This window comes from Oncorhynchus kisutch, linkage group LG26 (assembly GCF_002021735.2).
Source record: "Oncorhynchus kisutch isolate 150728-3 linkage group LG26, Okis_V2, whole genome shotgun sequence".
Taxonomy (NCBI): Eukaryota; Metazoa; Chordata; class Actinopteri; order Salmoniformes; family Salmonidae; genus Oncorhynchus; species Oncorhynchus kisutch.
The window spans coordinates 7,296,149-7,368,237 of NC_034199.2; the positions used below are offsets into that span (position 1 = coordinate 7,296,149).

At 40.3% G+C, this 72,089-nt stretch overlaps 1 protein-coding gene across 2 annotated transcripts; it reads right to left on the reverse strand.

Annotated features, from left to right (window-relative positions):
- Positions 1-17,005: 17,005 nt before the first annotated feature.
- esyt3 (extended synaptotagmin-like protein 3) lies at positions 17,006-53,763 on the reverse strand. Of its 2 annotated transcripts, none has more exons than XM_020461291.2 (23): positions 53,197-53,763; positions 48,238-48,279; positions 47,785-47,919; positions 46,380-46,456; positions 46,067-46,136; positions 45,672-45,761; positions 45,307-45,362; positions 45,017-45,137; positions 44,413-44,589; positions 44,146-44,228; positions 43,792-43,840; positions 43,165-43,254; positions 42,258-42,320; positions 37,241-37,300; positions 34,941-35,012; positions 32,949-33,035; positions 25,684-25,833; positions 24,623-24,966; positions 23,919-24,017; positions 22,846-22,977; positions 22,512-22,617; positions 21,077-21,126; positions 17,006-17,585 (listed from the first exon to the last, which is right to left on the reverse strand). In XM_020461291.2, exons 1-23 carry the CDS (start codon positions 53,590-53,592, stop codon positions 17,546-17,548), a joined length of 2,589 nt encoding a protein of 862 aa, XP_020316880.1. In that variant the 5' UTR covers positions 53,593-53,763; the 3' UTR covers positions 17,006-17,545. The 2 variants fall into 2 exon arrangements, 1 of the variants encoding a protein (XP_020316880.1); XR_004205672.1 differs by having other exon boundaries at positions 17,014-17,585; positions 23,919-23,998; positions 53,197-53,726.
- Between the last annotated feature and the right edge of the window lie 18,326 nt (positions 53,764-72,089).

A 72,089-nucleotide genomic window follows, 5' to 3' on the forward strand; every position in this document is an offset into this window, starting at 1 on the left:
CTTGCTGAAATTTGTCCATAGTGTTCCTACCATCTCAACTACGCAGTTCTTGGACAACATTTCACTTAGCAATTGGATCAAACACGTTTTAGACCTTGTTCATGGAAAACTGTTTATAACATTATTTCATGGTTGAAACTTGCTGAAATTTGTCCATAGTGGTCCTACCACCTCTACGACACAGTTCTGGACAAAATTTTACTTAGCAATTGGATCAAAAACGTTTTAGACCTTGTTTATGGAGAACTGTTTATAACTGTATTTCATGGTTGAAACTTGTTGAAATTTGTCCATAGTGTTCCTACCATCTCAGCTACTCAGTTCTGGACAACATTTCACTTAGCAATTGGATCAAACACGTTTTAGACCTTGTTCATGGAAAACTGTTTATAACTGTATTTCATTGTTGAAACTTGTTCAAATTTGTCCATAGTGTTCCTATCATCTCAACTACGCAGTTCTGGACAACATTTCACTTAGCAATTGGATCAAACACGTTTTAGACCTTGTTCATGGAAAACTGTTTATAACTGTATTTCATAGTTGAGACTTGTTGAAATTTGTCCATAGTGTTCCTACCATCTCAACTACGCAGTTCTGGACATTTTTTAAAAATGAATTTCATCAAACACTTTTAGACCTTGTTTATGAACTGTTCATATAACATTACTTCATAGTTGACACTTTCTGAAATTTGTCCATAGTGTACCTACCATCTCAACTACGCAGTTCTGGACATTTAAAAAAAATGAATTTCATCAAACACTTTTAGACCTTGTTTATGAACTGTTCATATAACAGTACTTCATGGTTGACACTTTCTGAAATTTGTCCACAGTGTTCCTACCATCTCAACTGCACAGTTCTGGACAACATTTCACTTAGCAATTGGATCAAACACAATTGGATCGAACAGACCTTGTTCATGGAAAACTGTTTATGACTGTATTTCATGGATGAAACTTTCTCCATGGTGATCCTACCATCTCAACTTCGCAGATCTGGACAACATTGTATTTTGGAATTGCATCGAACATGTTTTAGACCTTGTTTATGGAAAACTGTTTATAACTGTATTTCATTGTTGAAACTTGTTCAAATTTGTCCATAGTGTTCCTATCATCTCAACTACGCAGTTCTGGACAACATTTCACTTAGCAATTGGATCAAACACGTTTTAGACCTTGTTCATGGAAAACTGTTTATAACTGTATTTCATTGTTGAAACTTGTTGAAATTTGTCCACAGTGTTCCTCACATCTCAACTACACAGTTCTGGACAACATTTCACTTAGCAATTGGATCAAACACGTTTTAGAACTTGTTCATGGAAAACTGTTTATAACTGTATTTCATTGTTGAAACTTGTTGAAATTTGTCCACAGTGTTCCTACCATCTCAACTTCGCAGATCTGGACAACATCGTATTTAGGAATTGCATCGAACACGTTTTAGACCTTGTTCATGGACAACTGTTTATAACTGTATTTCATAGTTGAGACTTGTTGAAATTTGTGCATAGTGTTCCTACCATCTCAACTATGCAGGACATATTTTAAAATTAATTTCATCAAACACTTTTAGACCTTGTTTATGAACTGTTTATATAACAGTACTTCATGGTTGACACTTGCTGAAATTTGTCCATAGTGTTCCTACCATCTCAACTTCGCAGATCTGGACAGCATTGTATTTAGCAATTGCATCGAACACGTTTAAGACCTTGTTTTTGGAAAACTGTTTATAACTGTATTTCATGGTTGAAAATAGTTGACATTTGTCCATAGTGTTCCTACCATCTCAACTCTACACAGTTCTGGACAATTTTTTAAAATTAATTTCATCAAACACGTTTTAGACCCTGTTTATGAACTGTTTATAACAGTATTTCATGGTTGACACTTGCTGAAATTTGTCCATAGTGTTCCTACCATCTCAACTACGCAGTTCTTGGACAACATTTCACTTAGCAATTGGATCAAACACGTTTTAGACCTTGTTCATGGAAAACTGTTTATAACCGTATATCATGGTTGAAACTTGTTGAAATTTGTCCATAGTGTTCCTACCATCTCAACTACGTAGTTCTGGACAACATTTCACTTAGTAATAATAGGCTCAAACACGTTTTAGACCTTGTTCATGGAAAACTGTTTATAACTGTATTTCAATTGTTGAAAATAGTTGACATTTGTGTTCCTAGCAATTGGATCAAACACGTTTTAGACGTTGTTCATGGAAAACTGTTTACTATTTGGCTATCGCACAATTTTGACCAATTTGTTATAACTCATTTATTAATTGTCAATGCTCGAGCTGGTGTTTGGAGGATATATTTCATCCTTCCACGAGATATAATCCAAACACGTAACTAAAGGTTACTACCCAAGCCGGCTGGTCGCTCATTCTATCAGTTCCGATGCCAGAGCCTTATTCTAAAATGTATTTAATAAAAGTTTTTCCCGAACATATCATTAAGACTTTTTTTTCTGAATCTATGATATGACTCAGTCGTTCGTTCTAAATATTCTATTGCCCTACTGGCTGGCAATGTTCTTATCCCTTGTTTAGCTAGCCAAATAAGGCTAATTTATAGTCACATCAGAATAACAGCCAGGATAACATTAAGGTAGCTGCATTTGTGTTTGTTTAAACCGCTTTCTAGTGCTATTTATTTGGATACATCCATAACAAATGCGCTAATGATGCGCATTTTCGCCTGACATAAAAAAAGTGTTCTCTCATCAGGACACTGTTGTTCAGAGGAGCTAGCCAACAACACAGATAACACAGATGTATTTCAATTTGTTTTACTGTAAAATAGCATTGGATCTGGTCAAACAATTTTTTCCCCCAAAAGTTTACTAAAGGCAGGTAACAGGCTGATCGGTCTTTAGATCGGGGCTTTAGAATTACATTTGCTTCCCTCCAGGGCTGAGGGCACAAGCTTTCAAGTAGGAGGTGCAGTATCGTCCACTATTATCCTGAGCAATTGTCATTCCAAGGTGTCAGGCCCCGGGTGGCTTGTCATTGTTGACAGACAACAATAATTGTTTCACCTCTTCCACAATCACTTTATGGAATTCAGTGCATGTCTTTCATCATTTTATCAGTTATACTTGGATGTGTAGTGTTGGTGCTTGTTGCTAGCGTGTCATGCCTAAATGTGCTAATCTTGCCAATTAAAAATCATTAAAGTAGTTGCCAATATTAATAGGTTTTTTGATGAATGAGAATCTTTCAGTGCTAGAATCAGTTCGTTAAAATCAATTTTCAGAAGTTCCGAGCTAGCCCGCCTTAATGTCGTTTGACCCCACCTTGACTACGACAGCTTCAGCTCCCAGCAGCTGTCATTGAATGTTCAGAAGCAGCCTTGTAATGTCCTGTACTCAAGCTCCCAGATAAGCACAGGGTTTTTATGATTCTTACAATACTACTGCCGATGACGACAGCTGGTGCGATGGCTGAGGAGGTCTGGTAGTTCTTTTGCAAACCCCACATGGCCTGTGAAGAGTGGTGGGGCCCAATGGACCCCAGCCAGCTGTAGTATCCATCATGGATGATCAATTGGCCGGAGTTTCAGACAGTTTACAGTCTGATAAGGGTGGGAGCTATGAGGATCTGAATCCGAGGTAGGAGCCATCGGAGAGGGAGACAAAAACTCCATCCCACCTGAACAGGCTGATATTCATACATTTTTTCAACAGCTCTTAATATGGACGAGGTCCCTGTGGCGGGATCAAATCAGCGGAAATTTTAGAGCGCCACCTATTGTTTTCGATAAAACTCAAACTTTCATTAAAACACACATACAAGGTACTGAATTAAAGCTACACTCGTTGTGAATCTAGCCACCAAGTCAGATTTGTAAAATGCTTTTCGGCGAAAGCATGAGAAGCTATTATCTGATAGCATGCAACACCCCGAATACCAGATCGTCAACAAAACAACAGATTTTGCGGTAGCCGGCGCTACCCAAAACGCAGAAATAAAATATAAAACATTCATTACCTTTGACGAGCTTCTTTCTTGGAACTCCTATATGTCACATAAACATCACAATTGGGTATTTTTCCCGATTAAATCCGTCATTGTACCCAAAATGTGATTTGCTGAAGACCGGTCTGATCCAGAAAAATGCCCCTTTACAAGACGCAACGTCACTTTTTAAAATTACAAAAGTTGCCTATATACTTTTACAAATCACTTCAAATTACTTTTCTAAACCAACTTAGGTATTAATAAACGTTAATAATCTATTAAATTGATCACGGGGCGATCTGTATTCGATAGCAGCAAGTCTTGAAATCATACTCCATGTTTTCACTTTCATAACATCCTGTGGTGAGCCCCAAGAAAGGAAGAGCATACACGTCACCAAACCAAGGATAAAGCAGCCCCAAAATGACAGCACTGGCGACATCGTGTGGAAGCTGTAGGCGTTTACAGGGGATCCCCATGTATTTTTTTCAGCCTTAGACAATACATTGACTGGCGGATGGATATTATTTTTGTGTTTTTTGTGAACAGTTTTTCAAAGGATTTTGACTCCTAAACACGTTATGTTATAGCCACAGACACGATTTAACCAGTTTTAGAGACTTCAGAGTGTTTTCTATACACACACACTTATCATATGCATATACTATATTCCTGGCATGAGTAGCAGGACGCTGAAATGTAGCGCGATTTTTAACAAAAAGCTGCAAAAATTCGCAGACTCCTTAAGAGGTTTTAAACAAAAAGTGCATCATCATAATTTTCAAAATTTCAGAGTATTATTTCGAACTCATCGTGGGGAAAACATAAACCTGTAAAACAGATCTTTCACTATGCTGGGCCTTTAAGCAGATTAATAGAGCTATGATTGGCTAATATGAACTTCCACAAACTCATGCATCGATGTCAATTGGATTTGGTACCAGGGTTTACGAGTGAATCTTAATTCAGGATTCAGCCCTAAGAAAATATTGAATGAAAAACCTTGAAAAATTCAATATCACCCATCCTAAAACAGCAATTTGTTCACCAGCCAGTCAACCATGGCACTGAAGTGTCACATTTGATCTCTATACCCTACATTTCTATTAAAACAAGAGGGATTAAAGGGGTTTAGACTTGAAATTAATATTATACGGGCCTATATAAGAAATTAAGGTTACCTTCTCACAGATGTCCTGTAAGGCTGCTGCCAGTACCTTTCCTCCAATGGGCTCCACCACGAGCATAAAGCCGCAAAGAAGTCTGTCACCTGCAAATTCAGGATAGCCTAGGTGGTTAGAGCATTGGACTAGTAACCGAAAGGTTGCAAGTTCAAATCCCCGAGCTGACAAGGTACAAAATCTGTCCTTCTGCCCCTGAACAGGCAGTTAACCCACTGTTCCTAGGCCGTCATTGAAAATAAGAATTTGTTCTTAACTGACTTGCCTAGTAAAATAAAGGTAAAATAAAATTATTGTCGCTGTTCTCCTTGATGGCCTCCAGCAAGGAGACAATAGTCCGGTTTTGGTGCACGACCACTGGGAACAGATCAGAGATGATGCCCTGGGAAGATGCATACATAGAGATTATGGTCAGAATATGGAGGCAAATGGGTGTTGAAGGCATAACAGAGACCAGCAATGTGCGCTTACACACTTGCAATTGCATACAATACATACAGTACCAGTCAAAAGTTTGGACACACCTACTCTTTCCAGGGTTTTTCTTAATTTATTTGTTTCAAGACTGTTGGAAAAGCATTCCAGGTGATTACCTCATGAAGCTCGTTGAGAGAATGCCAAGAGTGTGCAAAGCTGTCATCAAGGAAAAAGGTGGCTACTAAAAGATATTTAGATTTGTTTTATACTTTTTTGGTTACTACATGATTCCATATGTTTTATTTCATAGTTTTGATGAAGCCTTGAATGAGTAGGTGTGTCCAAACTGGTGCTGTACACACACATACATACTACACACACACACACACACTGATAGACACACATGCATCCATTCACTCGTACAAATCATACACACACCATTAACAAACATAACATAAACATAGCTTCAACAGTCACTCTTAGAACAGAAGCAGTGCAAACTACCAAACCAGAAAACAGGATCGAATAGTTTTGAATCTAATTCTGGTAGACTTGATTTGCCCTTATGTGACATCACTTGAGGTTGTGTGAATTCACAGGAATTAACATAGTTAATTCAAAACTGCACATTTTAAAGTGGTACAGTGTGTTGTGGGTGATGTTGATATAACTGTACATTATCTTGCAATATACCCTCTTAGAAAAAAGGGTTTCAAAACGGTTATTTGGCTGTCCCCATAGGAGAACCCTTTTGGTTCCAGGTTAAACCCTTTTGCACCTGGAACCTATGGGGAACCTACTGCCGAAGAACCCTTTTGGAAGAGGGTATTTTGTGAGATAATGTACAGTGTCATCAACTTCACCCACAATACACTGTTACATGGGCTATTTAGACAATTAGCTGGGCTAGATGGAGTCTGCGGAGACAGAATTTTCGATGAAGCACCTTTTTTTAAGAGTGTACTGGTCCAGGGTCATATTTCCAATCAAGCTAAATCTTGTTTTTAAGCAGATAACACTGCCCCTAGACACTGATCGTAGATATCTTGTTAGAAGGCCAATGGAGTTGCACTTAGTACTGGAATTGTACCTAATGCAGGTAACTGATAATTGCCCCTCTCCTAGCTCCAGGAGCCATTTCTCCACCGGGCCACAGGCCTTGGAGTTGGAAAGGATATCTAGGAGCTCCACCACCTCTCCCTCGCTGCTCTTCATGTGTGTGATGTCCACCAGCATGTCTCTGAACACCATGTCATTGATGCCCTCAAATCAGATGAGGCAGCACTCTATTGAAAGAGGGGGAGAGGGAGGACAATAATGGATTACATTTATGTAGCGCAATTTAACTAGGATTTATATATTTGTGTGGATAATTCTTATCACGTTACTACCACACATTTGTAGCAACTTCAAAGGGGCATGAAGTAGTCAAAAAAAATACGGGCATTAGTTCACCCCAACCTAAAGTTTGTCTGGAGCAATGCCTTCAGAAAGTATTCATACCCCTTTACTTTTTCCACATTTTGTGGTTACAGGCTGAATTTAAAATGGATTAAATTAAGATTGTGTGTCACTGGGGGGAATAATGTCAAAGTGGAATTATGTTTTTAGAAATGTTTACAACTTAATAGAAAATGAAACGCCTACATGTCTTGAGTCAATAAGTGTTCCACCAGTGGAGTCTGCTGAGGTGAGCATTGATCATAATAATGGCTGGAACGGAGGAAATGGAATGGCATCAAACCTTGTATTTGATGCATTTGATACCATTCCACCTATTCTGCTCCAGCCATTACCACGAGCCTGTCCTCCTCAAATTAAGGTCCCACCAACCTCCTGTGTATCCAACCCCTGTGTTATGGCAAGCCTAAATAAGTTCAGGAGTAAAAATATGCTTAACAAGTAATATAATAAGTTGCATGGACTCATTCTGTGTACAATAATAGTGTTTAACATGATTTTTTAAATGACTACTTCATCTCTTTACCCCACACATACAGAGATTTTCCAATGCCTCGCAAAGAAGGACATTGAACACCCCTTTGAGCTTGGTGAAGTTCAGTGGAGGCTCCTAAGAGGAGGAAGGGGAGGGACCATCCTCAGTGAATTTTATAAAAAGAAAAATTGTGAAACATTTAAAAAGTTATTATTTTTAGATTAAACTATGCTAAATATATTCACATCACCAAATTGTTGATTAAAACAAACTGTTTTGCTATGAATGTCTACAGTAGCCTCAACAGCACTCTGTAGGATTGCACCATGGTAGCTAGCGTCCGTACTCCCCTTGGTACATTGACTTCAATACAAAACCTAGGAGGCTCTTGGTTCTCACCCCCTTTCATAAACTTGAACAGTGGCCTAGTTACAGTTTTGACTAAAGTAATCTGGAGAATCTATGACAAGACTTGAAAATGTTTGTGTTACAATGATCAACAAACCAACTTGACAGAGTTTAATTAATTAATAATGTGCAAATATTGTACAATCCAGGTGTGCAAAAAAAGACAATAAAATCAATTTTAATCGCCCCTTGTAACAACAAAATGTGGAAAAAGTCAAGGGGTGTGAATACTTTCTGAATGCACTGTACACCTACTATAGCCGGATGCACAAAACAGATTACATGGACAGAGTTTGGACTTCAGACCACATTTAAAGTATCAAAACTGACCAAAAAAATGTAGGAGTGCGGCAGTCCCACTCCTCTTTGTATTTATTTTGTCTATTGTATCAAATAGAGAAAGACGAAAGCTAATGTGCTGAATTAGAAGTGTGCTGGATTCTAACCCATGCTGCGATATATGTGTTCTGGATGCAGTGGCTTAGACCACTAGATCATCCCAGGCCACAGAACTAAGAAACTTTTGATTTTAAGATGAATCATCCCTTTAATACCAGGCAGAATCTAACTGTAAACAGGTAGCCTATTTCTCTCTCCCCCCGTGTGGCAAGTTCTTTGCTTTCAACGCATGACTTCCTTTCCCTATCTCACGGTAGGAGCATATCATATAGGCCGACTGCTTGTGATTATTTTATTGCATGTAAGGGTTTGTCCGGAAAAATCAACATTTTTGTTATTCACACAGCATTCAAACTCTTGTATCTGTCCTAAATCCCAAAGATAATCAGTTATTGATTGTTGTCGAACCACCAGGAACGACACACACGCACACACGCCCACACGCACACACAAAACACCAAACCTAAGCCTTTTGTTAGGCTTCCTGTGACTAATTACTTTGTAATATGTTATGTTGTGTTGGATTGAAGTGGAATACTTGGGAAAACTACAAAAACAAATTATAAAGCAACCATAAAAAAATGTTGTGTGGGTTGTCAGGGACAGCCTAGCAAAACTTTGATTAGGGAAAGGACTATAGCGAAGCTCTTCCAATGGGCAACTGGTGCATCTTTGCTCAATAGGGTATTAAAGACGGCACAGTAGGTCCTATTCAGCTTGGCAATGGATTCATCGACTCGCCAAAATCAAGATACTGTAGGCGAGTGGACATTTCTGTCTTTTCAGAAAAGTCAGTGACTGCACAAGGCGGGATGTCGCTGATGAAATTCATGGCAGTTTGAGCATTAAAGAGAGAAGGTGAAAAAAAGAAAGCAAAGAAGAGTAAAGAACTGAGCCTCCTTTGTCTGAAATCACATTCATTATGAAACAAATTCACCTTGGGTGAAGTATGTAAGACAAGGCTTATCAGCCATGCGCCTGCTCGGGGAGCCACAGTGGAGTAAGTAGGGCAGAGTGTCATGGGGAGAAGAAGACATTCCATAATTAAATTCCCACAGTAAGTGCATGATTTTCAAGGCTTGAAATTAGTTTTTCAAAGCCCCAACTGAGTTAAATTGCTTTTTTAAAATCTCTCTTTTAAGCCCTCTTTATAAGGTGGTGAAGAAGAAAAATATTTGTTGAATGAATTGTCTGCAGCGTGCAGAGGCCAAATTTGTGTTTTCTGTTCAAATCTGACTTTGGGAGGTTATTCTCTGAGTAGCTGTGACATAAACCTGCTACATTTGTCAATCGTCCAACATACAGTGCCTTGCGAAAGTATTCGGCCCCCTTGAACTTTGCGACCTTTTGCCACATTTCAGGCTTCAAACATAAAGATATAAAACTGTATTTTTTTGTGAAGAATCAACAACAAGTGGGACACAATCATGAAGTGGAACGACATTTATTGGATATTTCAAACTTTTTTAACAAATCAAAAACAGAAAAATTGGGTGTGCAAAATTATTCAGCCCCCTTAAGTTAATACTTTGTAGCGCCACCTTTGGCTGCGATTACAGCTGTAAGTCGCTTGGGGTATGTCTCTATCAGTTTTGCACATCGAGAGACTGAAATGTTTTCCCATTCCTCCTTGCAAAACAGCTCGAGCTCAGTGAGGTTGGATGGAGAGCATTTGTGAACAGCAGTTTTCAGTTCTTTCCACAGATTCTCAATTGGATTCAGGTCTGGACTTTGACTTGGCCATTCTAACACCTGGATATGTTTATTTTTGAACCATTCCATTGTAGATTTTGCTTTATGTTTTGGATCATTGTCTTGTTGGAAGACAAATCTCCGTCCCAGTCTCAGGTCTTTTGCAGACTCCATCAGGTTTTCTTCCAGAATGGTCCTGTATTTGGCTCCATCCATCTTCCCATCAATTTTAACCATCTTCCCTGTCCCTGCTGAAGAAAAGCAGGCCCAAACCATGATGCTGCCACCACTATGTTTGACAGTGGGGATGGTGTGTTCAGGGTGATGAGCTGTGTTGCTTTTACGCCAAACATAACGTTTTGCATTGTTGCCAAAAAGTTACATTTTGGTTTCATCTGACCAGAGCACCTTCTTCCACATGTTTGGTGTGTCTCCCAGGTGGCTTGTGGCAAACTTTAAACGACACTTTTTATGGATATCTTTAAGAAATGGCTTTCTTCTTGCCACTCTTCCATAAAGGCCAGATTTGTGCAATATACGACTGATTGTTGTACTATGGACAGAGTCTCCCACCTCAGCTGTAGATCTCTGCAGTTCATCCAGAGTGATCATGGGCCTCTTGGCTGCATCTCTGATCAGTCTTCTCCTTGTATGAGCTGAAAGTTTAGAGGGACGGCCAGGTCTTGGTAGATTTGCAGTGGTCTGATACTCCTTCCATTTCAATATTATGCTATTATGCTAATATTGTGCTCCTTGGGATGTTTAAAGCTTGGGAAATCTTTTTGTATCCAAATCCGGCTTTAAACTTCTTCACAACAGTATCTCGGACCCTGCCTGGTGTGTTCCTTGTTCTTCATGATGCTCTCTGCGCTTTTAATGGACCTCTGAGACTATCACAGTGCAGGTGCATTTATACAGAGACTTGATTACACACAGGTGGATTGTATTTATCATCATTAGTCATTTAGGTCAACATTGGATCATTCAGAGATCCTCACTGAACTTCTGGAGAGAGTTGGCTGCACTGAAAGTAAAGGGGCTGAATAATTTTGCACGCCCAATTTTTCAGTTTTTGATTTGTTAAAAAAGTTTGAAATATCCAATAAATGTCGTTCCACTTCATGATTGTGTCCCACTTGTTGTTGATTCTTCACAAAAAAATACAGTTTTATATCTTTATGTTTGAAGCCTGAAATGTGGCAAAAGGTTGCAAAGTTCAAGGGGGCCGAATACTTTCGCAAGGCACTGTACCTCACTATGGAACTCAAATGCCACCAATACTTCCTCTACATACTGTATGACCAACCACTACACTGTATCTATTGTTTAACCCTAAAATTAGACACATATCACATTTACAATGCAACCAAAGAGATATCCAACACATAACAATTGACAGCTATAGCGATTCCTTGCCTGATATAGCTAAGATCATACACACACACACACACACAAATACAATAGCCTAATAGAGTTTAGTCCTTCCTAACAAGTGGTGAAGGCTCAGCAACATTGAGTTAGCCAGCAACATTGGGATCTCATGTTGGAAAATGGCCGACTGCGATATTGCAGTCATTCTTATTCTACTAGCCACACCTCTGCTGTATCATATTCATATAATGTTACTTGTGATATGCTTGCGAAATTCTAACATGAGTGCAAATCTAGCATTGACATTGCATGACATACACAAAAGTCCCAGGGTGTCTCAAGTTTGTATTCTGCAAATCCTCTCCATCCATATGTACAGCATCCATGTTCTGAGTCTACAACCAAAACTCCAATATCCTCATTCAAGCCTCCAACCAAACCTAAAACTAGGATAAAAACGACTTGTCCTAAGGCCTACTATATTATTCAGGTCTGATCTGTTCTCTCTCAGCTGTGGACTAATTTAACATGTTGGCTCTAGACTTCCGTGGAAGGGCTAATCTTCCAAGGTTAGATGGGGAATGCATGAGCACGGCTCTGAGGGATACTATCATGCTGATATAATATGAGGAGCACTGAGATGGAATTAAGAGATAATACATGGAGAAACATAACTCATAAGAGTTGAATCATGGAATGAACTATTTTCTTGTCGATGACAGGGAAAAGGTTTAAATATATCAATATTACTGACACGAAACTAAACCAATTTGTTGCGATCAACAGTGTGTGCGCTTCCTTTAAGCAAAACATGTTGAGAAAAGATCTAAACTACCGTGTAATACCAAAATAGATCTCCATATCTCTGGGTATATTAAATGACAAATAAATCAGACCAACCAAACTAGCCTCAGTCTTCCCTACATCACACAATTCGAGAGCAAAAGTAGTACAGTACAAGGAAGCATATTGGAGTGTGAAATTGACATCATTCCCATTGTAGACTGAAGGCTAGAGAGATGACTCTAGTCTAGCCTTTTTGTAATCTATACATTAGTTGTACAGTACAGACCAATTCCAATAGAGATCCTATTAATTGAGTTCCATACAGTATGTAATTCTATGGTGAAAAAAGGGCACAGAAGAGTGTGTGGTATTTGACCTTAGTATCATGTATTGCTCTAAGGGTTGTACTGGAGATGTCCAAGTTCTTGAAGCCGGATGGGGAGTTTGGGTGGAGGATGGGGGGGATTTAGCCTTTTATTTTGTTTGATCCTCTCCTTCTACCCTCACATACAAAGTATAGAAACCACACATCGTCTAGAAAGAGATATAAAAAAATGCCCTTTTCCTCTTCCCCTGATTGCTATTGATTTCCTATTATCTGTGGTGACTGAAGTTGAGGCAGTGGCTGGAAATTGAACCAAAATAACCTTTTTCTGAAAACTGACATAAGCATGTAATGGGAGAAGTGGTAATAAGCCTTCTCACCAAATATCCTTTTGTATCCATGAAAATTTGTCATTTGATTATCCTAATGGAAGAAAAGGGAGACTCCATTTTCTAAGATTAAATGCATTTTTTTATTTGGATTTTATGGGCAATAGTTTCCTTTCTCAAAATCACATTATTAGCGACATTCCGGTTACTGTAACCAACTCACGACAAAAGGCTAAATCAAATAATCAACCTCATTTGACGAGCAAAAATAAATGAACAGATGAGCTGATTTGATCAGTTTGAATGGGGTGATTGTTGTAACTTTTTAATTCCTTTTTCAGGCCAGATGACTTAGCCATTGTGGCATTCAGAAAAATAGCATCTCTCAATCAATCAGACTCAGTTCTTGCACATCTTTTGGTATAATACAAGACTATAAAAGGGGACTTCTCCATTCAGTCTGTGAACAGAAAGACTGAAGACTGGATACAATGAATGGTTGACAATGCCGTAAGGTATGTTTAATGTCATTGTGGTATTTAATTGCCAAACAGATGAAATCCTTCTGCATGGGAGTTGAATTGACAAGGTCTCTACACTACCGAGAGTTGTAGAGTATGTGGTACTGCTGACCTGAAACACTAAAAACATTGTATTGTATATACTTGTCACCACCCAACCCAACACACACCACACCTCACCTTCAATATCCCCCATCCGTTCCTCCTTGCACTTCTCAATTTTTCTGCTCAAATGAAATATGTGTAGGGTGAAAGCATTTTACCTTGAAAAAGGAAGGAAAGAAGGGCAGGGGGCCAAACTGGAAGAAACACTGAAAGAAAATGAAAGAGCTCCACTCCCATCTGCATTGGAGGGCAAACTGGGCGTTTCTGATGGTGAGGAGTGCAAGTGTAATTACAAAAGAAGCAGGTCCACAGACGCATGACTTTTCAATTAATTTGCTATCTCTGATTTTGTCCACGGGAGATCATAATTGACACATTAAAGTGGTTAGTAAATAATGACTGGGATACCTGAGATGTGCTGGGGAGGCTGTTGTGAGGTTCGTGAATCTTGAGCGCACTCCTGTGGTTGATTTTGATTTCACGTCTCTCAAACATTGATTGACCTCTGTCTACAGAAGTGTTTACTGTGGTGTATTACCTTGTACAGTGACACGATCTTCTGGTATGATACAGGAATGGTAGAATGACAAACAACCCACTGTGCATGAAAGGTGCTAACTGTGTTTATTAGGCATTAGTCATATCTTGATTGAGACCTATGCACCTATGACCTATCATGATAAAAAAAACATCTATACTTTTTTAACCAGAGTCCACCAAGGGAGACACTAAAAGAGTGTGAAGCAAAAACATGTTCTGAAATCGTAAACTGCCACAAACAAGAACATATTATTGTTGTTGATGCGTAATGCTGTCAGCTATTTATTTTAGAAACACACCTCCCCATAAAGTTGTTTTGATTGAGCTTGTATTGAGGTAGCACTTTCATTGATGCTGGTATGATTGCTACTTTGACAAATTGCCCCTCCACTCTCCTGAGTGTAAGCAAATAGGCCTCATTTCATCAATGGTCAGTTCTCTGAAAACCTCCCTTCTCTCTGTACACATACAGTAACATCAAACCACACAGTCCCAAATGACACAAAAAGACATTGAGACTGTAGGCTCTCCCTTTGTAACCGCATTTTCTTTGTGACTTCACCCGGCAGAGACAAAATTCATCATTTCTATTTGATGGTGCAGTGAGCCGGGTTTCTGGAGGATGCTGGGCTGACATTGATGCGTTTCATTTCGGTTCTGCTGAGGACACCAATTACCCTTTGGAGAATCTCTAGGATAGAACTATTGTTGTGTGTGTGTGTCAAGGGCAACAACAGGGGCCGGTGCTTATTTAAACATGTGGGGCCGCCATAACCAGACTAGCCTCTCATCCTTTACATAGCTATAGGGTCGTTCCACCTCAAAAAGCAAAATAAATTATTTTTACACCCACCATCTCACATTGTTCTGAAATCGTTTTTGCAGCAACAGCACCATCTAGGTGGTCAGAACATGGTAATATCAGGATGTCAGACGGAACATAAACCTAACTTCAATTACTAATTTCTCTGAACAGGGGAAAAAAACATCACTATATTCACTGAAAATACAGTACATAACATACAATCAAGAAACAATACTCCGAGCCGCAGCTCCATACTACTTTTCAGAAATAGAGACCGGATACTGTATACTTGCAGGGTTGGGATTGGCGTGGGATGGTCCGTAAGGTGGCTTTTGACCATTCCTTTGGATTCCATGTCTTACTCATTGTTCGAAAAAACTGATGTAAGATATAATATTCAATATAGTGTATTTTGTATGAATCCTATGAAGTAAAATGGCCAATTTGTGTGCAATCAACTTGTTTGATTTCTTAAAGATCAAATGACAAAGAAAATGTTGCAGGAATGCTAATCCTATCTGTTTCCTACTACAGAAACAACTTCAGAGCAGTCTGAGATGGTGGGTGTCATGGCTTGCTGAAATGACATGGAACAACCCATCTAGTTCTTCAGACAGCCAAGTCCAAAACAGGTAAACACTCGCACAAAGACGCACACATGCTTGAGCACACACACGGATAAGATACATCGGTAGTCAGAAATGAGTGAACACATCAGGATCATATTAGCACACAACGTATCGAAACATTAACAAGTGTTTTTTGAACAGAAAACAAAAACAAGCAGTTCATATTGGAGGTAGTCCCTCCTCGTTTCAATCCATTTTCTTCCATTGGGTGCCTAATGAATATGACCCAGGGTTCAAAGTGACAATACATAAAGTACTGTGTACAATTCAAATCCTCATTATAGTACTGGGAAATGTATTATGTTATTGTTAAAAACTGTTGAGTGCTAGCTGTAAAGGATTAGTGTTGGGTCATGTGAGTCGGCAACTCCAAAATACGCTAAAAGTGATTTGAGACCTAAATGGAAAGTGCTACATGAATACAATCCATTGTCAGTAATTGACAAAATAATAAATAATTGCAAAAATCATGAGGGTCTGTGCTGTTAAAGGGACTGGTTATTAGCTGGCAACGTAGCTACAAGACCCCACTAGAAACAAGCAAAATAAGAATACTTGAAAAAATAAAGACTAATATCCTTTACCTACCGACTTTACTCTACAGTTCATTCGGAAAGTATTTAGACCCCTGCACACTTACCCCACCAGACATGCCACCAGGAGTCTTTTCACAGTCCCCAAATCCAGAACAAATTCAAGAAAAGCGTTCAGTATTATATAGAGACATTACTGTATGGAACTCCCTTCCATATCATATTGTTCAAATAAACAGCAAACCTGGTTTCAAGAAACAGATAAAGCAACACATCACGACACAACGCCTCTCCCCTATTTGGCCTAGATATTTTTTGTGTATTGAAATGTAGACGTGTTGTTTTTTTATTGATGGAGTCCTTGAGCTGTTCTTGTCTATTAATGTTCTATATTATGTCATTGTTTGCTTTTGCACCAGCTAATTGGGATCCTAATAAAATACCAAACATTGGAGGAAGGAGCACCCTGGGAGGAAGGAGGACTTTCCCTACGTTGATGTTTGATGAGCTACTGTACTTGCAACCTGAGTAGATGCATTAAGCTTCACTCAGGTCACACAGGGAGAAAGAAGGTACGTGCTCAGGAGGGAGCAGCAGCATCTTGGATCCTTCCTTGCCTGTGTTGATGCGTGGTGAGCTACTTGTACCCTTAGCGGCTGCATTGGCATCACTCAGGTCACAGGGAGGAAGGAGAACATGTGCCCAGGGAGGAAAAAGGATGTCAGCGCACTGAGGAAGCAGCAGGATCTTGGAGCCTTCCTTGCCTGTGTTGAGTCAGGTTATAGCCATAATCATAATCAAATTATTAGTGTGCATGTTAACATACTCACTGTTATTGCACACAGATGGGCTGCATCCATTCATATGTTGCTCTGAATGTGCTCACTGCTCATTATTTGTATGTATTGTCATTGTAATTGTTTTTAATAACCTGCCCAGGAACTGCGGTTGAAAATTAGCCGGCTGGCTAAACAACTGGCACTTTTACTGAAACGTTGATTAATGTCCCTGTAAAAAACGTCCCTGTAAAAATGAACTCAAACTCAATACCAATGCAATCAAGACAGCTTTGTTTTTTTATTTGGAAATTATATTAATTTAAAGCAAACGTGAAACTGGGAAAAGGTATAGTGAATACTTTCACAAGGCACTAGAAAAGTTGATTATATTGCTTTGGTTCGGGAATTTTTTCCTATGTTTAAACAAAGAAGATTTAAACCCCATGCCTGTCTTAAAAAAGTAACATTAACATCTACATTTATATAAAGAGCACCCGTATCGTATTTAAATTAAAACATAGTATGTGCAGGTTGGGCATTTTGACTTCTAATAAGTAAAATAACTATTTTAATAACAAATTAATTGTGCCTTTGAACTTTGAGGTGAATCACAGCACAATTCAGACCCTGAGAGGAATGAGCATAGAAGTTGCTACTGTAGACACTGGTTTTGTTTCCTTACAGTATATATATATATATATATATATATATATTTTCAAAGTGGCTATATCCACTGCAGTTATCTTTTTATTGAGAACTACACACACGCAGCACCCATTGATGTGGCTGATGAGTAAATGTCTTCCCTCTAGGCGATTTTCTTCAGTCTGGGCAGAGTGAGTTCATACCTGTTGGAGAATGGTAATGGGAACATTTCAGATCACAAAGGCCCATATATTTAGATTTATTGTGATTGACATATACTGAGTATACAAAACATTAAGAATGCCTGCTCTTTCCATGACATAGCTTTCACCTGGATTCACCTGGTCAGTCGATGATTCTTTATGGATGTCACTTGTTAAATCCACTTCAATCAGAGTAGATGAAGGGTAGGAGACAGTTTAAAAGAATGATATTTAAGCCATGAGACATGGATTGTGTATGTGTGCCATTCAGAGGGTGAATGGGCAAGACAAAAGATTTAAGTGCCTTTGAATGGTGTATCTTAGTAGTTGCTAGGTACACCGGTTTGTGTCAAGAACTGCAACAACGATGCTGGGTTTTTCCCACGCTCAACAGTTTCCTATGTGTATCAAGAATGGCCCGACATCCAGCCAATTGTGGGAAGCATTGAAGTCAACATGGGCCAGCATCCCTGTGGAAAGCTTTCAACACATTGTAGAGTCCATACCCCAACGAATTGGCAAACGGGGCGGGGTGCAACTCAATATTAGGAAGGTGTTACAAATGTTTGGTATACTCAGTGTATATCTAGCATGCTTTTAAAAATAAATTTACTGAATGCACTAACTCCCCTCAATGTACTCTAGGACCAAGAACATTTATTGAAAATATCTTCTGAAGTTCCATAATTGTATGTTCGAAATGGGAAAATAAATCATTTCCTGGAAAGTTTCTGTTTTGGCGACAAGGTTTTCATCAGACAGCGACAACAGTTTCTGAAAATGATTAACATTTGTTTTTAGATCTGTTGATAGTGATTGACACCAGAACTAGTTACTGAAGGTTCAATTGCAGGGACAGAGGACACACTAATGATAAAGAGGGAGATCTCTGAGAGAATAGGCAGGTAGCTTAGTACAACTAGTAGGATACAGTCATGGACAAAAGTTTTGATAATGACACAAATATTAATTTTCACAAAGTCTGCTGCCTCAATTTGTATGATAGCAATTTGCATATACTCCAGAATGTTATGAAGAGTGATCAGATGAATTGCAATTAATTGCAAAGTCCCTCTTTGCCATGCAAATTAACTGATTTCCCCAAAAACATTTCCACTGCATTTCAGCCCTGTCACAAAAGGACATCATGTCAGTGATTCTCTCGTTAACACAGGTGTGAGTGTTGACGAGGACCAGGCTGGAGATCACTCTGTCATGCTGATTGAGTTCGAATAACAGAACGGAAGATTTAAAAGGAGGGTGGCACTTGGAATCATTGTTATTCCTCTGTCAACCATGGTTACCTGCAAGGAAACACAAAAAGGGTTTCACAGGCAAGGATATTGCTGCCAGTAAGATTGCACCTAAATCAACCATTTACCGGATCATCAAGAACTTCAAGGAGAGAGGTTCAATTGTTGTGAAGAAGGCTTCAGGGCACCCAAGAAAGTCCAGCAAGCGCCAGGACCGTCTCCTGAAGTTGATTCAACTGCGGGATAGGGGCACCACCAGTACAGAGCTTGCTCAGGAATGGCAGCAGGCAGGTGTGAGTGCATCTGCACGCATAGTGAGGCAAAGACTTTTGGAGGATGGCCTGTTGTCAAGAAGGGCAGCCAAGAACTTCTCTCCAGGAAAAACATCAGGGAGACTGATATTCTGCAAAAGGTACAGGGATTGGACTGCTGAGGACTGGGGTAAAGTCATATTCTCTGATGTATCCCCTTTCCGATTGTTTGGGGCATCTGGAAAAAAGCTTGTCCGGAGAAAAGAACATGAGCGCTACCATCAGTCCTGTGTCATGTCAACAGTAAAAGCATTCTGAGACCATTCATGGGTTGGGTTGTTTCTCAGCCAAGGGAGTGAGCTCACTCACAATTTGAATAACCATGAATAAAGAATGGTACCAGCACATCCTCCGAGAGCAATTTCTCCCAACCATCCAGGAACAGTTCGGTGACAAACAATGCATTTTCCAGCATGATGGAGCACCTTGCCATAAGGCAAAAGTGATAACTAAGTGCCTCGGGGAACAAAACATCAATATTTTGTGGTCAATCCTCAAGAAGCGGCTGGACAAACAAAACCCCACAAATTCTGATAAACTCCAAGCATTGATTATGCAAGAATGGGCTGCTATCAGTTAATTGACAGCATGCCAGGGCGGATTGCAGAGGTCTTGAAGGGCCAACACTGCAATATTGAATAAAAAATATTGAATATTGAGGGTCAACACTGCAAATATTGACTCTTTGCATCAACTTCATGTATAACTGTCAATAAAAGCCTTTGACACTTATGAAATGCTTGTAATTATACTTCAGTTACTATTACATAGTAACATCTGACAAAAATATCTAAAGACACTGAAGCAGCAAACTTTGTGGAAATGAATATTTGTGTCATTCTCAAAACTTTTGGCCATGAGATGACTCCCATACACACAATTTATCTCTGCACATTGATTGTCAATGTTTCGGTTAGTAGCCATCAAGACAGTCAACAGAAATGTTGACAATAAACATCAGCAAAGACTGTATAGGTCCTGTGGTTATGAGTAATCTTTTATGATGAACTGAATTTTTATGGGCTGTTATTCCCAGAACCACAAGCAAGCGAGACAGGGTGGTAAAATTGTGCATATTTACCTTTACCGACTATGTTCTGAATTCTTTAGCCAGCATAAGTAACTTTTTTTTCTCTTCTTAACAATACAAAACATACATATACAAACAACAGCATTGCATGCTGTTTGGGGTTTTAGGCTGGGTTTCTGCACAGCACTTTGTGACATCAGCTGATGTATTTATAAAGCCCTTATTACATTTCATTGATTGAACAGCATACAGACACACACACACACACACATCCACAACATCCCTGCCCAGACCCACCTACCATCACTCACCGCCACATGGCCTACAACTGCACAATTTCGTTTCTCTCTGTCGCAGTTGACCTTTCTATTGTGTTAACAATGGAGGATTGGTTGATTTACAGTTAATTATAAATTTTTTCCAAGAAGATTGACGAGAAAAGTATTGTCCAAACCATGAGGGTATCTTACTGCACCCTCATATGCCATGTCTTGAAATATGCAGACAGATGTATTAAAAGTACATTTACATTGTAATCCTTCTGCCAGCCAACTTTCTAACTCTGCCCATAACTTTTGGACATTATAGCGTTCCCAGATGGCAATATCAACAGCCCACACACATTCATTCAATCACAGTTTTAGAAAAAGTATGACATTGTCATGAATGTGGGTCCACCCCTTCCTCTCCAATGCTGACCTATCAGGTTACCGGATATACCTCAAGACTCCAGGTGCTACACTGCCTCCTTTAGAAGAGAAGAAGCACTCAATTGCAGAGCTAAAGGATCAGTCCCTTTGTAGTACAGAAAATGCTGACCACACCATTAGATGAATAGAGAAGGAGGAAATGGAGACTGCTCCAATTATTGAAAAGAAGATGAAGTTCCTTGCTTACCATTCTGTGAAACCTTTTACCAGGTCCATCTGAGAAAGATCTATTAGTACCTGTGGACAAAATGAACAGCAGATCTGTTAATACACTCAACAAGATTTACCTAGATTTATAAAACACAAGATATCGCAATTTTAAAACAATTTAAAAACCTTTTGAAGAATCCTGTCGGAAAATGTTAACAGTACAATGTATATTCCTAAAACAAATTGAATATGATACGGTTCCTGCTTCCTGTTATGATTTTTTAAATTTATAGCCAAGTGGCTTTTAAAAAAAAAAAAAGGTTTTTATTTTTCCTATTTTTGGCGAATCATATTCTCACATGGATTTCTAAATAGAGAGTGGTGAGGAGGAGGAGCTCCATGGACCCTTTTTGTCCAGAACTAATTTAGCCATTCACTGTAGCCATTGGCGCTCTGTAGAGCTGCTATTTTCTTGAGTTTTCTCATGTTAATTAACTTGTGACATTGCTGGATTACTCATTATACTAATTTAGTCAAATTTAATCAATAAATATCAGTTTTGAGTCAGTTTAAAAAGGTTAACCTCTACAGGATTGGTGGTTAATGCAATTAGCATGAGGTTGTAAGTAACAAGAAAATGTCCCAGGACATAGACATATCTGATATTGGTAGAAAGCTTAAAATCTCGCTAATCTAACTGCACTGTCCAATTTACAGTAGCTACTACAGTGAAAGAATACCATGCTATTGTTTTAGGAGTGTTTTAGGAGTGAGCACAGTTAGGAATTAGAAAAGTTATTAATAGGCACATTTGGGCATTCTTGATACAACATTTTGAACATAAATGCAATGGTTCACTGGATCAGTCAGCACACAAACTGCTGCCATCTAGTGGCAAATATCTAAATTGCACCTGGGCTGGAATAATACATTATGGCCTCTCTCTTGCATTTCAAAGAAGAAAAAAAAAGTTTTGTAATGTAATGTGCTACATTCATTTCACATTTCCACAAACTTCAAAGTGTTTCCTTTCAAATGGTAACAAGAATATACATATACTTTGCTTCAGGTCCTGAGCTACAGGCATCCTTAAGCAATCGATTTTGTGTAATCTTGATGACTATAAACTTTAATACTATCCTCATCTGAGGTAAAAGGAATGTGTAAATAGTAAATAGTGTAAATAGTGTGTGGTGAAAACATTCTTTCCGGCATAGGGGAATTAGCGTAATATGAAATAATTCAATGTCAAAATAATTATATATTTTGATTTAGGATGATAGTGAATGAAGCACACACAGATTATTTACAACAATTACATATATGTATTACTAATTTAACAATGGAAAAAGTTTAAAAAATGCTTCTAAACATAGATTAGACTAAACTCTAGACTAGAGCTTCCATAGTGACAGCAGCCTAAACCTAAACCTCCCTACTAAACCTCCTAAACCTCCCTATTTGCTACCTACCATTCCAATTTCTTTCCTCTCCCGCGTGTGGAACATCCGGTTGTTTTTGACCGCCACGTCCAGCTTCCTAGTCCCTGCTTCCTCCAGGGACATGTCAAACTCAAACCTGAGAGATGTAAAAACAACATGTTTGTCAGAGACTCGCATTCAGAAGGGTGCCCTGAATGTATTTCTTAAATTGACAGAGTTTAGATGGAATTGGCCTTATGTTCATAAGCCTGGAATCGAAACTCATATGCAGTTTCACTATGCTCGGAGAAGCAGCTTGGATTCCAGGCTACCTATGGACACAAAAATGAATGCCCTCTGCTGGTCAAAGGAGGTAGGCCCTTACTTCTCATTGAAGACAGGAGTCACCGTCTTCTTCTTCACCTGTGTTCTCATGCGATGCTTCCAGGACTGGTCGGGGAGGAGGTAAAGGCGGACGTAAGCATCTGAGCCATCCTTGCTGCAGGCAAACAAGTTCCTGTGGAGTAAAGAGCAAAAATAGTAAGGCTTGGGTGAGAAGGACCTAGCAGAGTATGGCTCTATATGAAGGAACCAAGTGAAGAGAAGGATGTAGGGCAGAGAACATGTTCTATTCTGAATGTCTGCTCGTCCTCAGGAGTGCCATTCTAAACAACGTTAAGAGTATTCAATTGTATTACAGAGTAAAGATCATAACACGTTTACACAATGGACTGGGTGCTAACGGTGATTTGGAAATACATGTCCATATGAGTGTACAGCATATCAGTATGTTTGTATCCATCAAGATATGAGATGAGTGAATAAGTGTGTGTGGGTGTGTGTGTGTGTGTGTGTGTGTGTGTAGGGCCATGTACAGATCTTTGGAGGGGCAGGTGGTCAAAGTGAAAAAAAAAGTCTGCATTGTATGCCTACTTAAAAACAGTCAAATTGAATCCTTCTCTGTCCGTGACCGTGAAAGACGACATAAAATTTAAAAAAGTACCTTGTGTGCCACTACTCATACTAGCGCTAGGCGCCGGTAGCTTCTGCTTGTGCAGCAGCAGCAGGAGGACAAGTGCAGTGTGCGCGCTCAGAGGAGCCGGAGTTGTTCAAGTAACATTTTATTTATTTATTATTAGCTAGTGTCATGGGCAACTAATTGCAGAACAGGAGAGAAAAGAGACTAAAACAAAAATGTTTATTTTAAAACACTACCAATCTGAAAAGGCACTTTCCTCATAGGAGGGCAAAAGGTCAGATGATCAGACACCCCTAGAACCATATCTGTGCACGTGCCTGTGTTTGAGTGTGAGTGTGAGTGTGAGTGTGAGTGTGAGTGTGAGTGTGAGTGTGAGTGTGAGTGTGAGTGTGAGTGTGAGTGTGAGTGTGAGTGTGATAAAGACAGTACACAGATAGAGTGGGGATGTGTGGCATGTGTAGGTTTCCCAGGCACAGTACCTGCAGGAGTTGACCAGGATGATGAGACGGCTCCTCAGGGTAACATAGCGCACTGTCAGCTGTATCTCCCCAAAGGTCCCCTGGTGGTTCATGATGTAGCTGGAGTCATTGTTAAAGGGACATTACACATCAAAATCACATTTTGCCAGATGTTTTCAGACCTCAAAAGTAGTCTTCTGTCAAGATCCCAGGCCATCTGTTTTGTAGATCCAGCAATATCACACATTCTACAAATGAATGGAAAAGATAAGCACCATGTAATTTCCAGTGCTCATCTTTTCATTCATTTGGACTGCTTATGTACAAAGTTAGGACCGAAGACTCAACAATATGTTTGAGTTAGTCTACACCAGATGAGAAACTTTCCAGAATCAAACAAGCACAGATGAGCTGTGACACTAAAATGGCAATACTTTATTTTTAGTGTACAAAGTCAGGACTCATCACCACACATCACTGAGTATATATATATAAAAACAAACAATATACACAAATAAGACTGTTTGAATCTTAAGCTATTTATTTCAATATTATACGTAACTACCAACCAATGACCCCAACTGTGGTGCATTCATTAGTGTGCACCATAGCAAAGTGTAGAAAAACATTTTGCAACGATAACCAATATGTTTTTTATGTTAATCTCTTTCCGTTTCGGCCCATTTGGATCCAAATGAACTGTTGATAGTAAGTTAGTGACTCACTCAGGATAGGGGGCCCCTTCAGTCAAGTCAAAACGGGATGAGGCGATGGAGTTCTCCGACAGGAGGCTTTGGGAGTCGAAGCGCCGAATGTGTGCTGGGGTGGAAGGGACTGTCCTCCGGCCGTCGGCGGCCAGGAAAGACCCGTGGCGGTCGCGCACGTAATCTCCATGGAACCCATTGGTGGAACTGTCCAGGGCTGTAGCAGTAGGGGTGGTGTAAAATGAGGGGGACGGGGAGGGAGAAGGAGTAGGAGATGTGGTGGGTGGGTTTTGTAAGGGCTGGGGCTGAGGATGAGGTGGAGGATTGAGAATGACCTTTGGTTCTGGTTTCTCCAGGGTCAGGATCTGTGTTTGAATAGAGGGTAGGGACAATGTCAAGGACACTAAAAGGCAGACACAGTAAAAATACGGCTATTCGCCACTTACAGCTAGATAGTGTACAGCTTGCAATAGCCCTGTCACATTAGCACATCTCTCGTCAACCACTGTTAAAGCTGAAATCCACATAAGGTGAAATAGCACCACTGTTCACCGCAGCACATATATTATTGTTTTTGTTTGTTGATGAAAAAGAGGAGGATCATCCAGCATCGTGGTAAAAAATAAATAAATGCAGTACATACTCTGCTTTTCTAGCACGCATGCAATGATGTCCGAGGCAAAAATAAAGAAAAAAATTGCTCGTTGTTTCAAGTAACTTCTTTGTTGTAATATCGCAAACGGACGTGGCAGTCAAATCTAGCCCAATCCCTATAATTTGAACCAAATAAAAAAAGTTAATCTGCAACAGAAGTGACCTGCAAGTCACTGTTCTAGCTCAAACAAGTCCAAATAATAATTGCAGACCACAATATCCACCTGACGCCCAACCCAACTTGACACAAATCAAAGACACTGGTCTGAGAACAGATTTACATACATCACACCTAACCATTCCATGTGAGACTATAGGGCACCAATCCAGTCTAAGCCTGCAACACGGATCCAGTCTCACCTCACATTAAGCCCCATTTACCCAACCCCTGAAGCAGAACACTGATATGTGAGCAGTTTTCCCCTCACTCTGAGAGTGGCCTTCATCTTGATCTGGCTGTTGGCCCCAGAGCGCTCCAGCAGAAAGCGCTGGTCCAAGGTCATATCTGACGTGTTGAGGAGCCGGCTGAGGGGCACATTGAGTGTGCCTAGTAACGTCTTCTTATCGTGCTCTTTGACCTGTATAGAAATATAATTATACTTTTGTCATTGTATTTTTATGGCCAGAAGACACAGTGGCACTCTCACACACAGAAACAAAGGATCAAATCCCATTCCATGTGCTATTTACATTGTGATACGAGCATATAATTACCTGAGTAGCCTACATGTGTTAGAGCGGTATGGAAAAATATCAAACATTCAGTTTCGATCTAAATATTTGCCTCATCCAGAATTATTTTTGTTTTAAAAACAATCCCATCACTGATTACAATGGTAATTGTGTACTTTATTTCTGTTTCTACAGTGCCTTCAGAAAGTATTCACACCCCTTGACTTTTCCCACATTTTTGGTGTGTCTGAATTTAAAATGGATTAAATTCAGATGTCATCACTGGTCTACACACACAATAGCCCATAATGTCAAATGAATTACAAATAAAAATCTGAAATGTCTTGAGTCAAAAAGGTATTCAAGCCCTTTGTTATGGAAAGCCTAAATACGTTTAGGAGTAAAAATTTGCTTTAAACTTCTTATGGCTTGGGGGCAGTAATTCGACATCTGGATGAGAAGCGTGCCCAAAGTAAACTGCCTGTTACTCAGGCCCAGAAGCTGGGATATGCATATATTTGTAGATTTGGATAGAAAACACGCTACAGTTTCCAAAACTGTGAAAAATAATGTCTGTGAGTAGAACAGAACTGATAAGGCAGGCAAAAACCTGAGGAAAATCCATCCAGGGAGTGGGATTTTTTTACGTGGGTAGTATCTAATGGGTGAAGACCCAGATTGCAGTTCCTATGGCTTCCAATAGATGACAACAGTCTTCAGATATTGTTTCAGGCTTGTTTTCTGAAAAATGAAGAAGAATGAGACCTTTCTGTCAGTGGACTGTAGAATCATGCAGTGCTGGTTTGCGAGTGTGACTGAGTGTGCGCCCTTCGTTGTTTTTCCTTTCTATTGAATAAAGTATTGTCCGGTTGAAATATTATCGATTATTTAGACAATTGACAACCGGAGGATGAATTACAAACATCGTTTGACATGTTTCGACAAAATTTACCACTAAAATTAGGATGTATTTGTCTACATGTTTTGAGCCAGTGGATTACTGAACAAAACGTGCCAACAAAACAGAGTTTTTGGGACATAAAGAGTGACTTTATCGAACAAAACAAACATTTATTGTGTAGCTGGGACTCTTGTGACTGCAACCATATGAAGATCTTCAAAAGGTATGTGATTAATTTTAATCGCTATTTCTGACTTTTGTAATTCCTGTACTTGGTTGTAAAATGTTTGTATGCTTTTGAAGCGGGGCGCTGTCCTCAGATAATCACATGGTATGCTTTTGCCGTAAAGCCTTTTTGAAATCTGACAAAGCGGCTGGATTAACAAGAAGTTAAATCTTTAAGCCGATGTATAACACTTGTATTTTTTATGAATGTTTATTATGACTATTTCAGTATTTTGAATTTGATGCTTTGCAATTTCACCGGATGTTGTCGAGGTGGGTCGCTAGCGGAATGCCTGTGCAAGAAAGGTTAACAAGTCACGTAATAAGCTATATGGACTTACTCTGTGTGCAATAATCGTGCTTGAAATTATTTTTGAATGACTACCTCATCTCTGTACACCACACATATACAGTGGGGCAAAAAAGTATTTAGTCAGCCACCAATTGTGCAAGTTCTCTCACTTAAAAAGATGAGAGGCCTATAATTTTCATCATTAGGTACACTTCAACTATGACAGACAAAATGAGAAAAAAAAATCCAGAAAATCACATTGTAGGATTTTTAATGAATTTATTTGCAAATTATGGTGGGAAATAAGTATTTGGTCAATAACAAAAGTTTCTCTCAATACCCTTGACAGAGGTCAAACGTTTTCTGTAAGTCTTCACAAGGTTTTCACACACTGTTGCTGGTATTTTGGCCCATTCCTCCATGCAGATCTCCTCTAGAGCAGTGATGTTTTGGGGCTGTTGCTGGGCAACACAGACTTTCAACTCCCTCCAAAGATTTTCTATGGGGTTGAGATCTGGAGACTGGCTAGGCCACTCCAGGACCTTGAAATGCTTCTTACGAAGCTACTCCTTCATTGCCCGGGCGGTGTGTTTGGGATCATTGTCATGCTGAAAGACCCAGCCACGTTTCATCTTCAATGCCCTTGCTGATGGAAGGAGGTTTTCACTCAAAATCTAACGATACATGGCCCCATTCACTCTTTCCTTTACACAGATCAGTTGTCCTGGTCCCTTTGCAGAAAAACAGCCCCAAAGCATGATGTTTCCACCCCCATGCTTCACAGTAGGTATGGTGTTCTTTGGATGCAACTCAGCATTCTTTGTCCTCCAAACACGACGAGTTGAGTTTTACCAAAAAGTTATATTTTGGTTTCATCTGACCATATGACATTCTCCCAATCTTCTTCTGGATCATCCAAATGCTCTCTAGCAAACTTCAGATGGGCCTGGACATGTACTGGCTTAAGCAGGGGGACACGTCGGGCACTGCAGGATTTGAGTCCCTGGCGGCGTAGTGTGTTACTGGTGGTAGGCTTTGTTACTTTGGTCCCAGCTCTCTGCAGGTCATTCACTAGGTCCCCCCGTGTCGTTCTGGGATTTTTGCTCACCGTTCTTGTGATCATTTTGACCCCACGGGGTGAGATCTTGCATGGAGCCCCAGATCGAGGGAGATTATCAGTGGTCTTGTATGTCTTCCATTTCCTAATAATTGCTCCCACAGTTGATTTCTTCAAACCAAGCTTACCTATTGCAGATTCAGTCTTCCCAGCCTGGTGCAGGTCTACAATTTTGTTTCTGGTGTCCTTTGACAGCTCTTTGGTCTTGGCCATAGTGGAGTTTGGAGTGTGACTGTTTGAGGTTGTGGACAGGTGTCTTTTATACTGATAACAACTTCAAACAGGTGCCATTAATACAGGTAATGAGTAGAGGACAGAGGAGCCTCTTAAAGAAGAACTTTATGAATTGGTTAAATTTATTCTCAAAATGTGTTTTGTTAGATGTTTTGAATCTGCAAAAGTGGTTCCAGACAATCTTTGATTTACTACGATCTGAAAGCCCTCCAAACCATGGCTTAATGATGTACTTTTGAGTAATTAAACGCACTGGTTTAGTTTTGGTTCTTCAAATGTTTATGGAATATTTTATGTTCGTTTTTAAATAATTGTCCTATATTAAAATACAATTAGTTATTTAATATCAAAGGAAATAATTGCCTTTAGTTGACCATCTTAAATTGGACTACTTTCAAATAATCCACAAAACACAACTATTTTGGGCCAAGGTCTGGGTAGACAGACCACTTGACTTGTTCCACGTTTGTTGTTACATCGTGGGATTAAAATGGATTTGTCATTTTTTTTGTCAACGATCTGCTCAAAAATACTAATATTTATGAAAAATTAAAAGCTAAGATATATTGATTAGATAAGTATTCAACTCCCTGAGTCAATACATGTTAATACAATGCAGTTATTACAGCTGTGAGTCTCTAGCTAAATTTCTAAGAGCTTTGCACACCTGGATTATTTAACATTTTCCCATTTTATTATTTTCTAAATTTGTCAAGCTCTTTCAAATGGGTTGTTAGTCATTGCTAAACAGCCATTTTCAGACAACACAAAAGATTCCTTGATGCCCTTCCAGACTCCCTCTGCCTACCCAAGGACGTCAGAAAATCAGTTAACTCAATTTAACCTTGCGCAATACCCTAGATGCAGTTGCACCCCTAAAAACAAAAAACATTTCTAATAACAAACTATAGCTCTCTGGTATACAGAAAATACCCGAGCTCTGAAGCAAGCTTCCAGAAAATTGGAACGGAAATGGCGCCACACCAAACTGGAAGTCTTCCGACTAGCTTGGAAAGACAGTACCGTGCAGTCTCGAAGAGCCCTTACTGCTGCTCAATCATCCTATTTTTCCAACTTAATTGAGGAAAATAAGAACAATCCTACATTTATTTTTTATACTGTCGCAAAGCTAACTTAGAAGCAGCATTCCCCAAGTGAGGATGGCTTTCACTTCAGCAGTAATAAATTCATGAACTTCTTTGAGAAAAAGATCATGATTATTAGAAAGCAACTCACTGCCTTCCTGAAGACAAACAATGTATACGAAATGCATCAGTCTGGTTTTAGACCCCATCATAGCACTGACTGTACTTGTGAAGGTGGTAAATTACCTTTTAATGGCATCAGACCGAGGCTCTGCATCTGTCCTCATGCTCATAGACCTTAGTGCTGCTTTTGATACCATCAATCTCCACATTCTTTTGGAGAGATTGGAAACCGGAATTGGTCTACACGGACAAGTTCTGGCCAGGTTTAGATCTTATCTGTCGGAAGGATATCAGTTTGTCTCTGTGAATGGTTTGCCCTCTGACAAAACAAATGTAAATTTCGGTGTTCCTCAAGGTTCCGTTTCAGGACCACTATTGTTTTCACTATATATTTAAACTCTTGGGGATGTCAATCGAAAACATAATGTTAACTTTCACTGCTATGCGGATGACACACAGCTGTATATTTCAATGACACATGGTGAAGCCCCAAAATTGCCCTCGCAAGAAGCCTGTGTGTTTCAGACATAAGGAAGTGGATGGCTGCAAACTTTCTACTTTTAAACTCGGACAACACAGAGATAACTGTTCTAGGTCCCAAGAAACAAAGAGATCTTCTGTTGAATCTGACAATTAATCTTAATGGTTGTACAGTCGTCTCAAATAAACCTGAAGGACCTCTGCGTTACTCTGGACCCTGATCTCTCTTTTTAAGAACATATCAAGACTGTTTCAAGGACAGCTTTTTTCCATCTACGTAACATTGCAAAAATCTGAAACTTTGTCCAAAAATGATGTAGAAAAATGTATCCATGCTTTTGTTAGTCTAGGTTAGACTACTGCAATGCTCTACTTTCCGGCTACCCAGATAAAGCACCAAATAAACTAAAGTTAGTTTAAAATACGGCTGCTAGAATCCTGACTGCTAGAATCCTGACTAGAACCAAAAAATGTGATCATATTACTCCAGTGCTAGCCTCCCTACACTGGCTTCCTGTCAAGGCAAGGGCTGATTTCAAGGTTTTACTGCTAACCTACAAAGCATTACATGGGCTTGCCTACCTATCTCTCTGATTTGGTCCTGCCGTACATACCTACACGTACGCTACGGTCACAAGACGCAGGCCTCCTAATTGTCCCTAGTATTTCTAAGCAAACAGCTGGAGGCAGGGCTTTCTCCTATAGAGCTAAATTTTTATGGAATGGTCTTGCTACCCATATGAGAGACGCAAACTCAGTCTCAACCTTTAAGTCTTTACTGAAGACTCATCTCTTCAGTGGGTCATATGATTGAGTGTAGTCTGGCCCAGGAGTGGGAAGGTGAACGGAAAGGCTCTGGAGCAATGAACCGCCCTTGCCGTCTCTGCCTGGCCAGTTTCCCTCTTTCCACTGGGATTCTCTGCCTCTAACCTTATTACAGGGGCTTAGTCACTGGCTTACTGGTGCACTTTCATGCAGTCCCTAGGAGGGGTGTCCCTAGGAGGGGTGAGTCACTGATGTGATCTTCCTGTCTGGGTTGGCGTCCCCCCCTTGGGTTGTGCCGTGGCGGAGATCTTTGTGGGCTATACTCGGCCTTGTCCCAGGATGGTAAGTTGGTGGTTGAAGATATCCCTCTAGTGGTGTGGGGCTGTGCTTTGGCAAAGTGGGTGGGGTTATATCCTTCTTGTTTGGCCCTGTCCGGGGGTATCATTGGATGGGGCCACAGTGTCTCCTGACCCCTCATGTCTCAGCCTCCAGTATTTATGCTGCAGTAGTTTATGTGTCGGGGGGCTAGGGTCAGTTTGTTATACCTGGAGTAGTTCTCCCGTCTTATCCGGTGTCCTGTGTGAATTTAAGTATATTCTCTCTAATTCTCTCTTTCTCTTTCTCTCTGAGGACCTGAGCCCTAGGACCATGCCTCAGGACTACATGGGGCATGATGACTCCTTGCTGTCCCCAGTCCACCTGGCCATGCTGCTGCTCCAGTTTCAACTGTTCTGCCTGCGGCTTTGGAATCCTGACCTGTTCACTGGACGTGCTACCTGTCCCAGTCCTATTATTTGACCATGCTGGTCATTTATGAACATCGTGGCCATGTTCTGTTATAATCTCCACCTGGCACAGCCAGAAGAGGACTGGCCAACCCTCATAGCCTGGTTCCTCTAAGTTTCTTCCTTGGTTTTGGCCTTTCTAGGGAGTTTTTCCTAGCCAATGTGCTTCAACACCTGCATTGCTTGCTGTTTGGGGTTTTAGGTTGGGTTTCTGTACAGAACTTTGAGATATCAGCTGATGTACGAAGGGCTATATAAATAAATTTGATTTGAGTTACTATTCCTCTTTTAATAAAAAATGTAAAAAGCTCATCTCCATTGCTATGAAATTAAAATACACAACTTATATAACAATGTTAATAAAATGTTACTCAAGTTATTACATTGTTAATCAAAGAGCCATAGAGAGGCATCAAAAAATTAATTTTAAGTATCCAAGTAAGGAAATATCCAAACTTGCCTTGTTGAAAATCAACAACAGCCAAGGTACAGGTGGAAAATAATGTTAATTTGTATTGAGAGTAAACTATCCCTTTAAAATTGGTACATTTGTTTGAAACAAGACACTTCATCTGTACGTGTGTGTAGTTTGAGGAGTAAATCTCATTGGTTGGTTTGATAATCTGCTAGTTTAACTAAGCCCTAGGTGGAAAGGTGGAAAATCCAAAATGTTTCCTAAAAGTAGTCACTTTGTGCGATCTGTATTCAGATATTTGTAGTCACCTCTAAATGGTAGTAAACTTCTTTTAAAAAAAGATGTTACTATTCACAAAGCATATTTGATACTATAGTTATCCCAGGTCTGATGTCTACAGTAGTACAACAGAGAAATGTAGTAAAAAAACAAAAAAAATGTAGTAGTAGAAAAATAGAGTAGACCTGAAATCATAAAAACAGAAAATTTAATTAATTCATAAATAAAAAAACTACAGACTATTTGCCCATTATATGACATGATCAGGTCTATGTGTGCACTGACTACTACCAGTTTACTTTATCATGAGGGTTGTATACCTGAATATTCAGTCGCTGGTTTGTTATGCTGTGCACAAAGAAGGTAAAGCACTCCTCCCACACAGGGTCTTTGGATGCAAACACCACCTATAGGAAGGAGAGGGGAATGACAATAAAGAGGGGGCACAATGGAGCCCTTTTCTCAATTGGATTTCCTCAACTCCTCATGTCCTCCTCCTCTCCGTGCCTCTTTTTGAAAACATCAGAGGGAAGCGAGGAAATGTGGAAACAAATGCGCTTTTAAGAAATTACTTTCTGTCTCTTCTCTAGTGTATCATCAGGCAAATTACGTTTACAGGAGTGGAATCCCAAAATACACAGTGTACAAAACCTGTTCTTTCCGTGACACCTGTTGACAACTGTTATTTCCATGACACAGCTTTCAGCTGGATTCATCTGGTCTGTCTATGATCCCTTATTGATGTCACCTGTTAAATCCACCTAAATAGGTGTAGATGAAGGGGAGGAGACAGGTTAAAGAAGGATTGTGCCATTCAGAGGGTGAATGGCAAGACAAAATATTTAAATGCCTTTGAACGGGGTATGGTAGTAGGTTCCAGGCACACCGGTTTGAGTGTCAAGTACTGCAACGATGCTGGGTTTTTCACGCTCAACAATTTCCTGTGTGTATCAAGAATGTTCCACCACCCAAAAGACATCCAGTCAACCTGATACAACTGAAGCATTGGAGTAAACATGGGCCAGCAACCCAGTGGAACGATTTCAAAACCTGTTCTGAGGGCAAAAGGGAGTGAAACTCAATATTAGGATGGTGTTCCTAATGTTTTGTACACTCAGTATACATGTGTGAAGTGGTAAAAATAAATGTAACTAGCTGCACTATACATTTTACAGATAAAAGGATAAGTAATGTATTCCTTTTTTAAGATGTGCAAAGTTTTCTCCTCTGAGAAAACAGCCGTTTCAAAGGGGGTGTGGCTGATTTCAAAACTCTTCCGTGGTAGGACACACCTTTAACATCCTTTGCCGGAGGGGGCAAACAAGGAGAAGAGGAAACTCCTCATTTCACCTATTAAAGAATTGAAACTCCTACATATGGTGACCACTTATTGGTTTCCGGGTCACGGAGGAGAGGAGGAGTTGAGGAGAGAACAGATTTTTTACCCAATTGAGGAAAATAATCAAAGAAAAACACCTGTAACAAAATTGCAAAATTCCAGGAAGTAAAAAAAAAAAAAAAAAAATCCATGTTTTCCCAGAAAACCCAGGTCTGAAGATTCCTGGAATCAGGATAGGAGAAGCAGGAAATTCTAGGAGAAGCAGAAAATCCTTCAAATCAGGATTTCGGGGATTTTAGGGGCCCTACCTGTAAGATACAAGTAACTGCCAAAATAAATAAACCACTAACATAAATTGTCTTAATAGGGTGTTGGACCACCATTAGCAAGAACTGCTTAAATGCACCTTGGCATATAATCTACAAGTGTCTGGAACTCTATTGGAGGGATGCAACACCATTCTTCCTCGAGAAATTCCATAATTGTGTTGATGGTGGTAGTAAACGCTGTCTCAGGCACCGCTCCAGAATCTCCCATAAGTGCTCAATTAGGTTGAGATCTGGTGACTGAGACAGCCAATGACATATGGTTTACATAGTTTTCATGCTCTTCAAACCATTCAGAGACCACTCATGGCATGTGGATTGTCATAATAGGGTGTTGGCATGGTAGCCAAGCATTTTTATACATGACCCTAAGCATTATGGGATGTCAACTGCTTAATTAACTCAGGAACCACACCTGTATGGAAGCACCTTTTTTCGATATATACTTTGCATCCCTCATTTACTAAAGTATTTGCATTATTTTGGCAGTTACCTGTATATAGAATGGTTAACGGCAGATACAGTCAGTTGAATGATGCAATGGACAAAAACGTATCAGTGGGGGATATACTATATTTAATTCATAGAAGTCACATCCACCTGGCATGACTATCCCTACAATGCAGCAGCATTCAGTATTAACATACCTTGCTTTTCAGATTCTGTTCATCAATGGAGAACTCCACATAAGAGTTTGGATTGTTGTGTCTCCTTGTGAACTATAGATTACAAGAACATTAACATTGATATAAAAGAGGCTCAGATATGAGTGTGTGTGTGTGTGTGTGTGTGTGTGTGTGTGTGTGTACAGTGAGCTCCAAAAGTATTTATTGGTATGGCTCTGTACTCTAGCACTTTGGAATCGAAATGATACAATGGAGGTTAAAGTGCATTTGCTGTAAATTTTGGTTGTGTTTCAGATTATTTTGTGCCCAATAGAATTGAATGGTAAATAATGAAATTGTATCAGTTTAATTGTAAATTATAATATATTTCTAAACCAGTGGAGGACAGCTCATAATAATGGCTGGAACAGAACAAATGGAATGGCATCAAACTCATGGAAACCATGTGTTTGACGTATTTGATACCATTTCACTGATTCCGCTCCAGCCATTACAACGGGCCCGTCCTCCCCAGTTAAGGTGCTACCAACCTCCTGTGTTCTAAACACTTCTAAATTAATGTGGATGCTACCATGATTACAGATAATCCTAAATTAATCATGAATAAATTATGAGTGAGAAAGTTAGACGCACAACTATCATACCCCCAAGACATGCTAACCTCTCACCATTATATTAACAGGGGCTGTTAGCATTTTTGGGGGGTTATGAATCATTATTCACGATTCATTCAGGATTATCCGTAATCATGCTAGCATCCACATGAATGTAGAAGTGTTTAGAAACATATTCTATTCTTATTTACAATAAAAGTGACTCCAAAATAACACAATATATTATTTACAATTCTATTAGACACAAAATAATAACTTTTGACTACTTTTATACTATACAGTATAAGTGAATTTGTCCCAATACTTCTGTTCCCCCTAAAATGGAGGGGACTATGTATAAAAAGTGCTGTAATTTTTTAAAAACCTGACAGTCTGCACTTTAACCTCAGTCACTGTATCATTTCAAATCCAAAGTCCTGGAGTACAGAGCCAAAACACTGTCCCAATACTTTGAGCTCACTGTATTTTTAAATTAACCTGCATAATATTCACTCCATTACTTAGAACCTGTACTTGTCCAACTCCAAATCAGAGATTTCAATGTCAGGAACACTCAGCGGAAAAACAAGAGATTTCACAAAAGTTAGGTAAACAAGCTTCAGCCAGTAAACAAGCTTCTGACATGTCTGGTTTATGAGTGTCGGAGCGCTCTGGAATGTTCTAGTTTACCTGCAGGCAGCTCCCATATAGGTTGCCTTGAGTCTGCATTCCACTCAAATGAGAATAATATGAGCTAGGCTCACGTGAGCAAACAGAGGAATGCATCAGCTCATAAGAGAAAAGGTGCTCTCTGTGTATATACACACACACACTAGCTGCTAGCACACTATATGAGCTAGAGAGGGGAGCCTATAGTGTTAGCAGACTTCAGAGAGGGAAATGTCAATACTTCTTTCTACACTATACTGTATAAAAGGACACAAATGCACAAACACAGATTAAATAATAGAAACTGTGCTACACCTGGCAGCTTGTTAATGTTTTCATGCTTTAGAGAGAGAGCAGTTCTAGACTAATCACAACGTACAGACAGTGGAGATTGTCCTCTGACTAATCAACCTTCAGAAAAAGTTCTGCATTTACCACAGGTCAAAGACAGAACTCGCTGCCTACGGTCCAGAAAGGGACCTTACTTATGCAAAAGGCATTTTCCATGACAGTGTTTAACACTTTCCCCGAAGAATGACATCAGCAAAACTGAAGATTCTCACAGCAGTGTCACAGAGTGACCAGGAGGGGGAGCAGAGGAGGGGAAGCAGAATCGAAAAAAAAGATCAAGACAGGGCAGACAAAGCAGGTATGGGAATGAATACAACAGGTCACACCCTCATGACCTGCCTTCTCCAGAAAAACAGGAAACACTAGTGCTGTACCAGGTACTGTGCACAACGGAAACCATTTACGCCAAACAGAAAAGAGTTTGTTGGACAAATTCATGTAGGTCCCTCCCTGTTTTGTTCTGTTTGCTGCTGTTGGCTTCCATTTGGTTTCTAGTGAACACAACCCTGGAGTACCAGTAGCAGGCCATTCAACTCTGCCTAAGTCATATTCATTAGGCACCAAATGGAAAACAGACTGAAACAGGGAGGAACTACCTGGACATGTCCAATAAGAAACTAAACATTTTCGTTTCCATTGCAAAATGATTCAAAATGTTGTCCTTTATGAGCCCTACTAAATACGACCCATGCATGTGGTCAATCTTACCCTGGCATCTTTGGCGTGCTTCCCATCCTTTTTAAAGTGGCTGAACTCACTGTGGTCTTTCTGTGGTAGGCAAATAAATGGATATTAATAGTATACAATATATATTTCAGATAGAAAAACAAATACTGGCATATGCCTGCAATGAAGTAGAATGAAGAGCATGTATAGAGCAAAACAAATAAATGTAGTGCATGTATCAAAATAACACATTTAAGGGCTCTATTTTCAGCTGGCGTTAAGCAGTTGTCAAATGCACATTCTTTGCAATTTTGACCTGTTAAAGCCAGCACCGTTCCGTTTTCAAATCCTCGAGCCAGGATTAGTAATTTACTTTGTACATGAGCACGCCTGTGCAGAGGTGGGAGAAGTGGTAATATCTGAGGTGTGTCCTTTGGCTCGTGAGACCGCTTTGAAATACATCTTAAATCACTAAAGCTTTATTAAAAGATCAAGTTTGTGAGTATCCCCTTATCTAATGTAGGCTACTGTACATTATTTGAGCCAGTTCCTGTTATTATTTTGGATGTGCGTAAAAAACTATCCATGTAGGTTATATGCCCATCATGGAACGAGAGATGACATGATCTGGTGACACTGGTATTTAGAAACATTTCAGTTATTTTCCTGTAATAATTGCTTGTTTTCCATTTCATTTGATAAAGAAAAAAAGCCCTTACAGGCTACCACTACCCTACTATAATGAAAGAAGGTTCAACAGCAATTAATCTGGTGTCTTTCTTATCCTAGCCATGCATTAGCCAAGTAGGCTATCCATAAAAGGTTTCTAAATGGTCTACTCGTGAGGCTTTTGCCATCATGCTTTTGCATTATTCACAATACACATAGGTCTACCTGCAGTGCATAGGTCTACCTGCAGCGCATAGGCTACTCCAGTCGGTTTATATCCATCCTGATTTCCAGAGCTCCTCTTGTATTCAAATTATTCAGTGCTATAACACCATATCAACGGTAGGCCTAGGCTACATCATGCTTATTGAGAACATATTACGGGAGCCTAGTATTTTTTATTTGAGGAGAAGTGCGATGCGTAGAGGCCTATAGTCGTTGAAGCCAATTACAACAATGTTGACTGTCAACACTCCAAACATCTTATGTTGCTATTACATGTTACTGTAGCCTATGCTATTTAATAAACTCAATTACTGCAGTGAAAATAGCAACAATATTTCTGACACCCCCAGACCCAGCCAGCGCTAATATTTTAACCATTGCGTTAGGTTTGATAATATAGAGCTCTAAAATGTTCAATGCAGAAGGCCACGTTTTATGACAGAAAACTTGAGCACAATTGACCTTTCGCTAAGCCCCCCGCCCCTCTTGGTACTGTTGCAACCTCGGACAACATCTGCAAAATTTGAAAGACCACCCTGATTTGGTCTTATGTGGCAAAATTTGAAATGGTGTATGGTTTTTTGTTGTTGATAAAGGTAAAGACACAGAGCTACAAAATGGGATATCATACACAGCAGTTGACAAACAATGGGAAAGTAATTCTGCTTTGAAAGTTGATAAACTCCACTTTTTAGAAAATGGCCCGTGAATGTTTTGGTACACCAAATGGAAAGCTCTTCTTTGTCTACACCAATTCGGCATCGTTCACAACCTCTTAAGCCTTAGTCCCACCCATCTCTTTAAGGATTCACATGTGAGGCCATGTGCTAAACAGAGTAGTGTAGAGTAGTGAACAAACAGATTTCAAAACCTAAAATAGTGAAATAAGTAACCTACAATAAGGAAACCACCAGGTAAAAATACACTTTATCTAGTTCTTGGCCTATATCCTAATCTGACTTTGGTGCAGGTCATGCTGTTCTTTACATTACAGTCTCTGGTAAACACACACTATATCAAATACAATCAAAATGTATTTGTCACAAGCACATGATAAAGCTATAAACGGTACAGTGGAATGGTAACTTGAAAATTTGCATAGTAGCAATATCACAAATAGAAAGGGTACAGATAAATGTTTTTATAATTATTAGATGACGCTTCCCGAGACCCTTGCCTAAATTGATGGGTCATGTGAAAGAAATGCTATAACCCCCAGACACATCAAACTAAGTAGATGGGTCGCTATTGTCTAGACAAGTACACATGTTCATGAAATACAATAGATGGCTGTAAAATCACCCCCAAACAGTACAAACGGATTGTCATAGTTAGCCACCATGCATGAAATGCTGTAGTATGAATCTGCAGGTAGCTAAAGCTAACCAACTAGGTTCAATGTTTGCTAGCTAGCTAACATTAGGCAATGCAAATGGGTTTCTGAGATAGAAATAATATTACGACACAGATCATACTAGCGAGCCAGCAAGCTAATGTTTGTTAGCTTGACTTGAAATGAAAATGACTTTCCGACATAATTAGAAATGTATAATTTCTGAAAATGTAGCTAGACTCTTACATGGATGAACGTTTCACGGCAGACTGGAACCACTTTAACTAAGTAAGACATCTTGTGTAGTTACAGTGGGGCAAAAAAGCATTTAGTCAGCCACCAATTGTGCAAATTCTCCCACTTAAAAAGATGAGGCCTGTAATTTTCATCATAGGTACACTATAACTATGACAGACAAAATGAGAAGAAAAAAAATCCAGAAAAATCACATTGTAGGATTTTTAATGAATTTATTTGCAAATTACGGTGGAAAATAAGTATTTGGTCACCTACAAGCAAGATTTCTGTCTCTTACAGACCTGTAACTTCTTCTTTAAGAGGCTCCTACCTCAAAACAGTCACACTCCAAACTCCACTATGGCCAAGACCAAAGAGCTGTCAAAGGACACCAGAAACAAAATTGTAGACCTGCACCAGGCTGGGAAGACTGAATCTGCAATAGGTAAGCAGCTTGGTTTGAAGAAATCAACTGTGGGAGCAATTATTAGGAAATGGAAGACATACAAGACCACTGATAATCTCCCTCGATCTGTGGCTCCACGCAAGATCTTACCCCGTGGAGTCAAAATGATCACAAGAACAGTGAGCAAAAATCCCAGAACCACACGGGGGGACCTAGTGAATGACCTGCAGAGAGCTGGGACCAAATTAATTAACAAAGCCTACCATCAGTAACACACTACGCCGCCAGGGACTCAAATCCTGCAGTGCCAGACATGTCCCCCTGCTTAAGCCAGTACATGTCCAGGCCCGTCTGAAGTTTGCTAGAGAGCATTTGGATGATCCAGAAGAAGATTGGGAGAATGTCATATGGTCAGATGAAACCAAAATATAACTTTTTGGTAAAAACTCAACTCGTCGTGTTTGGAGGACAAAAAATGCTGAGTTGCATCCAAAGAACACCATACCTACTGTGAAGCATGGGGGTGGAAACATCATGCTTTGGGGCTGTTTTTCTGCAAAGGGACCAGGACGACTGATTCGTGTAAAGGAAAGAATGAATGGGGCCATGTATCGTGAGATTTTGAGTGAAAACCTCCTTCCATCAGCAAGGGCATTGAAGATGAAACGTGGCTGGGTCTTTCAGCATGACAATGATCCCAAACACACCGCCCGGGCAACGAAGGAGTGGCTTCGTAAGAAGCATTTCAAGGTCCTGGAGTGGCCTAGCCAGTCTCCAGATCTCAACCCCATAGAAAATCTTTGGAGGGAGTTGAAAGTCTGTGTTGCCCAGCAACAGCCCCAAAACATCACTGCTCTAGAGGAGATCTGCATGGAGGAATGGGCCAAAATACCAGCAACAGTGTGTGAAAACCTTGTGAAGACTTACAGAAAACGTTTGACCAAGTCATTGCCAACAAAGGGTATATAACAAAGTATTGAGATAAACTTTTGTTATTGACCAAATACTTATTTTCCACCATACTTTGCAAAATAAATTCATAAAAAATCCTACAATGTGACTTTCTGCATTTTTTTCTGTCATAGTTGAAGTGTATGATGAAAATTACAGGGCTCTCTCATCTTTTTAAGTGGGAGAACTTGCACAATTGGTGGTTGACTAAATACTTTTTTGCCCCACTGTATATATTTAAAAGAATACAAATAAAAAGAGCGTGACATACACCTAGCTTCCTGAAATGGGTCACATTTTCCAGGGAAGCCTAATTACCCATTCCATCACTGGCAAAATCCCCTCACAATGATTTCAAACTGTGTTTCTCATATACAATGAAATTAAAACAGACACCCAATAGTTTCCTGATTAGCAGGGGGTATGTTGTTGACTGTCATTACAATTGCTTCACAGGAATCTGGTAATGTTCTGTTTGTAGTGTAGCTCTGTAGTGTAGCTAGCCACTGAACGGCTCTGAATTCACTGTCAGCATGCAGTCAAAGCTCTAACAACTTTTAGAGATAACTAGTGCGCTCAAATCGTATGCTAATGCCGACAGCAGATGGGAGTTGTATTCATAACATTGCTAACTTAGGTAGCTAACATTCATTTTGAGAAACTAAGAGCTAGTTAATAACCAGCTGAGCTAGCAAACAATGTAACAAAGGTTTAATTTCAGATTAAAATACTCCATCAACAAAGTTCTGCATTTCAGGAATCACAGTAGCAAATACACCTGGTGCACTGTTTAAATGGCTAAATAATTGAACATGTATTTTTTGAAGAAAATTCAATCGCTTTCATGCGATTTAAATGTGAGCTTGTCCGAGGACTCGACGACAGTTGTTATGCACTTCACTGGCTTTCATGCGATTTAAATGTGAGCTTGTCCGAGGACTCGACGACAGTTGTTATCCATTGGAGCGCTGTGAATGTGTACTAATGTTTTCATAACCGAATAAACTTGGTTATCGCATCTTATATTCACATCTCAGACTGGCTTTCATGCGATTTAAATGTGAGCTTGTCCGAGGACTCGACGACAGTTGTTATCCATTGGAGCGCTGTGAATGTGTACTAATGTTTTCATAACCCGAATAAACTTGGTTATCGCATCTTATATTCACATCTCAGACTGTTTGTGCTAGTTAACATGTGAGTCTTCGTGGCTGTACAGGCTTGACAGAGGTACTTACTGGTAGATTTGAGGCATTGTCTAGGTACACAGCAAGCATAGCACAAGCACAGCCATCAGATTTCTGTAACGGAAAAATAAAAGAAATACACAATATTCGTCAAAGGTTGTATACGGTTAATAAGCACATTTGTTTTTTTCCTCTAGCGCCCCGGGCTGTACAATATGAAAAGACATATCAGAGCTTCCACAACACGGTTTGGGTGAGTCAGCTCAACCGCTTAAGAGTGGTTATAAACTGCTTAAGAGTGGTTATAAACTTGCTTAAGAGTGGCTATAAACTTGCTTAAGAGTGGCTATAAACTTGCTTAAGAGTGGCTATAAACTTGCTTAAGAGTGGCTATAAACTTGCTTAAGAGTGGCTATAAACTTGCTTAAGAGTGGCTATAAACTTGCTTAAGAGTGGCTATAAACTTGCTTAAGAGTGGCTATAAACTTGCTTAAGAGTGGCTATAAACTGGCTTAAGAGTGGCTATAAACTGGCTTAAGAGTGGCTATAAACTGGCTTAAGAGTGGCTATAAACTGGCTTAAGAGTGGCTATAAACTGGCTTAAGAGTGGCTATAAACTGGCTTAAGAGTGGCTATAAACTGCCTTAAGAGTGGCTATAAACTGCCTTAAGAGTGGCTATAAACTGCTTAAGAGTGGCTATAAACTGCTTAAGAGTGGCTATAAACTGCTTAAGAGTGGCTATAAACTGCTTAAGAGTGGCTATAAACTGCTTAAGAGTGGCTATAAACTGCTTAAGAGTGGCTATAAACTGCTTAAGAGTGGCTATAAACTGCTTAAGAGTGGCTATAAACTGCTTAAGAGTGGCTATAAACTTAACTGCTTAAGAGTGGCTATAAACTGCTTAAGAGTGGCTATAAACTGCTTACTAGTGGCTATAAACTGCTTAAGAGCGCTTACCTCCACTAGGAGTCCCGGGTCAGTTTGTAGAGAGAGCCACTGCAGTTTGAGATGAACCTCTCCACTCGTCACATCATCCAGGGGGAACCACTATGACAACGAAATGGGAAGAGTTTATTCATCTGAACCGAGATGTTATCACCCTCAGAACCTCTCAAAACAAGGCTAGTCAACTCCAGACATGGAGGGCCAAAAGTTCTGCTAGTTTTCTTTTCTACCTGATAGTTGATGTATTGATTTATATCACTGATTGGCAAGAGAGTCTTCTCATTCCATTCTTTAGATACCAAAAGGTAGAAAACACACTGAAACCGGGAGACTACCTTAGCTAAAAACAATCATTTCAATTTGTATCCACATTTTAAAAATGTGTTCCGTTGTGTGCAGGGCCATAACCAGGGTTTGAGTTAGTGAGGTCCTTTCATTTACTGCATTTCTACACAATTAAAAATGTTAAAATTCTATTTGGAGAACAGCAAAAATGACCCCAGCCATTATCACCTTAGCTGCTGTAGGTTCATTCACCTCAGTTAATTAGAGGTAGAGAAAGAAAACCAGAAGTATTTTGGCCTTGCAGGACCTGAGTTGCCTATCCCACAACTTAAACATTCAATATGACCTTCTCACCTTATCCATCTCTTTTTCCTTCTTCACTTCTCCAAAGTCCAAGCGAAACCTACGATGGATAAATAAGCCCTCAAATGGTCAAAGTATCTAACCAGGGCCATGTTCAATAGGCTGTCACACAAATGTTGTGGAAAATATTCCAGATAACGTCATGAATAGAGCCGGAATGATTCCTTACTCTACATTGTCAGAGGCATATGTTCTACATGACATATTTCTATATGAACATTCCACAACCTACTTGTGCACTACTGAATGTTTGACATGGGTCAGCAGTCAGTGACAAGTGGGCGTAAGAAATCAGAATGGGGAGGTTGTGTCTATTCTCGTGCACATAGTAAGTAGTTTCCTCACTTTCCCAGGATGTCATCCTTGTCAGTGTCCTCGTCAAACACATCCACCTCTAACTCCTGCCCAGGGGCCTCGTGTACCACAAACTGCAGTTGACAAAAAAGGGGATAAAAAACAACAGAGTAAGAAATCATGTATTCAAATATATATTATATGGTAATAAATAAAAACAAAGTTTGTATAGACAAAGGGGAGAGAGAATGGGTTGACTGCACGATCGTGAGTGTGTGTGACTACATTTACAGTAGGAGGATTTTCAGGAGTCCCTACCTCATAAACTTCGTTCCAGCGTGGGTGCAGGTTCTCCTGGATGGTCTTGCTTTGGAAGTGGATATTGCCGACCCTAAGCACCGCGTAGGGGTCAGACTTGCCCTTCACCATTCCCATCATATAAGTGTCCTTCGCTATCAGATCCCGGGCCTCCAGCAAGTGTACCCTCACAACTCCCTAAAACATCAAAAAATACTGTAGTTACAAAAAAAGTACAAAACACAGCAAGATCTTACTGCACACACCCACTAAAATACAAATTTAACAGAACTAGCATATTTTTAGACCCCCAAAATATGAACACAAGTTAGCCAGCAACACAGGCACCAGATTTGATAAACAGATTTTTAGAGATATAGAAATATTTGAAGATCCCATTAAACTACAGTATTTTTTGATGTGTCAAATCTTGTTCTGACATTTCATAGAAAATTACAATTTAATGGAGCCACTTCCAATCATTGGAACTGTGCCATAGATGTGCCATACATTCAAATTGTGTCTATCCATCCTCCTGTGTTGTCCGATCAGAACACCTACTGTACTGGGCCTTTGGCACTGACACAGGTCTCAACACAGTGGAGCATCAGTTTACTGTACTCACACGAGGCAGGGGGAACCTCATCTGGTCCACTTTGACCTGGTCTATGAGGGGGATACACATGCGGTTGGGCAGGACCATAAGGGAAGCGATGATGTCCATGATGGCTGGCTCAGACAGGTGACTGTGGAGTTGAAGGTTGAAGGGCAGAAGTCACTTCAATCTAAACTAGTGATTTTAAAACTGATACATTCTGACCTAAAAAAAATCTGAATTTGTAGAACTCCTTTTCAAGGAAAAAAAAAGCTAAATATATTTTGTACTTCTATGTAAACATTAAAAATATATATTACCTTAGACCTGGAGTGTCTAGGAGGTTGGTCAACCCTGTCCAGTTGATTTGTAGGGTCTGAAAATTAAACCATTTTGAATTTGATAACTTTAAAATGAAAAATTTCATCACTCTTAGCATCCTACCACAAGGATGCCGATGTCCTGACGGGGGCACAACAGGTCCCATACTCATTAGTGACATGGTAGGGTTTAAAAAGTTATAGCCTATATTACTAGCCTTGGTCCTCCTGATAACAAAAATATATAACATTTAGTTAAATAACAATAATAAAGAGGGTGAACGAAGGTAGCTAAAGTTTTTTTTATTTTTATCTCTGGGTGTCATAGGTATAAATAACAAACAGAGCCATCTTTCAGAACCCACCGGCCGACGAATGAAGAACATAGTGACTCCTCCCACCAACGGGGCATTTCCAATCAGAGGTTCCAGAATGACACGCAACATGCCTTGAAGCTGAAAAATAAAACATTCTGACATGATTAGAAAAGGGCTGATATAGATCAATTTAAAGATCAAAACCAGTTTTAATACAGTTCCTCAAGAGGGGAAATTTCTCTTCAAACCAAAAAAGCTAATTACACACAATGCAAATTGAACACACGGCTTGATGTGAGAGGAATAATGTGACGTAACCTGTTTGTCATGATAACAATGTTCAATTTTGAACCACAGTCATCCTAGGCTAGCATAGGGTGGTTGCATGTGCCAGTAGGACATGGAGCCAAGCTAGATGCCACACAAGAACATCGGATGCCTACCCGAATACTTTTGACCCCAGCAGTGATGGGCGGCTTCACCTCTGTGTCGATGTCCACATCCCCATCGTAACTGTGAAGCAAAAAGCACTGTCAACAGCACAAACATATCTGGGACCAAGCTAAATCCAAAGCCCTAATAGTTTACAGGGAGTCATAGAACGGACTACAATACCTTGTTATGGATTTTCTGGGACAATAAAACTACTACTTCTGCTGTACTACAAACTACAGTACTACTAGCCGTTGTAGGCCTATTGTGTCTTTATTGTGCTGTACTGTGTGTTATTGATTCGATTTTGACTACTACTATTACCTTATGTGCAGGTCCATAACCACCTGCCTCTTGTCCACTTCATGGGTGTACACTTTAAGTCCAGTGATTCGGAGGGGCTGAAATTAGGAGAATATATATATATATATATATCACCAGGTGCCGCATTTATCTAATGAGGCACCAAAAAAATATATGCTGGTTGTGTCTGAATAATCATACTTGTGTGCTAAATAGTAGCAAAAATAGTATGGGAATTTGAAGAATTGCTTTGCATGCAAATATAGTTTTTGGGGGGGAAATGGAGGCGTTTGTTGACATTCATTTAATTAATTTAATACATAAATGGTAATAAAAAAATGATAAAAATATGCATTTGCTGTTAGCAAGGAGATTGCATAACTAGGCCTAATACGTTTATTTCATATTCTAATTATCTCCTGATTGGTTTATTCCCGCTACTACACAACAAATCTTACCATTCAAATCTAACCCTAACCCTTTCAAGATGATTCGATACATATCAAGATACATGCATGGCCTCTGATACGATACAGGATACGTTTTAGTTTGAAACAATTCGGTGTGATTCAGTTTGATTAGAGAACAAATCGATGCGATGCACTAACATGTTGCATAAACACATTCATTTTCCATTCTAAATTAAAATCTGCTGCTGATGGAGGGTCATGAGCTGGGCCTTTCTGAGCTGGATCTGTCTGAGCAGACTTCTCTCTCTGGGTGTGTGTGTGTGAGAGAGAGAATAATGTATGTCTATGCGGTATGTACTGTGTGTGTGTAAATTATGTATGCCTATGGTGTATACTATGTAGGCACCTGATTTGAGCCATAAGGGAGACTAGGCATCTACCACCCCACTTCCACTATCAGATTAGGGTGGGCTTAGAACTTAGGTTCTAAAAAATCCCTATCGCCCAGTAATTAACTTGTCATTTTTGCGGATTAAGTGTTTGAGCTTGTAATGCATTAATAATTATCGCTTACAAATTAGCCATGACAATACCAATGAATATAGAGCACAATTTTGGATTTTACCCCAATCCCAAAATCAAATGGTTTTGAAGTTTAGAGAGGAAGAGGCAAAACGAGAGGGACAAAAGGCCACATAATCAGTCTTCTCCAGCAGGTAGTGTTTTGTATCCACCAAGCAAGGAGTTTTTGTATATGGAGCAAGGAGTTTTTGTATATGGAGGTCAATGAGAAAGTTTCAAGTTTGGTTAACAAAAAAATGTAACCGCTTATTTGCTACATGTGGCTTTGATCAGAAAAATGTGTTGAGAATACAAATCCTATGATCTCCACGTACGCCAACATTTTGTGAGGAATTAAGCACGGTTGATAAATGAGGCCCCAGGTACTAGAACTTATACAAACCTAGAACCACGAGGTGAAACCTGATATGCTAACATAACAAAAGCTCTCTCACTGTATGACCAAAGTGGACTTTTGTGAAGGTGAATGTTTTGAGGTATGGGCTGGACAATCTGATGGATGGCTGGATCTTCTCTTTGAGGAGCTTCTCCATGAACATGCCAAAGAAAGGCCACGCCTGCAGCAAAATCTAAAGACATACAGACAGACATATGACCAAAGAATAACAGAAGAACTAGTTGCGATCAGCATAACCAAATCATTGTGTGGATAAACAAATGTAGAGCATAACATTGAGAGGTTGTGTATGTGATATGTCATTGAAAACAATGTTGTTTTGAAAGCTTTGTGGGCAACATGTCAATGTTTAAAGCAGTTCATGACCAGACCGTCCCCAAGACTACACTAAACAGATCTGTTTGTGCCGTCAGGCCAACTCCATTGCTGAGGTGACAACAGCACAACAGACAAAGAGTGACCAGCATGAATGGAAAAAACATTATTTTACCTTGTTGAGCCAGTCAACCTTCTCAACTTCGGGAAAGTGTACCTTTGGGAAGAGAAGACACAACTTTACAAGAGAGTTTGGTTGACACAAACCCTTGTGATTCTGTGAGTTGGCAGGAGTCCAGATAATGAAGATGACCCATCCTCATTTAAGACTTACTTTTGAACTTTGAATAAGTCTACATTGTATGCAGGGAGATGGACATATTAGACAAAGAAACCAATCAGAGGCACATTTGAAAGTGTTTAGTCAGCCATTAATTGTGCAAGTTCTCCCACTTAAAAAGATGAGAGGCCTGTCATTTTCATCATAGGTACACTTCAACTATGACAGACAATTTTTTTTATGAATTATGGTGGAAAATAAGTATTTGGTCACCTACAAACAAGCAAGATTTCTGGCTCTCACAGACGTGTAAACTTCTTTAAGAGGCTCCTATGTCCTCCACTCGTTACCTGTATTAATGGCACCTGTTTGAACATGTTATTAGTATAAAAGACACCTGTCCACAACCTCAAACAGTCACACTCCAAACTCCACTATGGCCAAGACCAAAGAGCTGTCAAAGGACACCAGAAACAAAATTGTAGACCTGCACCAGGCTGGTAAGACTGAATCTGCAATAGGTAAGCAGCTTGATTTGAAGAAATCAACTGTGGGAGCAATTATTAGGAAATGGAAGACATACAAGACCACTGATAATCTCCCTCGATCTGGGGCTCCACGCACCAGATCGAGGGGGTCAAAATGATCACAAGAACGGTGAGCAAAAATCCCAGAACCACACGGGGGGACCTAGTGAATGACCTGCAGAGAGCTGGGAGCAAAGTAACAGAGCCTACAATCAGTAACACAAAACACCGCCAAGGACTCAAACCCTGCAGTGCCAGACTTGTCCCCCTGCTTAAGCCAGTACATGTTCAAGCCCGTCTGAAGTTTGCTAGAGAGCATTTGGATGATCCAGAGGAAGATTGGGAGAATGTCATATGGTCAGATGAAACCAAAATATAACTTTTTGGTAAAAACTCAACTCGTCGTGTTTGGAGGACAAAGAATGCTGAGTTGCATCCAAAGAACACCATACCTAACTTGAAGCATTGGGGTGTAAACATCATGCTTTGGGGCTGTTTTTCTGAAAAGGGACCAGGACGACTGATTCGTGTAAAGGAAAGAATGAATGGGGCCATGTATCATTAGATTTTGAGTGAAAACCTCCTTCCATCAGCAAGGGCATTGAAGATGAAACGTGGCTGGGTCTTTCAGCATGACAATGATCCCAAACACACCGCCCGGGGAACGAAGGAGTGGCTTCGTAAGAAGCATTTCAAGGTCCTGGAGTGGCCTAGCCAGTCTCCAGATCTCAACCCCATAGAAAATCTTTGGAGGGAGTTGAAAGTCCGTGTTGCCCAGCAACAGCCCAAAAACATCACTGCTCTAGAGGAGATCTGCATGGAGGAATTGGCCAAAATACCAGCAAGTGTGTGAAAACCTTGTGAAGACTTACAGAAAATGTTTGACCTCTGTCATTGCCAACAAAGGGTATATAACTAAGTATTGAGATAAACTTTTGTTATTGACCAAATACTTATTTTCCACCATAATTTGCAAATAAATTCATTAAAAATCCTACGTGATTTTCTGGATTTTTTCTCATTTTGTCTGTCATAGTTGAAGTGTACCTATGACAAAAATTACAGGCCTCTCATCTTTTTAAGTGAGAGAACTTGCACAATTGGTGGCTGACTAAATACTTGTTTGCCCCACTGTATAGTGCCTTCAGAAAGTATTAATACCCCTTGACTTATTCAAAATTTTGTTGTGCTAAAGCATGAATTCAAAAATCATTCATTATATTTTGTCTTACCCATCTAAACACAATACCCTATAAAAACAAAGTGAAAACATGTTTTTAGAAATGTTTGCACACGGTAGATTGAGCAATATTTCCATATTTTCAAAATTCTTCAAGCTCAGTCAAAATTGGTTGTTGATCATTGCTAGACAACCATTTTCAAGCAGATTATAACTCAGCGAATGTCTTCAGACTCAGCCACATTCGCTGTCTTCTTGGTAAGGAACTCCAGGGTAGATTTGACCTTGTGTTTTTGGTTCTTGTCCTGCTGAAAATGTAAATTCATCTCCGCAGTGTCTGGTGGAAAATTCATCTCCCCGGTGTCTGGTGGAAAATTCATCTCCCCGGTGTCTGGTGGAAAATTCATCTCCCCGGTGTCTGGTGGAAAATTCATCTCCCCGGTGTCTGGTGGAAAATTCATCTCCCCGGTGTCTGGTGGAAAATTCATCTCCCCGGTGTCTGGTGGAAAATTCATCTCCCCGGTGTCTGGTGGAAAATTCATCTCCCCGGTGTCTGGTGGAAAATTCATCTCCCCGGTGTCTGGTGGAAAATTCATCTCCCCGGTGTCTGGTGGAAAATTCATCTCCCCGGTGTCTGGTGGAAAATTCATCTCCCCGGTGTCTGGTGGAAAATTCATCTCCCCGGTGTCTGGTGGAAAATTCATCTCCCCGGTGTCTGGTGGAAAATTCATCTCCCCGGTGTCTGGTGGAAAATTCATCTCCCCGGTGTCTGGTGGAAAATTCATCTCCCCGGTGTCTGGTGGAAAATTCATCTCCCCGGTGTCTGGTGGAAAATTCATCTCCCCGGTGTCTGGTGGAAAGCAGGCTGAACCAGGTATTCCTCTAGAATTTTGCTTGTGCTTAGCTCCATTCCATTAAAAAAATTATTATCCTGAAAAACTCCCCAGACATTAACGATTACAGGCATACCCAAAAACAATATGCAGCCACCACTATGCTTGAAAATATGGAGAGTGGTACTAAGGTGTTGTATTGGATTTGCCCCAAACATAACTTTTTGTCCTGAATGCAAAAGTGTTAATTGATTTGCCACTTTTTTTTTTTTCAGTATTACTTTAGTGCCTTGTTACAAACATGATGCATGTTTTGGAAAATAAAAATTCTGTACAGGCTCCCTTCTTTTCACACTTTCAATTAGGTTATTTTGCTCCATCCTCAGTCTCCTCCTCTCATAGCCATTTAAACTCTGTAACTGATTTAGTCACCATTGGCCTCGTGGTCAAATCCCTGAGCAGTTTCCTTCCACTCTGGCAATTGAGAAGGGAGCCTTCCTATGAAGGGCGCCTGTATCTTTGTAGTGACTAGGTGTATCAATACATCAACCAAAGTGTAATAATGTCACCATGCTCAAAGGGATATTCAATCTCTGGTTTATTTTTATCCATCTACTAATAGGTGCCCTTGCGAGGCATTGGAAAACCTCATTGGTCTTTGAGGTTGAATCTGTGATCGATTGTATGTTTGGGGTAGAGATTAGTTAGGATTTTTTTTTAAATCATGTTAAACACTATTATTACACACAGAGTCCATGCAACTTATTATGTGATTTGTTAAGCAATGTTTTACTCCTGAACTTATTTAGACTTGCAGTAATAAAGGGGTTGAATACGTATTGACTCAAAACATTTCAGCTTTTCATTTTTAATGAATTTGTATACATTTTAAAATACATAATTTCACTTTGACATTATGGGGTATTGTTTGTAGGACAACAGAAAAAAAAAATCTATTTTGTCCATTTTTATTTCAGGCTATAACAAAATGTGGAAAAAGTCAAGGGGTGTGAATACTTTCTGAAGGCACTGTAAACTTCCCTTTTTTAATATATGTTTACTTTCCATTGCCTTTTTTTGTGTCAGAGTAGCCTGGTGCCAGATCTGTATGTGCCATATTGCCAACTCTTATGGCTATTGTAATGATAAACAAAGAATATGAGTTGGCAAGACCAAAGACACAAACAGATCTGGGACCAGTCAGAGTGGTTGAATATAGAACTGCGTCGTCTTAAATCTACCACGGTGTGGGGTTTTGATATTGAAAGGAAAAATACTGGTTAGGCAGGACCTGATGACTAATCAAGGGATTGTAATCCCAAATCTTGTGGGAGAGCAGGAGAGGAAGGTCACAACCCCAAAAACAAAACAGGAACATTGCGAAATACAAAATATCCACTATATTGTTTTAACAATGACAACTACTGCTTCAACTTCACTCAACATGTTCACAAAATACTTTGTCAATGTTTCCTATTAGGCATGGGTGTGGTAAGGCATGGATGAATGAAACCTCCTGCAACATAATCACACAACTATGACGTCAACACTTCAAATCACCCAAAAATATTCCCATGATGTCTCTAAATATTAATGTGTCCACAGGAATGGATTAAGAACACTGCTCTATAGCCTACAGTTATTTGGGGACACAGTAGTCAATGCGGCACTGACGACTGCCTTTGGCAAAACACAGAGGCCCAACATTCACTGCAATTTGGCAATAAACCACAGCTTGATTCAAACGCAAGAAAGAATACAGGAGTGAAAGCTTCTGCACTGCATATTACACTCCCAAACAATACAGCCACTGCCACTACTTTGTTATTTCCCAACAATGGAATGCAATGTTAGGTATTACTATTATTGAGGCAGAAAGTGGCTGGAAGATGATGACAAATGACTCTTTTACAGGTTTGACCATAACACTATATTGCTATAACAATCATACAGCAGGACAAATGTAATTTTGTGTGTGACTGGGGCAGCAGGGGCGGCAGGGTAGCCTAGTGGTTAGAGCGTTGGACTAGTAAGGTTGTGAGTTCAAACCCCGGGGCTGACAAGGTACAAATCTGTCGTTCTGCCTGTGAACAGGCAGTTAACCCACTGTTCCCAGGCCATCATTGAAAATAAGAATGTGTTCTTAACTGACTTGCCTGGTTAAATAAAGGTAAAATAAATAATTTAAAAAAACTGTGTGTGTGTGTATGTGCATATTTTTCATCGTATGTCAGCCAGAGTACCACATAACATAACTTTCTTTCCACATATGGGGAACAACCTCTGCCTACATCAACAGCATACCAATACATACCCAAGTTGCCATATTCAATGTTTTCAACTCGTTGTGGATCACTTGTGTTTCGTTATCCAGAAAGTTCATAGCCGTTCCAATTCGAATATCTTTCCACTTGCGGTTTTTCTTCCACCAAATGATCAGCATCATACACAAGAGGATCCAGATGACGCTGAGGCCGAGGTACCCTGTCAAATACACAGGATAAAAGACCAATAGCGCTCTCCCGAAGTACATCAGAAATTCCATCAAGAGTTGGTTGACCACGCTCGGGCTCAACGTCCCCGTGCTTCCCGGGACAGTGCGCTCGCCGAATCCTCCTCCCTGAACGGTTCCTTTTGAATCGCCTGAATACATTTTGTCAGTAGGTGAAGCTCTGGGTGTAGTAGTCGGTACGGGTAGCTGTTCGCCCATATGGGCCCTACTGAAGTCCCTTTGCGCTCCTAAAAAAATGTGTTACGCTGCATTGCAATGTCCTGACTGTTGAAGTCAAATCAAATCTATTGATTTGGTAGCATTGGCTGTTGACTGATATCTGAGTCAAATCTAGTAGTTGGGAACTTCCGTATTTGTACCTGCACAGGTGGCTACGCCCAAAAGCCTCTCCTAACCCGACACCTCGAGGCATCCTATGGTGCGTTCATTTCGCTTGAAAGTTTGCTACGTTGCGGAACAGTTTGTACTGAATGACACGTTTTCACCAAAAGTTATTGAAAATACTTTGATGTGTGTTTGGTGGATGTGTCTTGAAGCAACGAGTGACGTATTTAAAGGGCTGTGGCCATGCTGACAGCGTTCCCCAACCCCTCCCCAAATTTCAACTGGTCGATCAGTACACCACCATTTCCGTTAAATTGAACGTTTCAAAACGTACAAACGTACTGAATGCAATCCAGCTGATGCCCCTGCAGCCAGTAATTAAAACTAGCCCCTTTCTAAAAACATAGCGCTTAGATTTCACTTAACAAAGAATGTAGTGAAACTGGTTTTCCATTTCGAGACCTCTCTTTTCTGCAATGTCTAATCTAGGTAACTATGCCTTGGCAACGTGTCACACTAGGGCTGTGCATAGACCTTGTGGGGGTATGTGCTAAAACATATATAAAAGATATTGTGGCCTACCATTAATATATCCAACCCAAAATTTGTTTCCACTATCCACTATCATCATCAACATTTTTGACCCACTACCCCAAAAAAGAGTGGTACAAAACCTGCTACAAGTGTGCAAGCACACACTTGCAATGCCCGCAATTTCTACACAAATGTAGTCTGTCATTACAGCCTAATGCCTCGATCACACCAACAGACTTATTCCATTTTGGTATACCAGAAGTACATTCATTTCAATGCAACACTGTGTTCGCCTTGCAGCGTTGCAGAGGCAGTTGCACACATGAACAACAGTGACTCTCGAAGCATTGGTACCCATCGCTCCACAAAAGCCACAGCCCTTGGAGAGCAAGGGAAACAACTACTTCAAGGTCTCAGAGCAAGTGACATCACTGATTGAAACACTATTAGCACACACCCCACTAACCATTTCACACCAGTTACACTCACCCCCCTTTTCCACAGCAACCAGTGATCCAGGTCAACAGCATCAATGTAACAGTTTAGCTTCCATCCCTCTACCCTACCTGGGCTTGTACCAGGGACCCTCTGCACACATCAACAACAGCCCCCCTCGAAGCATCATTACCCATCACTCCACAGAAGCCACTGCCCTTGTAGAGCAAGGGAAACAACTACTTCAAGGTCTCCGAGCAAGTGATGGCACCAATTGAAAAGCTATTAGCTTAACTAGCCAGCCATTTCACATCGGTTACACATATATTGGATTTATCGATAGTATGCATCAAACTGTATGTGTAGATGGCTTGACAGAAATGGCAGCAGAAGGGGAATGTTGAACCTTTGTTGCACATATATCCAGACAATGCTGTGTTCAATTTTGCGCAATCAAGCTGTTGGTGTGATCTAGGCGTAACCCCTTGTTGGTGTGTACTAGCTAGTTAGCTAGAGATGTACTAGATAGATAGGGTGTAGTAGCTAGGAAGCATGTGTTTACAAGCTAGATAGCTAGTGTGTACTAGCCATAGAGAATGATAGAGTTCTCTAGTGACCAAACGGCAATTTAAGCATGGGCAGCGCCATTTTAGTCACTCTAGCCAGCCTTCTAACCGTTTGTATTCTTATTTCAAAATAATCCTACATGCTGTGTAGTGAAAGAGTGCACTGCTATTTAATCAAATTTAATATGTTAATCAGATTTAATATGTGTAAAAGAAGGTATCACATTTCTGCTTTAGTTTATTGAAGAGAGTTGTATCTTTGTAAATGCGCTCCACAAACATGTCATCATGGGCACAGGACAACACAATCCCACCATTCAATACCTGTGACAATCAACTGCTCCTGAACTCAATAATGTTAATGGCACTCCGTCAACTTGTGTGTGCCATGCTCAACTTTGAGGTATCTACAGTCAATGTAGCTTGTTGCATTTGGGCCTGTTTCTTCTATAAGCCCGAATGAAGGTCTCTCAAGTGGGTAATATAACAGATGCACCTAGCCATGGTGCATTTGGGTGGATAACCAGTCCACACTTCCTGTAGTTCAGGTTGTTCATAGTTGAATAGTCCCTCAACACCTCTGTCTCCATTTACAGTATTCTCTTTATCTGTGCCATTTGACTAGTTCCTCTCAGCTATGTTTTCAGCTGTGCTTTGCACTCTCACATGGCTGACTTCCCTAAAAGTAGAAGCAGTCACTCCTCAAGGAGTGCCACTCAGGCATTTCACTTGGACTTCTTGTGGCTCCTTCAATCGCATGTGACTGTGACATAGACACAGACATATATTTCAGGTGTAACTGCTCTTGATTGGTTAACGCATACAGTATGCATGGTCTGTTGCCCTTAACTTCATATGGCTGCAGGGGCAGTATTGAGTAGCTTGGATGAAAAGGTGCCCATTGTAAACAGCCAGCTCCTCACTCTCAGTTGCTAATATATGCATATTATTATTAGTATTGGATAGAAAACACGCTAAAGTTTCCAAACCTGTCAAAATATTGTCTGTGAGTATAACAGAACTGATATGGCAGGCGAAACCCAGAGGAAAATCAAAACAGGAAGTGGCTTCTATTTTGAAAACTCCATGTTTCATAGCCTCCCTTTGCTGGATTTAAAGGGATATGAACCAGATTCCTTTTCCTATCGCTTCCTCAAGGTGTCAACAGTCTTCAGAAATAGTTTCAGGCTTTTATTTTGAAAAATGAGCCAGAACGATAACATTGTGTCAAGTGGTCACATGAGTTTTGCTCGTGCAACAGAGTTTGGATAGGTATTGCTTTTCCCTCTCCTACTGTGAAAGACATTTGCAGTTGATATATTATCGATTATATATTTTAAAAACAACCTGAGGATTGATTATAAAAAATGTTTGACATGGTTCTGTGGATATTATGGAAACTATTTGGAATTTTCGTCTGCATTGTCGTGACCACTCTTTCCTGTGGATTTCTGAACATAATGCGACAAACAAACGGAGGTATTTTGGATATAAAAAAAATTCTTTAGGGAACAAAAGGAACATTTGTTGTGTAACTGGGAGTCTTGTGAGTGAAAACATCCGAACATCATCAAAGGTAAACGATTCATTTGATTGCTTTTCTGATTTTTGTGACCAAGCTTCCTGATGCTAAGTGTACTTAATGTTTTGTCGTGCGATCAATAAATTTACACAAACGCTTGGATTGCTTTCGCTGTAAAGCATAATTTCCAAATCTGACACGACAGGTGGATTAACAAAAGGCTAAGCTGTGCTTTCCTATATTGCACTTGTGAATATAAATATTAGTCGTAATATTTATTGAATGTAGCGCTATGCTATTCAGTGGTTGTTGATGACACTTATCCCGATTGGGTGATTGTAGCCATAACAAGTTAACTGGTAGCCCTGTAGTGGCATTTTGAATCAAATCAAATGTTATTTGTCACAAGCACCAAATACCTTACAGTGAAATGCTTACTTACAAGCCTTAACCAAAAATGCAGTTTAAAAAATACCCCCCAAAAATAAGATTAAGAAATAAAAGTAAGAAATAATTCAAGAGCAGCTGTAAAATAACAATAGTCATCAGATATGTCATCAGAGCGCGCAACAGAACATTGTCTACACACGGTTTGTTGTTTATATTAAAACCTTTTCATTAAATACATTTTAATCTGAACTAAAGTTTTGTTGCTAAGGATTTCACAACGCGGTTAGCCTTTACTTTTATTTCCTTTGTTTTGTCATTATTTAGTATGGTCAGGGCGTGAGTTGGGGTGGGCAGTCTGTTTGTTTTTCTATGATTTGGGTATTTCTATGTTTCGGCCTAGTATGGTTCTCAATCAGAGGCAGGTGTCATTAGTTGTCTCTGATTGAGAATCATACTTAGGTAGCCTGGGTTTCACTGTGATTTTGTGGGTGATTGTTCCTGTCTCTGCACCAGATAGGGCTGGTTTAGGTTTCACGGTTCTTGTTTTTGTATTCAGTTGTTCATGTGTACATCTACGTATCAAAAGAACCATGGACACTTACCACGCCGCATATTGGTTCTCTGAACCTTTTTGCCACGCTATGAGCTGGCCTGTGACACTATTGTCGAACTGTTATAATTTAATGTGTTTATTGTTTGTCTATCTTTTTTTATGTATTTGTCTTCAAGTTTATATATGTTTACAACAAGCAAGGGGAAGATATCAGAATAGGGGCATTGGGGAATAGTAACATATTGTACGGAATTCATTTGTATTGTAGTGAAGCCGTCTCTAGAGTAATGCAAGGTCTCTTTCATGATCATGTTAATTGCTATGGAAATGCTGGGATGTGTTTTTCAATTATGTTAAAGGTAATTAGGATGCCACTCTGATGGTGATACGATATGGATTACAATTATCATCATGAATATTAAGGCTACAATATCACTATATGTTACACACATAGACACTCAACCATGCAAATTGTCAGAGTTATTCTTTATTTGAACATCATCATCTTACTTTTATACAGACATCGTACACACTCTCACTATATTACATCCAATTTCATACACATCAACCTACTCAGATTTGCTACACACATAATATCTTGTGTCAATTTTTTAACATCTGTGGCATTGGCTCACATGCAAACAGGCAAGGGAATAAAACAAATATTGCCATAACCTATTTCTTGAATTCTAAATATCAGACATTTGAAAACTCTAGTTTTGACCTTCATAATACCTCTGATGGCAGTAACTTTACAAGCACTAATTATGGTCAATTTAGACTGAGAATGATATCTAGTTATGGTAAGGGGTGAAATAAGTATAGCCAGTTATAATTGTAATGGTTTAGCAGATTATAAAAAAAGATCAGTCTTTACATGGCTAAAAGGAATATAACACATACTGTTTACAGGAAACTCACTCTACACCCTTAGATGAAGTTGCGTGGTAAAAGGAATGGGGTGGTGAAATAATTTTCTGTCGTGGACAAAGGAACTCAGAAGGTGTGATGATATTAATTAACAAAAATGTTGATCTGAATGGGCAAATAGTCAGGAATGATTCGCAAGGAATGTGGATCCTTTTGAATATGAAAGTGGACAAAAAAGAGATTTGGATCATTAATCTATATGGTCCAAATCAGGATGATCCACACTTCTTCGAAAACATTTAAACTAATTTATTGAACTTACAGGCAACAAATGATCTAATAATTATGGTAGGAGACTAAGAAAAACGTTAAAGTCCCCGGCCACTAGGAGCACCGCCTCTGGATGAGCGTTTCCCTGTTTGCTGATAAGAGAGAACGCTGTCTGCATGCTCTTTTTCCAAGGATGGAGACGGCTAGCGTTTTCCCTACAGAAATGCCCATGGTGCTGATCTGAAAATATACAAATAGGGACATTGTTACATTAGTGGAATGACAGTCTGCGGAGAGCAGAGGAGCACAAAAAGCATATCCATTAATGCACTACGTATGATGCATTCACCACTGTGCAGTACCAGTCAAAGGACATACCTACTCATTCAAGGGGTTTTCTTTATTTTTACTGTTTTCTATATTATAGATTAATAGTAAAGACATCAATACTATTAACAAAATAACACATATGGAATCATGTAGTAACCAAAAAAGTGTTAAAGAAATCAAAATATATTTTAGATTTTAGATTCTTCAAAGTAGCCACACTTTGCCTTTGATGACAGCTTTGCCCGAATTCACGACTTCGCAGCTTTACCTGGAATGTTTTTCCAACAGTCCTGAAGGAGTTCCCTCATATGCTGAACACTTGTTGGCTGCTTTTCCTTCACTCTGCGGTCCAACTCATCCCAAACCATCTCAATTGGGTTGAAGTCGGGTGATTGTGGAGACCAGGTCATCTGATGCATCACTCTCCTTCTTGGTCAAATAGCCCTTACACAGCCTGGAGGTGTGTTGGGTCATTGTACTGTTGAAAAACAAATGATAGTCCCACTAAGCGCAAACCGGATGGGATGGCGTATCACTGCAGAATGATGCGGCAGCCATGCTGGTTAAGTGTGCCTTGAATTCTAAATAAATCACAGACAGTGTCACCAGCAAAGCACCCCGACACCATCACACCTCCTCCTCCATGCTTCACATTGGGAACCACACATGCAGAGATCATCCGTACGTACGCCTTCTCTGCATCTCACAAAAACACAGCAGTTGGAAACAAAAATCTCACATTTGGACTCATCAGACGAAAGGACAGATTTCTACCGGTCTAATTGCTTGTGTTTCTTGGCCCAATCTTCTTCTTATTGGTGTCCTTTTGTAGTGGTTTCTTTGCAGAAATCTTACCATGAAGGCCTGATTCACACAAGCACTGATTCAACCAAGATGGCATAGCAGTTCAGACGTCTTTTGTCCTCGTCTTGTCGTGTCCTGTATATATATATATTTACAACTTTTTTCACATACATTTTATTTTTTATTTTCCATCAACTCATCTTCAAAACACTCTCCTGCAACCCACCTCACCAATTTATATTTATTAAAAAGTATTATTTACCTCAAATCTGTAATCCTCCAAGAAGCTAGCCAGAAACTCCAAGAAGCTAGCCTGAAACTAGCCAGAAGCTAGCCAGGAGCTAGCCAGAAGCTAGCCCAGAAGCTAATCCAGAAGCTAATCAGAAGCTAGTTCAGAAGCTAGTTAGCTTCTTTACTGGCAAATCGTTAGTAATTCAGCTAACCACGGTTTGTGGTCATCAGCTATCCTTTAGCTCGAAAATCTATCGCCAGTTTTGTACGGCGCAGCACGGCTCGGAACGGAACATACCGGACCAATTTTTCTCTCCATGTCCCTGGATTTCAACTGCTCTCTGGACATTCATACCTGGATCTCACAGCTAGCTAGCTGCTATCCGTGTGACTATCGGCTTTCGTCGATTCCGGAGCAAAGATCAATTATTCCGGAGCTAGCCAGCTCCGTCAATCACTCCTGAGTTCCATCAATCACTCCTGGGCTGCAGTCACCTATCCGGACCCGTTTTACTGCCTACGCGGAGCCCCACCGGGCCTTCACAACTGGACTGCCGACGTTATCTACCCGAAGGAGATCCGGCTGGCTCCTCCGTCGCGACGTTACCTGAACGCCCCTCTGCGGCCTGCAAACCGTTAGCTGTCTTACCGGCTGCTATCTGAATAGACAATCGGACAATTTATTTATTTTTATTATTATTATGTTTTCTTCTTGGGCCTCTAACTATATCTATTGTTTTTATTTTTGTTGTTGTTGTGTGATTTGGATTAATCCCCTCTACCACACGGAACCCCACTAATCTACTGACGGAACGCAAGAGGTGGCTAACAACAGACCTCCATCCTATGCTAGCTTGCTACCGATGGCCTGGCTAGCTGTCTAAATCGCCGTGACCCCCAACCATCCTCTCCACTCACTGGACCCTTTTGATCACTCGACTAAGCATGCCTCTCCTTAATGTCAATATGTCTTGTCCATTGCTGTTCTGGTTAGTGTTTATTGGCTTATTTCACTGTAGAGCCTCTAGTCCTGCTCACTATACCTTATCCAACCTATTAGTTCCACCACCCACACATGCAATGACATCTCCTGGTTTCAATGATGTTTCTAGAGACAATATCTCTCTCTTCATCACTCAATACCTAGGTTTACCTCCACTGTATTCACATCCTACCATATCTTTGTCTGTACATTATACCTTGATGCTATTTTATCGCCCCCAGAAACCTCCTTTTACTCTCTGTTCCAGACATTCTAGACGACCAATTCTTATTGCTTTTAGCCGCACCCTTATTCTACTCCTCCTATGTTCCTCTGGCGATGTAGAGGTGAATCCAGGCCCTGCAGTGCCTAGCTCCACTCCTATTCCCCAGGCGCTCTCTTTTGACGACTTCTGTAACCGTAATAGCCTTGGTTTCATGCATGTTAACATTAGAAGCCTCCTCCCTAAGTTTGTTCTATTCACTGCTTTAGCACACTCTGCCAACCCGGATGTTCTAGCTGTGTCTGAATCCTGGCTTAGGAAGACCACCAAAAATTCAGAAATGTTTATTCCAAACTACAACATTTTCAGACAAGATAGAACTGCCAAAGGGGGCGGTGTTGCAATCTACTGCAAAGATACCCAAACAATTTGAACTTCTACTTTTAAAAATCAACCTCTCTAAATACAAGTCTCTCACCGTTGCCGCCTGCTATAGACCACCCTCTGCCCCCAGCTGTGCTCTGGACACCATATGTGAACTGATTGCCCCCCATCTATCTTCAGAGCTCGTGCTGCTAGGCGACCTAAACTGGAACATGCTTAACACCCCAGCCATCCTACAATCTAAACTTGATGCCCTCAATCTCACACAAATTATCAATGAACCTACCAGGTACCTCCCCAAAACCTTAAACACGGGCACCCTCATAGATATCATCCTAACCAACTTCCCCTCTAAATACACCTCTGCTGTCTTCAACCAAGATCTCAGCGATCACTGCCTCATTGCCTGCATCCGTAATGGGTCAGCGGTCAAACGACCTCTACTCATCACTGTAAAACGCTCCCTGAAACACTTCAGCGAGCAGACCTTTCTAATCGACCTGGCCGGGGTATCCTGGAAGGATATTGATCTCATCCCGTCAGTAGAGGATGCCTGGATATTTTTTTAAATGCCTTCCTAACCATCTTAAATAAACATGCCCCATTCAAGAAATTTAGAACCAGGAACAGATATAGCCCTTGGTTCTCCCCAGACCTGACTGCCCTTAACCAACACAAAAACATCCTATGGCGTTCTGCATTAGCATCGAACAGCCCCTGTGATATGCAGCTGTTCAGGGAAGCTAGAAACCATTATACACAGGCAGTCAGAAAAGCCAAGGCTAGCTTTTTCAAGCAGAAATTTGCTTCCTGCAACACTAACTCAAAGTTCTGGGACACTGTAAAGTCCATGGAGAATAAGAACACCTCCTCCCAGCTGCCCACTGCACTGAAGATAGGAAACACTGTCACCACTGATAAATCCACCATAATTGAGAATTTCAACAAGCATTTTTCTACGGCTGGCCATGCTTTCCACCTGGCTACTCCTACCCCGGTCAACAGCACTGCACCCCCAACAGCAACTCGCCCAAGCCTTCCCCATTTCTCCTTCTCCCAAATCCAACCCCTATTACTAGCCTGTTCAACCTCTCTTTCGTGTCGTCTGAGATTCCCAAAGATTGGAAAGCAGCTGCGGTCATCCCCCTCTTCAAAGGGGGGGACACTCTTGACCCAAACTGCTACAGACCTATATCTATCCTACCATGCCTTTCTAAGGTCTTCGAAAGCCAAGTCAACAAACAGATTACCGACCATTTCGAATCTCACCATACCTTCTCTGCTATGCAATCTGGTTTCAGAGCTGGTCATGGGTGCACCTCAGCGACGCTCAAGGTCCTAAACGATATCTTAACTGCCATCGATAAGAAACATTACTGTGCAGCCGTATTCATTGATCTGGCCAAGGCTTTCGACGCTGTCAATCACCACATCCTCATCGGCAGACTCGACAGCCTTGGTTTCTCAAATGATTGCCTCGCCTGGTTCACCGACTACTTCTCTGATAGAGTTCAGTGTGTCAAATTGGAGGGTCTGCTGTCCGGACCTCTGGCAGTCTCTATGGGGGTGCCACAGGGTTAAATTCTTGGACCGACTCTCTTCTCTGTATACATCAATAAGGTCGCTCTTGCTGCTGGTGAGTCTCTGATCCACCTCTACGCAGACGACACCATTCTGTATACTTCCGGCCCTTCTTTGGACACTGTGTTAACAACCCTCCAGGCAAGCTTCAATGCCATACAACTCTCCTTCCGTGGCCTCCAATTGCTCTTAAATACAAGTAAAACTAAATGCATGCTCTTCAACCGATCGCTACCTGCACCTACCCGCCTGTCCAACATCACTACTCTGGACGGCTCTGACTTAGAATACGTGGACAACTACAAATACTTAGGTGTCTGGTTAGACTGTAAACTCTCCTTCCAGACCCATATCAAACATCTCCAATCCAAAGTTAAATCTAGAATTGGCTTCCTATTTCGCAACAAAGCATCCTTCACTCATGCTGCCAAACATACCCTTGTAAAACTGACCATCCTACCAATCCTCGACTTTGGCGATGTCATTTACAAAATAGCCTCCAATACCCTACTCAACAAATTGGATGCAGTCTATCACAGTGCAATCCGTTTTGTCACCAAAGCCCCATATACTACCCACCATTGCGACCTGTACGCTCTCGTTGGCTGGCCCTCGCTTCATACTCGTCGCCAAACCCACTGGCTCCATGTCATCTACAAGACTCTGCTAGGTAAAGTCCCCCCTTATCTCAGCTCGCTGGTCAACATAGCATCTCCCACCTGTAGCACACGCTCCAGCAGGTATATCTCTCTAGTCACCCCCAAAACCAATTCTTTCTTTGGCCGCCTCTCCTTCCAGTTCTCTGCTGCCAATGACTGGAACGAACTACAAAAATCTCTGAAACTGGAAACACTTATCTCCCTCACTAGCTTTAAGCACCAACTGTCAGAGCAGCTCACAGATTACTGCACATGTACATAGCCCACCTATAATTTAGCCCAAACAACTACCTCTTTCCCAACTGTATTTAATTTATTTATTTTGCTCCTTTGCACCCCATTATTTTTATTTCTACTTTGCACATTCTTCCATTGCAAAACTACCATTCCAGTGTTTTACTTGCTATATTGTATTTACTTTGCCACCATGGCCTTTTTTGCCTTTACCTCCCTTCTCACCTCATTTGCTCACATTGTATATAGACTTGTTTATACTGTATTATTGACTGTATGTTTGTTTTACTCCATGTGTAACTCTGTGTCGTTGTATGTGTCGAACTGCTTTGCTTTATCTTGGCCAGGTCGCAATTGTAAATGAGAACTTGTTCTCAACTTGCCTACCTGGTTAAATAAAGGTAAAATAAATAAATAAATAAACTCCTCTGAACAGTTGATGTTGAGATGTGTCTGTTACTTGAACTCCGTGAAGCATTTATTTGGGCTGCAATTTCTGGACTGGTACTCTAATGAGCTTCTCCTCTGCAGCAGAGGTAACTCTGGGTCTTCCTTTCCTGTGGCGATCCTCATGAGAGCAAGTTTCATCATAGTGCTTGATGGCTTTTGTGACTGCACTTGAAGAACCTTTCAAAATTCTTGAAATTTTCTGGATTGACTGACCTTCATGTCATTAAGTAATATCAATATCAATTGATATTGATATTCAACCGATCGCTGCCTGCACCCGCATGCCCGACTAGCATCACCACCCTGGATGGTTCCGACCTTGAATATGTGGACATCTATAAGTACCTAGGTGTCTGGCTAGACTGCAAACTCTCCTTCCAGACTCATATCAAACATCTCCAATCGAAAATCAAATCAAGAGTCGGCTTTCTATTCCGCAACAAAGCCTCCTTCACTCACGCCGCCAAGCTTACCCTAGTAAAACTGACTATCCTACCGATCCTCGACTTCGGCGATGTCATCTACAAAATGGCTTCCAACACTCTACTCAGCAAACTGGATGCAGTCTATCACAGTGCCATCCGTTTTGTCACTAAAGCACCTTATACCACCCACCACTGCGACTTGTATGCTCTAGTCGGCTGGCCCTCGCTACATATTCGTCGCCAGACCCACTGGCTCCAGGTCATCTACAAGTCCATGCTAGGTAAAGCTCCGCCTTATCTCAGTTCACTGGTAACGATGGCAACACCCATCCTTAGCACGCGCTCCAGCAGGTGTATCTCACTGATCATCCCTAAAGCCAACACCTCATTTGGCCGTCCTTTCGTTCCAGTACTCTGCTGCCTGTGACTGGAACGAACTGCAAAAATCCCTCCCTCACCAACTTCAAACATCAGCTATCTGAGCAGCTAACCAATCGCTGCAGCTGTACATAGTCTATTGGTAAATAGCCCACCCATTTTCACCTACCTCATTCCCATACTGTTTTTATACTGTTTTTATTTATTTACTTTTCTGCTCTTTTGCACACCAATATCTCTACCTGTACATGACCATCTGATCATTTATCACTCCAGTGTTAATCTGCAAAATTGTAATTATTCGCCTACCTCCTCATGCCTTTTGCACACATTGTATATAGACTGCCCCTTTTTTTCCTACTGTGTTATTGACTTGTTAATTGTTTACTCCATGTGTAACTCTGTGTTGTCTGTTCACACTGCTATGCTTTATCTTGGCCAGGTCGCAGTTGCAAATGAGAACTTGTTCTCAACTAGCCTACCTGGTTAAATAAAGGTGAAAAAAAAACATGTTGGACTGTCATTTCCTTTTGCTTATTTGAGCTGTTCTTTTCCATAATATGGACGGTCTTTTACCAAATAGGGCAATCTTCTGTAAACCAACCCTACCTTGTCAAAACACAACTGATTGGCTCAAACGCATTAAGGAGGAAAGAAATTCCACAGATTAACTTTTAACCAGGCACACCTGTTAATTGAAATGCATTCCGGGTAACTACCTCAAGAAGTTGGTTGGGAGAATGCCAAGAGTGTGCTGTCATCAAGGCAAAGGGTGGCTACATTGAAGAGTCTAAAATATAAAATATATTTTGATATGTTCAACACTTTTTTGGTTACTACATGATTCCATATGTGTTATTTCATAGTTTTGATGCCTTCACTATTATTCTGTAGAAAATAGTCAAAGTAAAGCAAAACCCTTGAATGAGTAGGTGTGTCCAAACTTTTGACTGGTACAGTATATATAAAATAATTATGGACACGGCCTACGGTCCACAGTCCTTTTTATCTCTCTGTTGTCATAATCATCTATATTGAGCATTTGGCATTTGCCAGTGGGCCTTCACAGTCAAACTCACATCATCAAAAAGATGGTCAGAGTGTTGTGTCTGTGAGAAATGACAGATCAACTGCTTTGTTACCATCTGGTTAGGAAAAAACAGAGAAAGACACACTCACGGAAACAGACACATCATGTAGCCTACTGATGCTAGTTAGGCCTAATATTTTGACTGTATATTGTATGAAATAAATATATTTCAATTAGGGAAGGGAGATTTGTGGGAACATTTAGACACTAGGCTACTTGCAATATAGCCTAACAAGTCATTAGATTGGCTTTTATAACACATAGTTAAGGCTATGTATTTTAATTGTTATATCAATGTTTATTTGCTTCTGAATCTGAGTTTCTTCAGCCCAGTGAGAGAGTTTAGTAACAATTGACTGGTGTTGGATAACATTACATGGCCAATGCACTGAAGGCTGGAATGTCCCGCCTATCTTATTTCAATTGCTGAAAGACCAATCACTTATTGGCAGAAAGATACACACTATACGCTGTCAAACTAAGCACAATGCTAGAAATCTATCCGCATCCACATAAACTGGTGCCAGCATCGTTCTTTGACAAACACAGAAGGTTGTATATTGAATTCTACTGAAGAAAACAGAGGGCCAAACATTAAGGAACTCTCAGTCCCTCTCCTCTCTCTCTTTGTTTTCTTCTATTGAATTATATGTAACCTAATATTTAAACACTAAGAGGGCAGAGCGGAACACTTGAATGCACAAATTTGAAATATGTAGCCAGGCTGTAATAAAGGTATTATAGAAGTCAATGGTCATCTATAAGGCATTTATTCAGTGATTTTTTAAATTTTTAATTTGTCTAATATGTGTTTATTCATTCTCAAATCGGGTGTATAACACTTTATTTTAAGGGTCCGTAATAAACCATTTATAAAGCATTTATAAATTGTGTTCAACATTTGTTATTAATTTGTCCCACATGAATAAACCATGTACATTAGTAAAGTATTTTTGCAGTCCCTAATCGATACTTTATAAATACTATGTCATGACGTTGGCCTGGGGGATAGGTTTATGACAGTCATAAATACCTCTTCCCCCCTTTTTCCTCTCTACCCTACTGAGGTTACATTTGCAAAACCCTTGGTTAACAAAGAGATTCTGGGAACGTCAGAATGTGGGGGGAAATTAACTATATTCTGGTAATCCGAACAATTGAACATATGCGGTGGTACTTAATAAATATGATGTCAGTTCGGTTGTCATCTGAGACATTCTCATCAATGATAAGATGACAAACTCTATAGTGGAAAGTATACGCATCAGAGTTATCGATTCACATGGAATTGTTGTTCAATTTAAATGTTTGAATATGAAATTATTTGTGATGGGATGAAATGTGATTTTAGCTTCTAAAATGTGAGATGTGGGTTTTCATAAGATATTGCTGCTCAAACAGTGGCCCGCCCACGTGAAGAGACAGAGGTTGTAAACTATGACACACACCCCTTTTCTCCCTTCCAATATAAAGCATTGACGACAACATAACTTGCTGTTCTGATGAGGTAGGATGATGGTCCTCTGTCAGAATGGTTCAGATAATAACTACAGAATGAAGCCAACATCAGCATGAGCTTTGGTTGCGAATAGTATGAACTTTTGAACTCTTATTCATGGCAGAAGTGATACCTCCTAGCAGTTGAGTTAGCGAACGCAGCTGCAAATGCAGGTTAGGAAGGAACAGACAGAGTATCCCATCTACCACACAACGACGTTACTACAACGTATCGAATTGACCACCAGAGACATTCTTCAAAGGACTTGGTTTGGCAACACATTCTTCCATCTACCACCAACCTACTGGGGCGCAGCTCAGAGTAAATATTTATTGCATTTTCCTTTTCCAAATGGGCAGTAATTTAGAATGCATAAGATACTGTATTTACGATAGCACAGCTTTTTCCCTTTGTTCCTCAGTCTCCCGCTCTTTCACTCTTTGACCTCAGGTACATTCCTGAGGTCCTCCCGATCTGTGCAAGCCTATCCTTGACCGTGTGGCATTAACCCTTAACAGTTAATCAGGGTTTTTTGATCTCACAGATTACAATGACATCTCTCCTTATAGGAATACATTGCCTGCTCCCCTAAATTCAACCTAGAGTATATGTGGGTTAATAATGCCTCTACCTGTGTCGATTCTAAGCTTCCTGAAGCAACCGGAAGTGGTTAAAATCACCGGAAAAGTGTTTTTCCATACCCAACCTGATGTTTGATAGAAATAGTGCATTCAACCCTGTGTAAATCTCAGTTCTTAACGTAAAGACTTAAAACTACAATCTTTCAAAATTTTACTCTTGGGTCTTGACTTGTGTTACATTTGCAATATGAAAAATGCAACCACTGTTTCAGATTTCAAAAAAGCTTTACCGAAAAAGCATACCGTGTAATAATCTGAGTACAGCGCTCAGAGACCAATAAAAGCCAAACAGATATCCGCCATGTTGTGTAGTCAACAACGTCAGAAATAGCATTATAAATATTCACTTACCTTTGATGATATTCATCAGAATGCACTCCCAGGAATCCCAGTTCCACAATAACTTTTTGATTTGTTTCGATAAAGTCCATTTATGTCCAAATACCTACTTTTTGTTCACGCGTTTAGCCCAGTAATCCAAATTCATGACGCGCGAGCAGACGAAAAGTCAAAAGGTTCTGTTACAGTCCGTAGAAACATATCAAACGATGTATAGAATCAATCTTTAGGATGTTTTTTTTAATCATAAATCAATAATGTTCCAATCGGAGAATTCCTTTGTCTGTAGAAATGCAATGGAAAGCAAGCTAACTCTCACGTGAACGCGCGTGGTCAGCTCATGACTCTCTGGCAGACCTCTGACTTAATCCCCTCTCATTCGTCCCCACCTCACAGTAGAAGCATTAAACGAGGTTCTAAAGACTGTTGACATCTAGTGGAAGCCTTAGGAAGTGCAATATGACCCCATAGACACGGTGTATTCAATAGGCAATGAGTTGAAAAACTACAAACCTCAGATTTCGCACTTCCTGGTTGGATTTTTTCTCAGGTATTTGCCTGCCATATTAGTTCTGTTATCCTCAGACATCATTCAAACAGCTTTAGAAACTTCAGAGTGTTTTCTATCCAAATATACTAATACTATGCATATCTTAGCTTCTGGGCCTGAGTAGCAGGCAGTTTTCTCTGGGCACGTTATTCATCCAAGCTACTCAATACTGCCCCCAGCCATAAGAAGTTAAACCCTTTACAATGAAGACCTGCGAAGCTATTTGGATTTTTACTAATAATCTTTGAAAGACAGGGTCCTGAAAAAGGGACGTTTCTTTTTATGCTGAGTTTAAATGCAGTGGCAACCTCAGGTGAGGTTGGGCAGAGCTGTTTTTCATGTTATTTTTTTATTAATAAGTGTTAGTTTGAAAACAATGTAAAAAAAATAGTTAATAAAGCTGCATACAAAATTTGTCTCTTTTTTTGCTTTCTTGAGTAAGGCAGCTCCAAAATGCAGATGTCTCAGCCTAGCTCATTGCTTTTTGTGGTGGTAGGGCTGCCAGAGGAAAATACGGAGCATAGGGCTTGGTAATGTTCTCTAGTTGCGCCGTGATTGGCTAAGTGTTCTGTCGCTCATGGGGACACTACGTCACCACCAAATCTAGGGGTAGAGTTTGGAGATTCAACCCCTTGGTTGCTGCCATAGAGTTATAGTACTAGTCAATGGTTTGGACACATCTACTCATTCAAGGGTTTTTCTTTCTTTTTACTATTTTCTACCTTGTAGAATAATAGTGAAGACAACAACTATGAAATTACACATATGGAATCATGTAGTAACCAAAAAAGTGTTAAGCAAAGCAAAATATATTTTAGATTCTTCAAAGTAGCCACCCTTTGCATGTGACAGCTTTCCACACTCTTGGCATTTTCTCAGCCAGCTTTTTCGACAGTCTTGAAGGCGTTCCCACATTTGCTGAGCATTTGTTGGCTGCTTTTCCTTCAGTCTGCGGTCCAACTTTTTTCAAACCATCTCAATTGGTTTGAGGTCGGGTGATTGTGGAGCCAGGTCTTCTGATGCAGCACTCCACCACTCTCCTACTTGGTCAAATAGCCCAAATAGCCGAGTTCATTGCATCCACCGTGGAGCCCAGTTTCATAATATGACCATATTTTCCAGCTGCTTGCCGTTATTTTGAAGTAATTGTGAAAAACAGGCCTTATTTCTATTGAGCACCGTGACACCAACTTGCCTTACGAACGTTCTATTCCCAGCTTATTGTTCAACGTCACAATGCCTGCTTCGCTATTGTTGGCAATGAGACCTGCTCACATTGTTTTATAGTTAAAATGTAAACAACAAAATGTAAACAACAAAAATAATATTGGAACTCTGCGGCCTTCCCATTGTTTCCTATGGGAGAAATATAGGCATGTCTGTCTATTTCGCCAAATGTGTGTGTATATTTAGATTTTTTTCAAGTCGGATGTTACCGGTGTGAAATGGCTAGCTAGTTAGCGGGGTGCGCGCTAATAGTGTTTCAATCAGTGACGTAACTCGCTCTGAGACCTTGAAGTTGTTGTTCCCTTTGCTCTGCAAGGGCCTCGGCTTTTGTGGAGCGGTGGGTAATGATGCTTCGAGGGTGGGTGTTGTCTATGTGTACAGAGGGTTCCTGGTTTGAGCCCAGGTAGGGGCGAGGAGAAGTAAAACTGTTACACGGGTACCATTTTAATCAGGAGAATCTCCTCTTTGTAGTTATGTAAGTCTGGGCAGCAAGCTCAGTTCTTATTTTTTCCTACTTTTTCATTACGCAGACATAAGCACAGCTGACACCATCGAGGTGCGGACGTTTACTTTCTACACAAGTAGTTTTTTTCCAGTTTCGTACAACGAACAGATTGTAGTGGTAAAATGAAAAGGGATACGTATTTAATGGAATTCTAAGCATCACTCCAGTCAAAACAGGCTCTGCGACGTTCGATTCAATCAATCTGCTTTGGGCTCACGCTAGTGTTCCAGTTTAGCCAACGCTCTTTTTTAGCCTTGGCTGAATTTAGAATTTACCCAGAGCGAATTTATGAAATTACCCGAATGTCCATTGAGAAAGCACAAAACTGTACCATTTAGTTAAGCTAAGAATGACGAGAATAATCAAGTCAAGTATAACTACTAACTTTAGGTAGCTAGTTAACATACCAGTACATAAGGCCTCCCGGGTGGCGCAGTGGTCTAGGGCATTGCATCGCAGCCGGCAGCGACCGGGAGGTCCGTGGGGTGACGGCACAATTGGCCTTAGCCGTTGTCCGGGTTAGGGAGGGTTTGGCTGGTAGGGATATCCTTGTCTCATCGCGCACCAGCAACTCCTGTGGCGTAGTTGGTGCGGCTGGCTTCCGGGTCTGAGGCGCGCTGTGTTAAGAAACAGTGCGGCTTGGCTGGGTTGTGTTTCAGAGGATGCATGGCTTTTGACCTTGGTCTCTCCTGAGCCCGTA

Coding starts and splice junctions, on each gene's coding strand:
- esyt3 (XM_020461291.2), bottom strand. CDS start 53,592: ATGGGCGAACAGCTACCCGTACCGACTACTACACCCAGAGCTTCACCT. Junction 44,229..44,412: donor GCTGGAACGAAGTTTATGAG/GTAGGGACTCCT, acceptor TGTCAACTGCAG/TTTGTGGTACACGAGGCCCC. Junction 35,013..37,240: donor AGCACGCCAAAGATGCCAGG/GTAAGATTGACC, acceptor TGTAATCTATAG/TTCACAAGGAGACACAACAA.